Here is a 66,107-nt window from a genome sequence, read left to right on the forward strand (position 1 = left end):
AGGCGGAGATGGGCTCAGCTCCAGCACTGTCACAGCAGCACAGGTAGTACATCCGTATGAAGCTTGGATGATAGAAAGGGTGAGGTTTGTTTGTACTTAAAATGAGTGACAAGGTTTATTCTAAAGGCTGCAATGAAGAGCTCTGCTAATGTGAACTGTCACCGAATCAATCTCATATTTAACACTTGGGACAAGGCAACATCTGTATGTGTGTCATATCAGGCTATCTGAAAATGCTCGAGGCTCATACAAGCTGTTGACTTTTGTTCACCACAGTGACACTGTTGGTTTAGTTCAGGGCAAGAGCTCTATTTTAGTCTGCCCCCGCCAACAAGTCATATCAAGCAGAAAGAGCCACTCTGAGAGGAAGCTGGGAGAGAAATGTTACTGCAGCTGTTTGTTAGTCCTTCAGCTGGGATGATGACATCAGAAAGCCATCTGATCTGTACAAACCTGTGTGGACCTTTGTGGAAACTGTTAGTCAGTGAATGATGGAAATAGAATAAATTGCTGCAAACTAGACCTGCAGTCAAATTAATGCAGTGGACACGATCTTGGTAAAACAGTGATGACTTCCAGTATAGAAGCCAAGTGAAAAATGTCTTTTATTCTATGTGCTGTTGGCAGAACCTTACGTAATAAAAGTCAAACAGAACTCAGTTTGCAGCTTCCAGGGCCAAACCACCCTAAAGCCTTGTTTATTCATTCATTTACATCTTTAATCCCTACACAAGACAACTGTTGTTGTTTTTATCACCTTGTGTGAAATGACTAGGCCTATGTGTCACTATTATGCTGTTTGTACAGCTCTACAGCTGTTGTCAGTGTGCTGTTGTATTAGTCTGATGTTGAATTAAATGGTGTTGTAAGCACTTCTACATGCTGCTGATACCATATGGGTTGTTACTAATAACCACAACAGCACTCTGCAGAGCTGATCTCACAGTGCCAAGGCCAACCCTGGCAGAGGCAGCCAACAAACAGACTTAGGTGAAAACAGCGGTAATAATTAGTACAACTCCTGTGTGTAGTGCCGTTTCAGCATTGTACAAGGTCATAAAGGTCATCATCATGACTACTTTTGATATGTTACATAATGATTCATGCATCATTCCCAGAGTGTGTCAGGGTGTGTCAAATGTCCTATCTCACAATGTCAAGGGAAGTGATAAAGAATTTGTGAATCTGCCGAATGGCACCACAATATCATGGGATCCTCCTCGTCCCATTTAGTGTAGTGGAAAGTGCAAGTCAGTGCAGTATTTCTTGCAAATCCTGCCGATAAATAAATAATAAATGATCACTTCCTTTGCAGAGGTAAAAAAAAAAGAAAAAAGAAGAGAAAATCAGAGCAGATATTACACTTTTGTGATAAGTATTGAGTCAAAGTCTGGAGGTGATTAGAACAGTCGAGCCTTAGGACAGGAAGCAGGAGGAAGCCGGCAGCTGGACTGTCTCCTGTCAGAGGAAGACAAGGTACATAAATAGGAAGAGCAAGAGAAATAAGGGATTTTCTCTTTCTTTCTTGATAGCAAGAGATATCCAAACCTTCAGACACAAGGCCAGCGCTTTGAAAATTGACTTTTTATTTCATTGTATCCTTAAACAGGTCTAAGAATTGTATTAATCTTCTCATCTAACCTTTAGAAAGAAAGCAAATGTGCAATTACTTTAAATGTCAAACTGTTTCTTTAATTGGTTCATTTTCCAAAAACAAATGCTTCATTTGTTAACCCTTATATGAATCTATATCCTTTGCTTTAGGACCTGAAACCCCAGTAGGAAAAAAAAGGAAATTATTAAAAACAAATTTTTCCTCAATTCACGATCAGTAATCTTTTTTTTTTTTTTTTACTGTCATCAGCACAATAATCGAAGTGCAGGTTTCTCTCTTCTTACTCTTTGACTAAAATGAAAAGACTTTTATGTAACTAAGAGACCTTGCAGGCAGTGAGGGTGCCAGCACAGATTTCCAGCCTGCCAATGGAAAGTGTGTGCATGGAAAGTGAATGTGGAGCTGTCTCTCTCCTGTATTAATGTCAAGGTGCCTTTGAAGAAGCTGCAGCAGAAGAATAGCAGGAAATGTGGATGTACTGGCAACAACATCACAGTGAAGGTTGGAATAAGGTTGTTGTTGACAATGACGTAAATAATAAATCAAAGAAATGAACAATACAATCCCCTGTGTTGTATTTGATACAATTGGACACAAAAGCAACACAAAAGAGGCCAAAAATACAGAGGGGATTGTATATGGGCACCACCTGTGTGTTTGTGTATTTTTGTACAAATGTGAGCTCGAACACAGCTTTAAAGAGAGATGTGTGTGTGTGTGTGTGTGTGTGTGTGTGTGTGTGTGTGTGTGGCAGTGGGCACTGATATGATGTCATGTGACAGATCAAGGCCACTATGAAAGAGCGGCTCCAGATATTGATCCTGGGATTAACAGTGGAGCTGCACAGATGACACAAACACTGTAGCACAGGAGGTAGGAGTTGTCTACACTGTAAAACCTGACAGTACATCTTCATAAAAGAAATAAGGTAATATAAATTGATTTTTTTTTTTAGGTTACTTATTTTTGTAGATTAGCTGTAGAAACCAAAACCGCCTTTTTTGTGCATCCATGCTGTTAACATGTTTATTTCTGTGGCCATTTTAACATTAAAGTCTATTGTCTCGCTGCAGGAGCCAGCTTCAAATTGTCACTGGTGCAGCTGCCATGTGTGAGACCGCATGTCATGCAGGTTTTATGTCTGCTCTAACGGTTAACATGGTAACCAATGAGAACCATGACAATACGAAGCTGGCATGCACACACAATACATCCAGTGTATTTTGTCTGAAGCTGTTTGAGAGTGTGAAGAAACTTGCGTCCACAGAGGTGATGGGACTTCCACAGTATCTAACCTCATGTCAACCATAACATGGTGCGTTGCAGCGACATTTACCATGAACAAAGCAGAGGCCACACCCTAGAGAGTATTGTAAGAAGCTCATCAATTGGTAACTTCTCTGATTTAAATGAGCTGAGGAAAACAAATGCTCAGGCTAAGAGATGAGAGCAGTGGAAATGCCAAGGGGGAGTGAACCATATATCATCAGCTGTTGGACATGTCTTACATGAGCTTGGATTTGGCAGCATGCTTTGGAAAGTGGCTTAAGCAACACTGTGTCACCTTTAATGCTATGATGCTATGAACCCTCTTACAAATAAGGCACAGTCAAGTAACAGAAACAAGTATAAAGTATAGCAAAATTAACTTGAAAATCCAGTCAGCATATGACTTTGAAAATATCCAGTGAGACCACATGAATGTTTAATGTCGTCTCTGTAGAAAACAGGTTCAAGACTGATTAGGCGAAGCTTCATCTGAGAGTGCAGCCTCTGATCTTTCCCTCACAGTCAGTATCTTTTCTGTATAAAAATGCAGTGGAATAAGCCTGTTGTCTTGCCTGTGTGTTGAATCTTTGAACAGACCATTTACTATGTCACAGCACAGTTGCCACTCTGCATTATTCACATACGTAAATGCATCAGACATGATGAGATGCAGAAACCTCCTGATTCTGAATGAAGATATTTTTTTTCTTAAAGCAGAAGTAAGCGTAATATTTGTGTTAATATTAGTCTTAAATAGTTCTATCTTCCGACAGCAATCACTTCTATAGAGTGTTTGGTCTGAAACACGGGTCTGTCAGTCACTCTGCTCTGCTGTAAGCCGAGGAGAAAACTTTCTTTGTATCCTACAACCTTTATCCAATGAGGAGAGAGAACGGCATAAAGGGGCGGTCCTCTCTGTGTGTGCAGCCAAGGGATGCGCGTGAATGTGGTGATGTAGGGACGAGGGCGGGGACTGCTAACTCCATCGGCTGACAAGAAGTTAGCCAAAACCACCGGATCGCTTACTTCTGGTTTAATGCAGAATAGATGTGTGAGGGAAAAAAGACTTCCTCCTCTTGTGTTCCCATAGGAACAGTAATTAGAGACACAGTAATTCAGGTGTTTCCTAAGTGTAGCTCTGGTCATTTCATTCTTGTCCCAGCAGAAACCAGAAATAACTGGACACAAAGTGAGGGAAGATCTGAATGAATCCCCCTACTGAACCCTCAGAGGTCTATGTCTGTCATGCAGCCCCTCACCTTGGGTTCAAACCCACAGACGGACCACATCCTGACAGGACCTCAACTGTGGACTGCATATTCAATATTTTATCCAAAATGCAGTGTATTTTGTTGTGGTATTCCTTTGTAATTAATAATGTATTATATTTGAAATCCACTAACCCACTTAAGACTTGTTCCACTTTTGGTTTGGTGAGATACACTGAATGTAATAAAACATCTATCAGACAGCAAATAAAAGGTTTATGTATTGAAACTACTTTTTGCTCTTGGTATATTTACAGTTATTTTAACTGTGGGGGCTCTCACCCTGTCATGTATGCAAAACAGATTATGTTAACAGTTCAAACTTTTAGGGTAACTACACTCATTCTAGGTACTGTTTATGGTGGTGTCAACAGGGAGTGTGATGTAGTATCATGGGACCTGGGTGTGGTGATAAATCATCATGATCCACTCAGCAAAACCTGCACGTTTCAAACCACAGTTGATTAGTTTGTAATTTGGAAGCTGAAATTAGTTTCCCCAACTTTTCAAACTGGGGGTCCACTTGATGACGTGACAGAAGCCAAACGATATGGGAAGCAAAGAAAACATGTAGGAAGCTGTTCTTCTTTTTTGTTTGACTGAGGTTAGAGAACTTTAAAATCAGCAATCAGACATATAGCAAACAGAAAGCCTGTACAACAAAATATCAAAAAATATACACCTTTGCATAAGAAAAGCAATGAATGTTTTTTTTTCAAAACATTTTACCATAATTGTGCTGTTTTCTAAATGAGTTGCTTGACCATTGTGGCCCACTGGTGTATTGTCTTGTTAAGTTATGACAACTGATGTTCTAGCAAACCATTTCCTATGTACTTGAATGAAACCAAAAGTAGTAGCTAGATATGTAACAATGTTATAATTAATTACAATCACAGAATTGTGACAAATGGTCACAATTCTTTTTCATGACTTTTCCCCCCTTGTTGCTAGAATGGGGTTTATGCACAGCTACAGCTCCACTACTTCCTGAAATAAGCCAGCTCGTTTATTTCCTGTCTTACGTTATTGGACCAATTGATTAATCCAGGTGTGTCTGACCTCACAACAATGGTCAGGCACACCTGGATATCTGTGCCAAATTATTTGAATAATTTCAATATGTGAATAAATACAGTAATATAGTTTAATATATAATGCATACTGTCCAGGAGACCTTTAGAAGTGATCTCAATATACTTATGATATGTATAAAATGTTGTTACAGTAATGTGGGGTGTATACTACGTATTTAGCACAAACCTCCAGAAAATCGTGTTTTTCATCAATCATTGTGATCATTTTTATGAAGGAGACAGGATGGCAACTGACAACACTGCTCTGCACGAACACTTTCCCATGAAGGTGTTTTTTAAAAAATGCCCTAAAATATGAAAGAAAGAAGGAGGTGGAAATGCATCATTTAAGCGGACTGAGAACATTTTGCTATTTGCTGGTCACTGACATGTTCTCCATGCTGCATCTCTTCTGCCACAGTCTGATGTGCTGCTTTGTCCTTATGCAACTCTGCCAATGTCAGTTATAAATAGCGTGGTCGCCTAGAGTGCTCACAGCTCACACTCCACAACACACAAACACACACACACACACACACACACACACACCTACACACACACACACACACACACACACACACACACACACACACACACACACACAGAAATAGCTTGAGAATGAATTCTGCATAATAATGACAGCGCTGGGATCTGGTTTGACTGGTGTAACCTTCTTATGGCAAAACATGTTTAATATTTTATTTTTGAAGACAGTGCAGTTCCGCCGCTGGTGGCTTCAGGCCTGGGGTTTTGAATGATAGAGTAAAGGGATTCTTTGCCATACATTGACACAGTGAAGCTGCAGTATATTACACACTATAATGAAAGAAACTAAGAAATCAGGGCATCTCAGTTCAGTGCGCTCCACTGAACTTTACTTGGACAGCTTAACTTTGCATGAACTTTAATGTAGCCAGGCTTCTCTTTTAATCATCCCTCCTTTTTTCCTGTGGAAATCTTTCTGTTGCAGACTTAGCCATATTTTCTTCTCTGCCTGCCGTTATCTGTGCAGGCTGGCAATCCCCTGTGTGTCTGTCTCTTCCACTTGTCTCTCTGTTGGATACTGAGCACTTTTGAAGACTCTTACCCTCTCTCTGGAGAGAGAAACAGAGGGTTAGGCAAAGGGAGGGGAGCTGAATAAAACCTGAGGTGTGTTTTAGTTACTGTCAGGATTTAAAAAGAACACAGTGGGTTCAGTATTTCACTGTCATTTGAGTGGTTTCTAAAGGTCCAATTGAAACGGAAAATATTCATTCAGTTATGCTCTTTGTGGGTCCACCTGGCTCCTGACCAGAGACCTAGAGCCAGTTCTGGCTTTTATTCAGTCTAACTGGTTGGATGGAACCTGGGTGGATCACAGTGCACTCACCATCAGCTCATAATAATTGTATGAGAAAAATGTGACTCTTGAGACTAAGCAGACAGTGTGATTATACAGCACCAGAAAACAATACAGAGCCCTTTGCTTGGTTGCTATTGCTGTTGGGTAATTGGTGTTGCGTGATACTGATGCCTGTGTCTGTGTTTGGGTCTGTGCATGATCATATTTTGGATCAGGTCCAGTTAACATCATCATCATCAGGATCGGATTAGAACGGTGAAAATAAATTAGCAACAATAATGAGTATCTGATCCACAAACCTTTTGTTTTGTTGTTATATATATATATATGGTTTCTATAGATTTTTTTCTTTCCCATGTACGTATATACTTAAAATACTTCAAACTTTCCTGCCCCCTACTTTTCAATTTATATACTGTACCTAAATAAATTGTTTAGGACACAAAGCACAGATATTAAACAAAGACAATCTCTCCTCACTCACAGATATTTTCAAATGTGTCACAAACTCCTCCTGGTACATGATTTTCATAGCCTGTAACCTTCACTGCGGTTTCTATGCATAATGATTTTGGGGTGTGTTTGTGGCTGCCTCAGAAAGAGGCCCACATAATGTACAATGTTGAAATTCTACCAAACATATGAAAGGTCCCCCCTATATCCATTTTGTTTAATTTGTAGAGAAATGCATTGTTTCTATTTTTTATAGTATATAACTGATATTTTCCAAATCTTTATCTTATTAGTTTGGCTAGAGCCAGCTTCGTTGCTTCCCACAGCTTCCTATCATCATTCAAATTGAGTGGTATTTATCGCCACATCAACCTCTGAGCAACAAAGTGAATCAAGAATGAATGAAGCGAAAAATGTTGAACTAATTTAAATAAATGTATTTTAATATTCATGTTATCTTTTAAAGGGTATTTCACCACAGTCTAAAAAACCTTTGAATGTCAGTCGGTTCAATTAGCACAAAGGTAGAACAAAGCCAACCTACGTGATGAGACACATTTATCTGTGTGGGGATTTACTAACCTAAAGCCTGATGATGTGAATATGACAGTGATTGATCTTCATTTATCTGGAGCAGAGCTTCAGGTCATTTCTCCTTTGGTTTCTGTCTGCATTTTGATATTGTAGATTTTGCAGGGCAGCAAAGACAAAAAAAAATCTGTTTCCCATTCCAGACATTTGTCTGTCTGTTAGAATCATGCCAGGCCAGTTGGTTAGGTTGTATAACACACGCACGCATGCACGCATACACATACACACACAGAGTAAGAGAGAGGGCTGTGGGATTGTTAGCAGTGAACTGATGTTCCACTTCTATTTAAAGCTGCTGCCACAGTGAGAGACAGATAACTTCCTTCATTAGTGATAACCTGAAATATTCAACAGGAGGCAGACACAGTGACAGGAGCACACCGGTGGTGCAGCTTTGGTTAAATCGTTGAAGCATCATTAGCTGCTTCCATCCAACTGTCAGCTCTTGTTATGAAGCTCCCAATCACTGTTACAGACTCAAAGGTTCAGACCAAGTCCAAAAGGGCTTTAAGTAATTTATGGCCTTAACTTACCTCCAATGTAGGCATAGCAACAGTGGGAGTATTTCTTCTCACATGGATACCATGTGATCAAGCTGTTCCATCATAGTAAGTGAATGGTGTATCAATAGGCCGCTGACTTTAAGAACAGTGAGAAAGAACAGAGAAAGTTCATTACCATCCTGGCTGTTATTATTATGGTATCACATTATCATTGTATTTTATTATTATCATCATTACATTACACAATTACTATGGTGGTTAATATTCTATTATTCTAAAATAATAATAGTAATATAGAAAATCAAAGGCACTAAAATCTCTTTTTTAATATACATATACAGTATGTATTCATTCCCATATTATATTTCAAGGTCACAGTAGGCTAATCTATTTAAATTTCAGTTTGTCACTTTAAAAAAAAAATTGTTAAGATCAGTAACATCTATTAGACTTTATTTCATTATCTTTGCAGCAATCAGTTTTTTGTTGATATAAAGAAAATTGCACTCGTGCACTTCTTTGTAGAGTTCAACTGTTATTGAGTTCCTGTTATTAATTATCATTTTGCACTCATCTATCATTTAGTTCCTAGAAATCATGTTTCCATACAAGTAAACTGCCACAACATGAACTAATAAAGAAGTTGAATAATGCTGTTGTCTCTATGGTTACTCATTAACAACATACCCTTGCTACATAATGTTAATGGGAGTGAAATTATTCATTCACCATTACATTTTCTAAAAAGTATATTCTTTGTTGTTACAGTTCAGTTGTACAGAGACATTTGTAGCAGATGGGTGGCAGCCGCTCTGAGCAATTAACTTACATTTTTATTGAACATTAACAATGGATCAAATTGGTGTGAAAATAATGTGACATTGTAAAATGTGTTGCTTGTAATGATAAAATGTAATGACAAAGAATCATCACCTCAACCATAACTCATGATTATATTGTTTTCCTTAAAAAAAAGAAAAAAAAGATGCATATGCCAGTGAACAGAGAGCAGATACTGGGCGTACATTCTTGAGGTGTCCAGAAACACAAATTCAAACGAGTGATTATGTTGCATAAAAGAGGAGCTGTTTGCTCACAAGTCACCAAATGAGCTGAAAAGGTGACAATGTGTATGTGTCGTATTTTTAAGAAACACCTCAACTGAAGAGAACAGCTCTTATAGGCTACTGCAGGTCAACTGCCACTCTGACCGTTTCCTGAAAACCTGCACAATCATAGGTTTTTTTAAACGCCATCTCTAAATAATGATGCATTAAAGGCCTACAACACTAATGCGTAAGACAAAGACTTGGGATGTCTCTGATCCCACTGAGGGTGTCTGGTCTCGTTGTTGCTGCAGGCTGAGCAGTAGCAGACATTCCTGTCTCAGCTCAACACAGAATAATAAATGCAGCACAGAGAGTCATCCTCACAGACGCGGCCAGCCACTGCTGCCTCTGGAATCATTAATGGCTCCTCACATCCTGCTCAGCACCTGCTTGAACCGGTGCCCTCTAGTAGGTGCTATAGGTTTGTCAAAACACACACCTCCACACTCAGACATTCAGGCCATTAGCGCACAATAAGCACTGAGCGACTTTTATGTGCAATACACCCTTGCTGTACTAAAAACTAATATTATGCTATTCATTTAATACAGCTTTGTATACATGTGTGATACTCTGTTCATGGTGTTATTTATTGGCATTGCAAACCACTTTACAACCTGGTATTTACACTCATTCATTCTTCTACTCTGCTGTGCAATATTACAGCTAAATTGGCAATTACATTCTGTTTATTTGTTCTGTGTATTCACCTTATTAATTCACGTTACTTGTTGTGCAATATCTACATTCATCCCAGTCTGATTATATTCACACACGTACTCTCAGTTTTTTTTATTGTTTTGCATGTTTACATTATCTACAATATCTATATTGACATATTTTTGTTCTTTTTTGTTATTGCTTGTGTTGTTCCCTTTTATTCTTTTTTTTTTTTGCATAATAGAGGCACAGCTTTCTCTCTGCAGAGCTTTTCTTCACAGGTTTTCTTCCTCCAAAGTTTGTATTGCATGAGCACGTTTTAACTTTTTACAGAGCCAGAGAAAAGCAAACTCCAGTATTAGACACAGAGAGAAGAGAAAACGAATCACTTCCAACACAGTCAGCATCTGAACCACTGATGGTTCAATGGTTTTGTCCTTATGCACTGGTCTGGGATCAGGCTTCAGCAGAAGAACCACCCCCCACCCCTCACCCTCTTCACTCTGTCTCTCTGTGTCTGTGTCAGTGCAGAGGAAATACTCAGGGGAGCTGAGTGACCTCTTTCTCTTGCAAACAGAAGCACTCCATGAACACCACACTAAAAATCACAGACACACAAAATGCATGACACGGACACATGGACTTTTCAAGGCCAAGACGCTAATTCTGTTTTTCTATTGAAGCTTAATGTAGTGAAAATGAAAGATGATGGTTTTCATTCCAACATGTGTAAATGCGTATTTATGTTTTATAAATGATTTCTACACTTTGGATAACTGTTTTTCAGCTTTTTTAAGTGGTACAAACAATCCCCCTGCACAGCAAAATGTGTTACGACCTCTAATGGAGAAAGCACTGCCAGTCCAAATCCAGTGTTTTATTAACCCTATGAGTCAAAAAGTGGCTGAACCTTACACATCACACACAGAGAGTGTTTGTGTTTTTTATTTGGACACTGAGCAGTTATTGAAAATGGGTTGAGTTGGTAAATCTTGGCCATTGACCTCCATCAAAACACTGCAGCTGTGTGGAAAATGTTTTTGTTTTTTTAGTGATGTCATTATAACAGAAAAATTACATCAACATCTATGCTGTAGGTCATACGAAGAAATAATGAAACTTGCACACAATATTGATTAATGCTTGGATCAATCAGCCATTCTGAGCATCATACAGTAGAAACACCAAACTGAAAACAAGGATATGAACGTTGTTCTCCAACCAGTTTTTCCCCAGTAGGATGTCATGTAATATACTTTCTGATATTTCCCTCTGCATTGCAGTGCTGTCGTGCACTCAGGTGACGTCCTTGGTGAATTAGTGGGAGGTTATTTGCATCTCCAGATGGCTCGCTTATCAATAATTCATTGTGTTTTGAATACTTTCTCTCACTCTTCATTCTTTGCTGTGAAACATCTAAACATGCATTTTCACATTCAACACTTTGTTGTCTAAATCTGTCAAACACAAAGTTGCTTTGACATTTTCATTTCAGATCTGACTCATCTTGTTTGTTAAATAACAATAAAGCAAAGAGGGAATTTAGTTCAAATGAGCTCATGATGAGTATACAGTAGGCTATGTCTCTGATAGCATGATTTGACAGTCCAACAACAATGTTTTATACAGGAATGGCGTTGTTAAGTGTGTTGATGGCACTTAAGGTTTATACCACAATTATAATGTCCTGTGTTTATCCAAAATCTGTCAAGCTGTATCTCATTGTGGCTTAGACCATTCTGATGCGATAAACACTCACTTATCCAAAAACAGAATGGATCCACATCTTTAGATAGTCTCTAATAAATGCGCAATTGTCTGTCTGCGTAATCGTTGCTAAAAACTACAGAGCCCAGTTGTTCTTACTAAGTTAGCGAGTCTCTGCTAAAGATGTAACTTTAAGCCATCATCAACACTAAGGAGAGTGGTGAGAGATGCACTGATGTAACAAAATAATGGTCAAACTTTCTTCAACCCCACTCAACATTTTGTGCAATGTTTATTTGCACATCCTCAGGAAACAGGTGGTGTCTGGGGTTCGGTGATGTAATAACTACTTCTGTCCCACAACTGTGTACAGATTGTTTTCTCTTTGCAGATGATACGACACAGTTCATATAATAAGGTAAATAAATGCATTGATCCTCAGATTGACTGTTTTTTATCAAAATAATCTATTGATTTCAAAATGCAGTAGTAAGTGTAATATCTGATTCCCTGTAAACTCGACAAATGTATAAATCTAAACCAATGTATTTGGTGCTTGGGTATTCTTATCCCTGGAAAGGATGTGGTGTCTCACAGACGGTGGTGGCTCTACTACCACTTACTGAGGCGGGACTGCACTCATCTCTGTTGAGGATGAGGATGTTTTCTATTCATAGTGTATGAATGTGTTTGATGCTTTGGACTGCATTGTTTATGTTAAGCTATATTTTAATGGATACTGAGTTGTCACACAGAGACAGTTAACAATAGTAGCCTACTGACAAATTGTACAATAAAAAAACAGAATCAATAATGCTGCAGTGTATAAGTCATATGGAGAACACACACTGGCTCATATCCAATTTTCAGTTAACAGATCAATATTGCACCCACACAGCAGAAAAAAACAGATATCTGTGTAAACCTGCTTTCTTTTCCACCATTCAGTGTTTCATCTTTAATAACAGCCAAGCAGGAAAAACTATTCATTTGAGCTGGAGCACACAGCCACTGGTCTCCTAGGCAACAAGCCAGGTTTCCCGCGGTAACAAATCGCTGAAGCCGATTGGTGGGAGGCTGAGGAGCTCCCTGCAGCATTCCCATGGCAACCAGCTCTGTGGTTTCTGAGAAATGATGGCATGTTTTTTTTATAACCCTCTAACACCAGGCTCACCCCCAAACCGGCTCTCACAGACATTTTATACCCTTAAAATACTCCGTTCTCCTCCATCACGTAAACACAAAACAGCTCTGTCCTTGTTTCTGTTCACGGAGTTAGTCTCATGCTTTCTCTTTGTCAAACTGGCTCCACCAATGCATGCGGTTTAATTTAGATTACATTACCGGCCGTCCATTTCTTACCTGTGTGAGGAAAGGGACAAATAAAACCTTGTACTGCAAGATTTCTCTTTACTGTGAAGAAGCTATACACGCAGGAAAACCTGTGAGGGACTATTGTGTGTTGTAATGTATTGACAAAATGTATGGCAATGCAGTACGATGTGTACAGTATATGTCATCCTAAACACAAGCACCAAATGAAGCTTGTATGCAATTTTAGCTGAGCAGTACAGCCTTTCTGGATGATGTGTACTTTCAGAGGCAGAGCAGTGTGCTGAAGTACCACTGGGTTATTTTAAGCCATCCACAGAGATGGTGAACAGATGCTCACAAAGGTGTCGGCCAACATATTTTGCATGCACTGTGTCCCAGTGACAAAAACAGATGTACAGGAAGCAAAAGCTTTAGAGGAGGTTTTTTAGCATTTCACCGAGGGGGGGTGTTTTGTATGTCTAAAAGCTTCCATATTTGTGTTGCTCTTCAAATTGCTGCATACTGGCACAATAGCATTACTGTACCATTCACTGCTCCTAATCCACCCACAGGACATGGACCTCAGGATTGGGCACTGAGCTTCAGAAACACACAAAACCTTTCTGTGCTTCCCAATGTAAAAATATAAAATACAGGATCTCGGAATCATGTTTCAGTTTTTATCGGAAATATGAATCTGTCAGATAAGCCCCTTCCATTTACACCTTCCATCAATGTCAGAAATGAGCTAGCTTCATCAGAGGAATTTTGTAAATTTAAATAAGCATTGACCACTTCATTGCTGGCCAATAAGGTACGTGTATCTCGCCAAAAATGCAACATTAGAGACTGTCTTTACGTGTACAAAGACATGTCAGCCATATCATCCTTTAGGTGAGAACATCAGTAACAGCTGTAAACACAATTTGCTTCTAGATATAATCAGACAACACATCATTATGAAGTCATTGTCATAGCTGATACTGGGGGAAATATCCCAATACTGCTTTTGCTGTTTGTTGTTTTCTGTAAGTTGCTCACATGCCCATTGGTTATGTGCGTTTTGAGGTGCATTAGGTGCTATATACAATATCATGGTATATCCAGCAGTGTATTAACACATGCAGAAATGAATGCACACACACACATACACACACACACACACACACACACACACACACACACACACACAGAAGCACACACATACACACTGGATAATCAGGCCCTCTTTGATCATCCTGGTTTGACTCAGTGGTTGCTATGCCAACAGGCGAGAATACAGCTTTGAGCCGCAGTACTATGGCTTTCATGACTGATGCAACCATAACCCCTTGCCACCCTCTCTCTCTGTCTCTCTATCTCTCTCTCTCTCTCTCTCTCTCACACACACACACACACACACAGACATACACACACACACACACAGTTTCTTTTGGTTTTCTCTAACAGTTTGTTGGATTAGTATGTAGGTCACCTCTTCGTGGAAGGAGAAAGTAACGAGGGAAGTGGCATCCTAATGTAATGGTTGTGTTTATTGGTCAGAACACACACACACATACACAGACACGCACGCGCACGCGCACACGCACGCACGCACACACACACGAGTAGCCTACAATTGTGATGGACTGCTCTCTCCATCCTGCTGTTACTCGTTCTGTTTCCCTGTCCATCCTGTCTGTTTGCCAAAGGACACATGAGGGATTGTGGGAAGCTCAGTGTCTTGTTCTCCTCTGTTCCCCTGCCTTCTCTTCACTCCTTCCTCTCTCCTATCTTGTATGACCTACATTTCCTCCTGATGCCTTGGCCCCATGATGCCTCCCCGTCCTTTCTCCTTCCCCACCTCCCCACGCAGTAAAAGACACACACACATACTAACACAGAGAGAGTACAACAGGAGGTGCAGTGGAGTCACTAAGTGCATTGGAGCTGTTCAGGGTGGAGTTATAAAACAGAGTGCCAAGCTAAGAAGCCCTGAGTGAACCCTGATTCGAAATACTGCCTGTGTGTTTGTGTGAGTGCGTACATGTGTGTGGGGGGAGTGAGAGAATAAGGACGGGTAAAGATGTAGTGCCTCCTATGGACAAACAGCATCCCCTCCATGTTGGCATGTATGACTCCACACTGCCCCCTGTTGAGCCTTGTTCAAGAGTACAAATGTTTGCAATCACAGTCAGATCACTGTTCTGCTGCCCCCTGGTGGAATACCACTGTATTACTACTGGATAAAAACACCTTATCCTGGACATATTTTCCATTAAAGTAGGCCAACAGCTTTACAAAGACAATGTAACATGGAGGTTGTAACTCTGATGGTGCAATTATCAAAAAGTGCAAAAACTTGCAGTCTTCAGTATAAATCAGCTGTTCCCCTGAAAGTCACTTTGTTATTTATTTGTGTTGTTTATATCTCTTTTTAGGGTAAAAACTTGGAATTCATGAATTTCCATCCAATTCCATCCAATTTGTCAAATTCACACAAACAAGGAAAAAACTTTTAAACAAACAGAAATATTTGAAAAAATCATATTTACAAAAAAAAGGGTAATACATAAAGAAGTTGCCCCCCCCCCCCCCCCCCCTACTTTTTCTGTCACTGTTTGGAAATACGAGAGGAGTGATCCTGAAATGCTTCAATATAATTGTGTGTAAATACAAGAAAAGTCATGACTGGCAGTCAGATGATGAAGTATTTGTAAGCAGGTGTAAAACCATTAAATTACCATATTGGATCCTGCCTGAATATTACGTTTTGAAAAACGTCTACTGCTAAATAAAAATATTCAAACCAGCAGCATAAAAAATAATACTTTGTTTTCCAGACATGCAGAATCTGAGACCAGATCTGATTTAAGCCCTCCTTATGTGAAGAGAAACAGCTGCAGACGCAAAAGTCTGGACTCTTGACAGTAATTTGTGGGAGGCAGCAGTAAATTACAATCTGCTTTTAGAGTTTGAAATACTGGGGTTATTAGAGTCTGGGACAGTATAATGAAACATTGTTACTGCCTGCATCATGTGCAGGACATTGTTTTTGGACCTTGACTCATTCGTGATTGGAAGCCAGGATATCTCTGTTTTTATTTGCTTTGCTCTTGTTTCATGAGTTCCCATGAGTCAGTTATACTAAGTTCTCATGATGATGTGGTGCAACCAGAAAAGAAAGTGATGAAGATATGGACAGATGAAAGTCTGTTTTGACTGGATAAACTGAAAAAATGTAAAAAATAAAATAAAAAATGTTTTGTTTAAGAAATTCATATCAAGTGATAAAACTTACATTCCATAAATGCAATTTAGCCTTTAAGTTCTTCTGTTATCAATTTATTACATGTGCATGTATATATATACAAATGTTCACACACACACACACACACACACACACACACACACACACACACACACACACACACACACACACACGCTCTGATACCTTGTTAGTACAACTGAAGACAAACTGAAACCAAACCTGGTTCTTTTCTAAACAAACAAAATAGCTCTCTTGATAGGATTTATTGGTTTTCAATACAACACAAAAAGACATTTTGGTGTCTGTTCAGCTAGAGCTGAATCCTTATTCGACCGCTTTTTGTGCCTCCTTCAACATTCGAGTGTGAATCATAGGATTTGTGGTGGGTGAATACATTTGTCTTGTGTTTATTACATCTGTGATCGTGAGTGCTCCACAGTATTCTAACACCATAGGTCTAAAAGTCATTTATTATAACGTCAAGCTTGCTGCTTGACGTTATAATAAGTGACTTTCTAAAGTGTCTGGACTCAAGGTAAGTTCACAGCTTGAACTGGCTGAAAACATTTAATCACAGCCACCATCTTTTACCATCAGGAAAATAAGCACAGCTTCCACTTCCTCCAATTCTCTCTCTATGATTATTGGGCTGCACTGCACATCCTGTGGTCCAAGTGTGTGTGTGTGTGTGTTGGCAGCCCACTCCATCAGACAGTCACATATTAAGGCAGCAACAACATGTTGAACCAGAGGAGCTTCAGAAAGGCCAGCGCACATTGCACCTCAGGGTGAGCCCACTGATCTGTTTCTCCATTGAATAGAACAAATAGAGGGGAAGAAGAACTATAGCTATTCATAAAATGAGTCATTCATTCTGTTTTGTGCCTTTGGGTGTGGGGACCCTCGTAATTTTAAAATTGAAAAAGAAATATTACATATTCGTCTTGGTCTAAAGCATTGGTATGTGATTTTTACTAAAACATGAACTCCAAGGGAAAATAGAGCAGACTCAATCTTTTTTAAATATTTTCTGTTACATGGCTACTCTCATGTCTCAAAGACATTAACTCTTTGATACTTCACCAGAATGACTACAAGAATGAGAATTATTTGTAAGTCCATTAGCTACAGTTCAACCACAACTTACAGGACGATGACCCATTGAATTCTGTTGGGCTCTGAGTCGTCAGTGGTACTGAGCAGTGTATCCCAACAAGCTAACAGCTCATGTAGCCAACAGAAAACAATCGTTAGGCAACAAACACAACCATTTAGATCCTCTCAGTACAAAGTACAGTCTCAGTGTCCACACATGTGAAATCAGCATTGTCGCTAACACACTGGTTGAGGAGTTTGTTGTGCCAAATCTGTCACTAGCATGTTAGCAACTTTTAGTTGTTTGTTAGGTTGTAACTGGCAGTGGCTGAAACTGAAAGAGTTTCTGTTCAGGGTTCCTACGCAAGTATGAAAGTATGGAAAAGTATGGAATTTGATTTTATACTTTTCCACGTCTGGAAAAGGATGGAAAATGGAAGCTATTGTATGGAAATATATTTATCTTAATATTTATCTGGGTTTGGTCTCATCTGAAGTTACTTGGGTTAATTATTTTATATGCGCTATTATACCTAGCTACAATCTCGAGGAAATTATGGCATACCTCATTCAGAATAATGATAAATTGCATGCTTTTTTTATATTATGCATGTCTATTTACTCAAATATCACAAATAATTTGAAGTTTTTTACCGGGAAGTCTGGAAATTAGGGTCTGGAAGTATGGAATTTGGAAATTTCAAATGTGTAGGAACCCTGTCTGTTTGTTTTTTGTTTTAGTTTTGGGGATTTTTTTTTCTTTTCGTTTTGAGACTGTTATTAGTTCGATGCAGCTACTTAGCTATGATATTCACTGCCTATTTCACCAATGATAGAAAAAAAACACACAATCTAGATGACATATTAACAGATTATACACTTGTTATACACTTTGAGCTGTTATTTAGTAAGACTTAGCTGCTGAGGATTTGCTTAGAAAAAAAAACATATATGACCTTCAGAATAATTTCAAATAATTTTATTTACAGAGGCCAATATCTCTAAATACATTTGTTTTACTGTAGCAAACTTCACATTCTGCACAACATCCTCTCTCCTTGAAAAAAGAAAAATAATTAACCTTAACTTCAGTTATTAGTACAGAGCTTTATCATGTGGTTTGGAGTCATCCCATTTGTCGTTCTCTTTCCTCCCTCAGTCTTTCATCTCCTCCTGCTCACTTTCCTTTTTCCCATCCCTAACTAAACACCGTCTCTTTCTTCCAAATCCCACAGACAATCACCACCACACACTGATTATTACTGTGAGCACTGAGAGGCAGTGTGGATATTATGGCTGTCAGTCAGTCTGCACTATGGAAGGCATGCTGAGGGCTGCCGGAGCTGCTCTGTCCCTGATAGACAGAATACCACATGTTGGCTCAGCCTAGAGGACACCTCTTAACGTGCCATGGGATTAAAATACAAAAATGAACACCTGCAGCCAGGAAACTTTTTGACTTCAGCAGCATTTGAAGGTATGTTTAGGTAGTAGACTGGTTGACAAAAGGCTTAAAACCTTTTGAGGAGGACAGTCCCTGGTGGCATTTTGGCATTCGATTATGCTGCCCAAAAGTTTGTGGCGTATCGAATATAAGAGATCTTGAACCTGGTTCGGTAGCGTACTTCCCTCACTGTGTAAAGTTCTTCTTTTTCAGATTTGTAATGGCTGTCTATGTTTGTGGCTAAAATTAAAACAAAATCAATACAATCTGTCTATGTGAGCTGTAAGTTCTACTGTAGTTCCTGAGAGCTTTTGCTGTCATGATGGTGAATTAAAAGCTTGTTGATATTTTTGTGCAACCTAACTTGCAGCCATGTGGTTGTATAGAACAAAACACGGACTGTAAATGCGCCCTATAATAGTTTGATCACTGACGTGTATTGTGGTATTTGTCACATTATCTTGTAGCTAAATTTAGTCTCACATGTGTAGCAAAGTTGGCTGCTTTACCCCAGGAAATGATCCAAGGATTCAGTCAGAGCTGCTCAAATCATTATCTTTGTATTATTTATATTTGTTGTATTTTTCTATATGGGACCTTCAATTAATCAATAGACTTCTGTGGAGCATTTAAGTGTCTTCACTGTTTTGGTTTCACTGCCGGCATCTGTATGTTACTCGGTATCATTTTGGCCACACCTGCACCTAGAAATCTTTTCATTTTCAATTATTTCTAACACCTTTATAATATTTACATTTTCAGTGGGTCTGTTAGTGTTTTTCAGTTCAGGTTCTTCATCTTATCACTATTTCCACTGAAATGGTTTTTCAAAACCCACAAATGCATGTTCATGTAGGTGGCAGTGTGTGAGTATTGTAAAGCATCTATAGAATGTTTTGTTTTTGTTTTATTAAACCACAACACAACAGGCTGTTATATGAACAAATACACCCATCCACAGCTACATGATTGTGTGTTTCCAGTAGAAACACAAAGCTACAGAAGGATATTAATGTCACAATTATTGATTACTGTCTACAGTAACCAATAGTGTTGAATGTAGCCTATGTCAAGCACCTAACTCTTTTAAGAGAGAAAAAACATCAATTTTAATGTAAAAATAGTACTTAAATGAAAAATAATAATTTATAAAGAGATAAATGTACAGTTAACATGGAGATACAGGCTGAAAGAAATGCAATTTGCTCTTCACAAGGCCTTTAACCACCAAACACTGCTGTATGGGATTACAGTAGCCCACTATGACAGTGTTAGCATTACAATAGTTAACCTTGAAGAGATGTTGCAAACTCAACCTAAAGGTTAACTCTCCAGTTTCCAGTGGGAGGAAAAAGCACCATTGCCAATTCTGTCACAATTTTTCTTCTACTTAAAGGACAATTCCAGGCGAATTCAACTCGGGGGTGTATTTTCCTATCATTTTAGGTCTAAAAGAAGGAATCTGAAGATTTTCAGTGTAATTGCTCCTGTTTTGCGGTAGTTGTGTCTGTCCCCGCATCGCCACGGCAGAAATGAATGGAAGCGGATGGAAATTCCACTGCTTAGGCTGTTGACATCCCTCAAAGCCGCAATTTTTTTCCACAGTGGGAGTGGGAGCTCCTGTTTGTGTCATAAACACAGGAATATCAACTCTTGGCTATAATATCGACTTCAAGTGTACATTTTTTTCCACAGACAGCGTCAGATGGCCACTCAAACATGCAAGTTTTTATTACTTGAAGCAAGTAAAGAGTTGATATTCCTGTGTTTATGACACAAACGGTAGCTTTCCCACTGCATGTGAACACACCGCGCACGGCAACTGGGTCTCGCGCGAGACTCCGGGAGACTTTGAATTAGATCGACTTTTACAAACATGTCGGCTTGCTTGCAGTAAATAAACTTCTCGTTGCATGTTTGAGTAGCCATCTGACGCTGTCTGTAGAAAAAAATTGCGGCTTTGAGGGCTGTAAACAGCCTAAGCAGCGGAACTTCAATCTTCTTCCATTCATTGCTGCCGTGGCGATGCGGGGACAGACACAACTACCGCAAAACAGGAGCGATTAAACTGAAAATCTTCAGATTCCTTCTTTTAGACCTAAAATGTTAGGAAAATACACCCTGAGTTGAATTTGCCCGGAATTGTCCTTTAAGTTAGCATGCTAACCAGCTAACCAGCCTGTGTTGTCACTTTCCATTAGCGGCTCAGTATAGGCCTACTGTAGCCTGGTCAGAGCACATATTATAGCATCAATCACCAGCACCTGCTAACAATGAAGAAGCTTTTACTTCATTACATTGCAAAGTGTGGACATTTTTGCAAAATAGCAGATCATGGTCCTCTGACTTCTCTCTAGAATGATTCTATGTTGTTAAACAACTAGTTCACATGGATCAATGAGCAACGTTGGATTTATCACAGTTGGCTCTTCTTAAATATTGGAAGCCACTTGGGAAAGTGAATATGAGGTCTGTATTTCTTGCGTGAAATGCAGGGATTTATTGTCATGTTACCTTCATGACTTAGTAAAATGCTTATGAGCTACAAAAACAAAACAACAACAATCAGACTGTTTTAGCTTCAGTTGACCAACCACCAAGCTACTGTAAACTATTGTTAAGCCTTAATTTACATGATCTGAAATGACTGCAGCCGTCTGGATCATTCCATTAACAGAACCTCGCTGTGAGGTGCCACTAAGTCTGGTCTGAACCATTAGCACCAGCTGTCTCCACTCCTCTGCCATTAGCACTCTGTCTCACACCACAACAAAATATGTCTCAGACAGGACAACTTTAATGCTACTTGCAGTACATCACATTGTCTCCATCTATCTCACTATCTCCTTATCTCTGCTTGTGCTGCTCTCTTTCACTCTCATGTGGTTTCACATTTTCTCACACATGGTCAGGAAACACTTTTTTGCTAATGGGTCAGTGCGGCTGTTGCTTTACAGACAAAAATTATACTTTACCAACAACCACACTGAGCAGAAGTGGTAATGTGCACATTTATTTTTGTGTTGTTTCCTCATACCTCATTTCCCCTTTCCACGGCTCTCAACTTCTCAACAGTTTCTACTGAAAATGGATTTCCACATCCATAAATGCATGTGTACACCTCATGCAGCAATACTGACCAGCAGTGAAAGTGAGGAGTACTATCTTTATCTACAGTATGAATGAATGAATGAATGAATAAATAAATGAATGAATGAATTCATTAATTTTTTTATTTACTTTTTTTTCCAGTAGTAGTTTTTGTCTAATAAATGTCCCTTCCCAACTGAATCACAGACAACATCCATGCTAGGGTCCATGCTTTGTGCCTTGGACAGACTAGGCTACTGTAGATGGACAGACTAGATCATGGTTTTTACTGTAACTAGACAAACTGACAAACTTCTATTTTGTTTGACAGAATGGTGAAATAAAGATTCAATCACTAACATTATCTTCATGTAGGGTTGTGGTCAAGACCACCTAACCCGCAATTGAGTCAAGACCAAGACCAGAGCATTCCAAGACCAAGGCAAGACAAAGACTTTGAGGCGGTCGAGAATGTGTCAAGGCCAAGACCAAGACCAAACCAATAGTTGTTAGTTGTTTGTTGATGCAAGACCATTTGCAAGACCATCATGTGGCTTGATATTTACATTATGCATCAGCTAAAAATAAAAGATAATTTATATATATATAATATAAAATCTATACCATATCTACATAATTGAAACAAAGTTTGGATTGAGCAGAATAACACAGCACAGTACCTGCTGAAGTCTCCCACTTTTGACAACCAAGTTTTTCAGATGGTTACATTTTATAGAACTATTTTTGTTCCTATGTCATGTAGCCTTCAGGAAAGCCACTGGTTCCCAACCTGTGAGCTGAGACCCACTAGAGGTCTGCTAAGGCATTGTAAGTGACCAAACACACCATTTGCAAAACAGAACAATTTGGGAAAAAATGCATATTGATGATAAGGTTTTAAATCAAAATGATAGTTTACAGTAACATGTTTGCAACTTGCAAACTTGGCTTCTGTATCATTACAGGGAACTGGAACCTCATACATGTGTAATTTTGCTGCATGTCAAGTTCTGGTACTGCAAAACAGGTTCCCAGTGTCTACAAAACATACACAAAACACCTTAACACCACCTCAAAGTACAGTTTTATGGTTATTACTGTAACTAAGTAACTCAATTGAGAATAAGATTGAGCTCATGAATGTAATGTGTATGTAATCAGATAAATGATGAATCCAATCCTTGTGTACTCCAGTAAGGCTCTCTGTCACTGCAATATTGTTGTTATTATTTGAGCACAATGAATGTTGGGATAGGTTGTTTAAGGAAGTCTTCATTGCCCGTTAGAAGACGGCTGCATTCACAGAAACCTTTATATAGCCATTTGTACAGCTGGTGCTATTGTCAGCTACATTTTTTTTTTGAATACAACAAGTGTTGTGTGTTTTGTCTGAACTTCTTTTAGGCAGCTTGAAATACTGTAGCCTGGGGAGAGTGACAGCAGCTCTCCAGTTTTCGTCACCCCACATCTACCCTTCCCTTATTGATTTTAACAAGCACTTCATTTTACTGTGGCTTTATTTTATGAGCTGCAGTAGTTTGATTCTAAACCAGGCTGAACAGCTGTGAGAGACTCTCGCTGTCTGTTCTGTGCTCAGTCAGGTGGACAAAGACAACTGCAGGCTACACACCCTCAACAAATACCCTCCGGATAACCTTCCAGAAACAGAACCGTGACATCACTTCTGAGATGCTCCGTGTGCATGTGTGCGTAGCGAGACATGCCTGTGTGTGTGTCGCCGAGAATGGCAGCGCTCGTGCCGTCACAGCACCACCTGACAGTCCTGCCTTCCAGGAAAGCTGTGAGGTTTATGTGTCAAAGAGAAACAAGTGGCATATGAACCATCTGAGATGAATCTGGAGGCCCTGGGTGTGTGTGTGTACATGCACGTGTGTATGTGGCTGTGCTGTTGTCTGAGGATGCAGGGAGGACAGCTTGCAGTATGTGAACAGCATGTTCAAGCATGTGTATATGGTGCAGAATGTATGAGCACATAGGAGAACACTCCCCTTGTGGTTTAAGTGACACAAGACTCACTGCCCATGACCTTTTTAACAGTTGTAAGAAAGGCGAATAAATAACTTCACAGCACATAATATGAAAGCTGATAGGCTTTTTATAAAACACTTGAAGACTCTCTATGTTGATTAATAGTGGTTACAGCTGAAGTCCAAGTACAGACACTTTTACATTGCATGTAGACAAAGCTATTAGATCAGATATCTGTCATCTACGTAAAGGTCAGCAGCAGTGAGTTTCAGGCTGTTGCAACCACAGGATTGTGACATTAGATAATGACTGGCATTGCAATCCTGATTCTGTGCCATCTAGTGAAAAAGTAGCAGACAGAAGACTAAAATGATACTGACTGAAACTACTGTAGCTGCAGCTTGCTGTCATGCAGATCACCGACTGGATGTATTACACAAGAAAGTCCTGCTAAGTGGTTATGTAAGTCCAATATTCATATTATTTTAGATTTTTTTAATATATGTTTTATATTGGTCTCAGGGACACTTGTATGTTTATTGTTAGTGCAGTGAAGCAGAGAGTAAGGGTGTGGTCTGTATTGACTCTGTTTTGTTCATTGAGGACAATTTCTCTGTCTGTCCGCAGTTCGTCTCATCATCTAAAGTGAGAAACCACCAGGACCTCCTATCAGTGAGCGCTGTTTAAATATAAATACATATTATTTACAATCTGCCACACGTCAAATTCATTTCAACAGGCACTGTTTTCCTAAAAATGTTTTAATAGTGTCCAAGGAAGAGTTCATTTGCAAAAGCAGATAAGTGCCATTTTGAAAAAAATGAGCTGAGGCTTTGTAATTATTCTTTGCATAGTGTTGTTTTCAATAAAACTTTATTTATTTATTTTTTTTTAGATATGTCTGTTTTGTTACATCTCAAAGTCACTCAACTTTAGTTTGACTGATATCACCTTATGTAAATAAAAAAAAAAAATGAAGATTCTAGAATTTTTATTTTTATCTGCTTTTGCAAATGAACTCTTCATTTGATTCTGAATGGAGAGGATTTCCAGCTTGACTCAACTGGTGTTTTTAAGAGCATTAATATTGCCATAGTCATCCTCAGCCCACACCCACACCACATCCACCTCCCACACCCACACTGGCGGGTGCTGATGAGGCTGACGTAGACTCAGTTACTCTGCTGTTATTGAGACCTGACACCTCAGAAAGAGCCACAGCAGAGCATCAGGCTTGACACTGACACTTTGGATCATAATTGGAGGACTGCTCTCTAGATGATGGATCATTATCGACAGCTTCCTGTTTTTCCTCAGTGGAATTTATCATGAGCAACTTCCATTATTCATTGGCAGCATTTTTGAAATATGATGTGGCAATTTTTTTTATCACCTTTTCCTCTGAAACATTTATATAGCCTAGCTGCCTCAAAACTGGATGGTGAGTAAAATTGTGAATGGAATTAACGACCGAGGCGCTGGTTTGGATAAAAGTTAACATGAGCCCATGGATGAAAGTGCTGTGCAAGTTGCCATGTTAAAAGACAACAGCTCTGACAGTCTGACCATTGACCTCTGTCCAACACCACAGTCAGAAATCGGGTGAGCTCCACTACATCATCAACACTTGTGGTGTGGTGAGTGGGTTGAGCTGTGTTTTGTGCTTTGTTTTGACTGTGCTCACAGTGTTTCTCTATTGCTGATGTTAAATTTAACTGAAAATCTAAATGTTCACAATGTTAACATTTGTTGTTTAATTACATAATTAGGAATATAATTCTTTCTTGTCATTTGATTTGAGTGGTAATCTTAACATGATCAATGATATTCATATTTTTATGAAGACTGCGTGACCTCCGTGTTGCCAACCAGGGGTTTGGCATTTAGTTTCGATTCCTGTCTTGAATGTTGATTATTCACTTTCTTTTCCGATACCAATCATGTCATCACCAGTGTAAATTTCAGGGACCTCGAGTTGCCACTGAGCTGCAGCTACACTAAGACCTCTCTGAGGCCTGTGTGAAACCACCACGCAGACAGCATGCATATGTACTGGATGTACAAATATTGACTCAGGCACCCATCAGGTGGTCCATTATTCATGGCCCTATTACTTTCATTGACTGAGCATGTCTGTGTGTGAGTGTGTGTTATGTACTGAAGCATGCTTTTGTCAATATTTATTCTCGTTATGTCGACTGCTCCCGCTTTAGTAACTATAGCGACAACAGCTTCCTGATGTTGTGGTCTTCTGTTTGTCCTGGTTCATGTTGAACACCCCGCCCGCTCATTTCCACACTCTGTCGAAAACATGGATCTAAAATTGCCCGAAATGTGAAAACTGACTGAGCTACAAAGTTATTGGAAATTCTTTGGTGAAGAAATCAAAATAAACCACCACACACTGACATTACTTTACTGAAGTTTATTGAGTGAACAATGCATTTCACATCTGGCTTCTTCAGGTGCAATAGGGTGTGCTAAATACTTCTGGGTCTAATGACCAATCATCCCAGTCCTCACTCTCATGTCCATGCATATCAGCCTGACACAGAAATACATGATACAAAAACAAGGGACCAACAATGGAGAGTTTTAAGATTTTACATATTTTCACAATAGCAACTGTATCCAATTAGTAGAGAAAATCCTATAGCAGTCCCTCTATGGCTCCTCTTTGACTAAATAGTATATGTTATACAAGGTTCTATACTGTATACAGAGCTTGGATTTATGAACTGAACACTGTGGAACTCTATGGACTGAACGAAACACAAGTTTTGAACTGTATCCTGATAAGTAGCTCTGTACAAACAACAACTATACACACATACATATATACACTGAATAAATATTCTCCAAATTTAAGATAGTATTGATTTCAGTACCATGATGTGACATGGTTATTTAGGTTCGAAGGACATGTTACTCTCTAATTTTTGAACTAAAGGAAAATATGAGGAAGTATTACCAGTGCCCTTCATACTGTTACTACCACAATTTGCAAAGCATATTTAAATGTATTTCTTCTAGCTTAAATCAGTACATTGCATTAACAGTAAGTGAATGTTGTAATTGACATGCACTAACCAGCAGACCTTAAATGACTGTGTTCAACCCAGGAGTGTATTATCCAACAGTTACTGTACCATTGTTCTAACATTTTCAAGGTATTTGCATTGGAGGTTGCAAATAGAGGCAGCAAAAGATTTCTCTGTTTGAAGACACACAAGAAACACATTTTAAAGTGCTGGGGTTGGCATTACAGTATATTGTATTATACAAAAGTAGTTTTTCTCTCTAGATCCAGTGACACTGTTGTTTGACCTTCACAACAACAGCTTTTATGACAGATCATTTTTCATTCTCGCAGGAGCCTTTAAACTGTGAAGGAATGACAGTAATGCGTTGCCGACACTGTGTCCACATTCCACTTCATGAGTATGTGGCAGTGGAGTTATTTCCCACAAGTTCACAAAGATAACTCTCTTTAGACAAATATAACAGTCAAAGACCTGTGTGGGTATGCAAGTCAGTCAACACACTCCTCACACATAAATCAAACACATGTCTCTCCGAAAAGAAACGCGGCACACTGCGCGATGCCAGCCTCACACTAATTTTAGCTTCCACATTTTTCCACACTAACAGGCAGACATGCAGGCTGATTGATATGCTGCCACACTACAGGTGTCTGATTGTTACTCTGGACCGGTTTGATCAAACCTCAATCGGAATAAAACACAATGGTCTGAAACTGTTAACAGCCAAGACAGCAGAACAGCATCCAAGGAATTATATTCATCACAAATCTGCACTTCACAATTTACATTCACTGCCAACGCTCAGGGCCAAAGTGGGGAGTGGTGTGACCTTCACAGCAAACAAGGAAGAACGTGTACATGTGGAGGCCAGGCTGGTTAATGGGTGTGTACTATTAACATATCACATTTGGATGTGAGCGACAACAGTTTGTGTCCAGCGTGCGATTAACTAAACCTTAATCCTAATCTCTCACTGTTTTAGGTGTCAAACCATAACCTTACTTTCATCTTATTTCATTTGTCAAAGCTCAACCATACCATAGTTGCCCATGTAGGCTACCAATATTTTAAAGAGACTCAGAATTTTCAAAAATATTAGCCTTGTGTTCTCATTGCAGCGGTCTGTTTCCAGTGGAGGTGTTTTCCTCACTTCTCTGAATTACATTAAATCAGATCTCAGAGCTTGATTTTACATAGATTAGATTAGATACAGCTCTAACACGTGTACATGGAGTACTGAGTTGACACTCTGAGTGACTGCTGGGCTCTTATTGATGACTGATGAAAGAAACCTGTTAAGCCTGCGTTGTAAATAATTATGAGGCATGCTGGATCCGACCTGTGTTGACACATTAACGTACATCTTGACAAATGGCCGGGGTTGTTTTCACCTCTTTGATGTACTCCTGTGTAACTGATATGTTTACCATGACTGTGTTGGAAATGCAATTTAGACCAATATGGTCACTGATCATTTTAGACAGTATCGACAGTGGCTGTAATCAGTTCTTGTCCAGAAAATAGAGTCAAATGTGAACGTGTAAAGCAAGCTCGATTCTGTGATCTGCATCGCCTCTGGTCTCTTTCTACTAGACCACTGGGACAACAGAAGACAGGTTGATGTATTTGTCTTATATCTGTATGTTTCATAGGTGGGTCAGTGCCTCTGGCAGCAGCAGTGGACTACTGTTCCCACATGCCTCGAGGATGTTTCTATGGGCAGGAAGTAAAGCAACGGACGGAAGAAGTGACCGCAGGTATTGAATTCTCTCTCACCTGTGTTTGTTTTAATGCCAATGAAGAAATATGATTGAACTAGAAACATTAAGATTTCTTGGGAAGTGACCTGAAATTGCACATTTTAAATGTACTTACAACTCTTGATCATGTTTAAGAGACTTTAAGCACTGACTTTGAGCACTGTAAATAATTGAAGTGTCCGCGTATGTAAGTGGTGACAGCAGCTGAAATGTCACTGTCAAATGAGTGGAAAGGTCAGGTGATGTGTAGAAGGTGAAACCGTCAGCTGAAGGGTAAGAGAGGACCAGAGATCCAGTAAATTATCAGTTCAAGTGTTGTGATGAAAGCTGATGGAGATGAAGTGCCAGAGATACAGTAGCGGAAGTGTCTGCATCATAAATAGTGAAAGTGTCAGCAATTTCAAGTGCATCACGTCATGCATAATAATAGCAAGAAACATGAGAGCCGTAATAGTAAGGAAGCTCCAATTAAAATTCAGAACATTAGATAAGAAGTACATTGCATTAATTTCAGAATATTAGATGATAATTTTTGTAAGGAAAAAACAGCGTGTTTTTTTCTTTTAGAAAAAAAGACAAAGGTTTACCTACTTGATCACATGATGGTTATTCTGAGGCTGAGGATTACAGGAAATAGTGAAACTTCAATAAAGATCTGAAGAGGAGAGCAGACCGGTATTGTGGCCACAGATTTTGTCACATGTTTGTGATGTTTCAACCAAAAATGTTATGTAATTAAAAAAATATAGGCAAGGTTGGTATCTTATTATTTATTATTACTTATTAAATAAATAATAAGAATAAACTGTCCTGGTCCATCTTCAATGATCTTTTCCAGATCTATCTACCAGAGGATTCGTGAGTATGAGGTCCTGGACAAGAGAAAGACAGTGACAGCGCTGAGAGCAGGGGAGGACAGAGCCATACTGCTTGGCCTCAGCATGGTCTTCATATCTGTCATGATGTACTTTGTCCTGGGAATCACCATACTGCGCTCCTACTCTGACAGGTCACACCGTCTGTGTACAACTGCACATTCACACACAAAATAACGAGTTGCCAAACCCTTAAAGTGATAGTTCACCCTCATGTCGACTAAGAGCTGTGAGAATTTTCAGAGTCCTCCGTTCCTTCTCTGAGTTACGGGGGGGTCCGTGCAGCAGTATTTGTCCATAATGGTTGTGAATGGATACCAACTTTGTTCGTCCAAAAAGACAAACCAAAAAACATCCAAATACCTCCATACTGCTCGTCTGTAATGTCCCTCTTGTATTGAAGCCCCAGAAATTGTTCCGAAAAAAATGTAATAAGTCTATATTTTAAGCTTGTTTGTAGTGGAAGCTCCCAGTGTCTCAGTTCACTGCTCTTCCTGTGTCTGTGCACTGACCGGCGGAACAATTCCTCGTGTCTGGGCTTCAATACAAGAGAGACATTACAGACGAGCAGTATGGAGGTATTTGGATGTTTTTTGGTGTGTCTTTTTGGATGAAGAAAGTTGGTATCCATTGACAACCATTATATGGACAAATACTGCTGTGCGGACCCCCCCGTAACTCAGAGAAGGCACGGAGGACTCTGAAAATTCTCACAGCTCTTAGTCGACATGAGGGTGAGTAGATAATGAGAGAAATTTGAATTTTGGGTGAACTATCCCTTTAAAAACATTATACTACAAAGGCTGAGTGTGAAAACCACTGTCTTCTTCTACAGTGTGTGGACAGATGAGACCAGCTGCACTATTGTGAACTCCACCATCATGTGGGATGTGAACTGTTCGTACAGCTGTGGAGCAGAGTGCTGGAGGAGTTCACGCTACCCCTGTCTCCAGGTCTACGTCAGCCTCAACTCCTCAGGAAAGGTGGTGCGACTGCTGCACAACGAGGAGACTCAGGACAGCAACCCTGAGGTACACAACAGCAACAGCAACAGTAATAACGCTGCTGTTCTCTCAGACATACAGTACACTGGTACATTTAAAGCAGAAGTAAGCGGAATGTTTGTGTTAATATAAGTCTTAAATAATCTTCCGACAGCAATCACTTCTATAGAGTGTTTGGTCTGAAACACGGGTCTGTCAGTCACTCTGCTCTGCTGTAAGCCGAGGAGAAAACTTTCCTTGTATCCTACAACCTTTATCCAATGAGGAGAGAGAACGGCATAAAGGGGCGGTCCTCTCTGTGTGTGCAGCCAAGGGATGCGCGTGAATGTGGTGACGTAGGGACGAGGGCGGGGACTGCTAACTCCATCTGCTGACAAGAAGTTAGCCAAAACCACTGGATCGCTTACTTCTGCTATAAATCATGTTTGTTTTAGACTAAAAGGGATAGTTCAACAATTTGGCAAATTCGCCTATTGCCATAATCCCTATAGTCGTAGGAGTAGGTTCATTACCTTTAATTGTCGGTGCAAGCTGGCAGAGACAGAGGAGAATGGTAGTTTCGCGTTTCCCTCATCAAACTAAATACACAATCCAACAACTCCAAAACACTCACGTGGACAAGTTGTGACCTGCACATTCGCCACGCTATGAAATAATAACGTATAATTATGTAAAATTATGAAGATGATTAAGCAAACACTTGTGTCTGGAATGTAGTTACGGCTTGAATTTGCTTCAAAAACAACTCTGTCTTGTAATGTTACATTATTATCTCATAGCGTGGTGAATGTGCAGGCCCCAACTTGTCCACTAGAGCGTTATGGAGTTGTTGGATTGTGTATTTGATGAGTTTGATGAGGGAAAGGCAAAAGTAGTATCACATGCCCTGCACTTCGCGTCTCTGCCCTGCCGATCTAAAAATAGCTTGCACCGGCAATTAAAGGTAATGAACCTACTCCTATGATAAATATGGCAATGGGTGAATATGCCAAAATTTAGAACTATCCCTTTAAGTTTCACTGATGTGTTGTTACTTGTTTGTGGATTACCATTGCAAGTATTACTAATATCTATGACTGTAATTTTCTAAAGTTTCTGCAGATATTCAAAGGTTGATTTGGGAGTTTTTGTACTCAAGTTGATGTCTACTCACACTCTGCCTGATTAGATTCTGCTCAAGACTATGTGTGTGTGTGTGTGTGTGTGTGTGTGTGTGTGTGTGTGTGTGTTACCTGACAGATCTCATTCACTTGTCATAGTGGGAAAAGCATGAGGGTTATAATGACATTAACAGTGGCTTTGTTCGATATGTTCTTAGGTAATGGGTCGGTCATGTCATAGTATAAAAAGGCCCAGTGTTGTCATGTTTGTTACTCTGCAGCACCAACACACTTCTTTACTGACATTACTAGTAAATATTTTTTAACAGTTTGATGTAATCCACCGCTACACAAAATACCCAGGAATCCAGTGATGTGGTTTCCCAGATATTTCAAACTGTAACCTCATATATGATGAAATCTGGGCTGGACATGCTCCAGTCATATACTGAAAGATGTCAAAATGTTGAAACATCTCTTGTAAGAACCATTGTTCTGTTTTCCCCCTCAGTGCTTCTACATCCCGAAGTGCCGTAAGGACTATGCAGCCACATATTCCATAGTTCAGAACATTTCTGAGCGCCTCAAGTCTCAGCTCACAGTTCAGTGCTTCATTGACCCTACCGACAGGATGGACATTGCCATTTTGACTCAGATCTACGGTCGGGTCGCCGTCTTCCACTCCCTGTTCTGGCCAACCTGCACCTTGATTGGAGGAACTCTTATCATCGCCATGGTGAAGCTGACCCAGTACCTGTCCATCATGTGTGAACGACTGAGCCGCATCAAGAGGTGATGGGCACAAAGGCTTTCAGTACAAAGGTTGTGAGTTCACGAGTTCAAGCAGCTGCATGAGGCCAGATGTTGATGTCTGTGACAGCTGGAATCCTGGCATTTCAAGAAAGTAGCAATGACAATGTAACAGCAGCTAGAAGGAGGAACACAAGTGCTGCTCAGACAGGACTGAGGATGAACTGATGTTGATTTGCACCTTGACACTAATGGAGGTAAATGGTGGTTGAAGGACAGTAATAATCGTTGAAATGATAATCCACACTGTGGTCACTGGCCACAAATATTTGCAAATGTTGGGCTCTGATTTCGTGGCGCAGCGCAGTGGTAATTCCGTCTGGTGCAACACTGTGCGCAGTGAATTTGGCAATTTGGCAGACCGAGGTGCGCTGAGATGGGTGTGACGGCGCAGCAGGGGGAGGTGTCGACAGATTCAGTTTGGTACAGTGACAATTTCGTACCAAAAGGCTGCGCCGAAGGTGTGCTGAAAGCTCGCCAGCTCCAACCTACTCTCGGGTTAGGGGTTAGGGTTAGGGTTAGGGTTACCGCCGGCGCAGTGGTAATTTGGCTGACTGGCGCAGAGAGTGCACACGTCACCAAAACCTCACAGGCAGGTTTCCAAAATGTCAGGCACATTTCAGTGCAATAAATAACAACCACTATTTAATGTAACAATCTGACTGAATTAACACAGCTGAAACTGTGATGCAAACTAACGTAAAACTAAACACAGACAAATGATCATCTCTCTCAGCCAACCGGAAACAGCCTCGGCATCCGGCATCTCTCATCTCAGAAAATTCAAAAGAAAAAAGAAAAATAGAGACGCTCTGCAATGCAATGCGTCCTTTATGCATCTGATTTCATCCTCATTACACATGATATTTGTTTATGTTGTGATCTGTGCACACGGTCTTCATTACACAGGGTTTATAACTTACTAAATGTGAGTGTCTTAGAGAAAATGGGCCGGCTTGTGTTTTTTACATTGGGCAACAGTTCTTGGTATATCAGGGTCAAACCTGATTAACGATATTAGTCACCTCCTCCCAGACTATACTTTTGCTTCATCAGTCTGTGGAGGTCTGTTTGCGTTATCATATCATATCAGCCTGGCGTCACTGTCTCCTTCATCCATGTCAAAATATAAATTGCAGTGCGCCTCGCCTGCTGAATATAAAAGTGAGGAGAGGAGCTCATTTTTAAACTCACTCAACGCCTTCTCTCCTCCCTCTTTGCCACTTGCACTGGTAGGAGGGACGAGGGCAGGACATTGCACCTGGACATACCCTGTTGGCGCGGCGCATACTGTATGTGCTGCGCCTCGCCTATGAAATTAGAGCCCATTGTATTTGAGATAATCATCCTGCATCTGTCTACTGTATAAACATTTTTGAGAAGTTTGCTTATTGCTTTTCTCCAAAATTCAAATTTCACTCATTATCTACTCACCCTCATGTCGACTAAGGGCTGTGAGAATTTTCAGAGTCCTCCGTTCCTTCTCTGAGTTACGGGGGGGTCTGCGCAGCAGTATTTGTCCATATAATGGTTGTCAATGGATACCAACGTTCTTCGTCCAAAAAGACACACCAAAAAACATCCAAATACCTCCATACTGCTCGTCTTTAATGTCCGTCTTGTATTGAAGCCCCGACATGAGAAATTGTTCTGAAAAAAATTCAATGGCTTCAATTATTATTATAACCTTTATTTATTCTCGAGAGACATTGAGGTTGCCCTCATTTTCAATGTCGTCGAGTTTCAAGAGGGACATTACATACGAGCAGTATGGAGGTATTTGGATGTTTTTTGGTGTGTCTTTTTGGACGAAGAAAGTTGGTAACCATTGACAACCATTATATGGACAAATACTGCTGCGCGGACCCCCCCGTAACTCAGAGAAGGGACAGAGGACTCTGAAAATTCTCACAGCTCTTAGTCCACATGAGGGTGAGTAGATAATGAGTGAAATTTGAATTTTGGGTGAACTATCCCCTTAAGTATGAAGCCACAGCCATTTAGCTTAGTTTAGCACTGGAAACCTACTGTAACACATTATTGTAGCTTTTAGGTTTTTTACCGCTAACAATGGAACTCATTGCAGTCACAGTTATTTGTCATTTCCTGAATTGGTTTTATATTGTTGTTGTACACATTACACAGAATCACACTGACAATGGATCTGACTTTCAGAATGGATAAAAACAAAATCCAGTTTATTTGCATAATAAGGGAGGAAGTGAGATCTGACCACAAGTGCTCACTCCAGATGCAAGGGAAGATGCATTTTTAAGCCACCACTGCTGTAAGAGAACTTAGTCAATCCTTTCTAAAGAAACGATGGCTGATGACATGTGTATTTTGCTAAATGTGACATGGTTCCTTTAAAGACAGATCATCTTAAATTGTAGCTTGAACCAAGCTTCAATTTAATACTTAAAGGACAATTCCAGGCGAATTCAACTTGGGGGTGTATTTTCATATCATTTTAGGTCTAAAAGAATGAATCTGAAGATTTTCAGTTTAATCGCTCCTGTTTTGCGGTAGTTGTGTCTGTCCCCACATCGCCACGGCAGCAATGAATGGGAGTGGATGTAAGTTCCGCTGTTTAGGCTGTTTCCAGCCCTCAAAGCCGCAATTTTTTTCCACAGACAGCATCAGATGGCTACTCAAACATGCACCGAGAAGTTTATTTACTTCAAGCAAGCCGACATGTTTGTAAAACTAGATCTAATTCAAAGTCTCCCGGAGTCTCGCGCAAGCCCGAAGTTGCAGTGCTGGTGTACTCGCAGTAGGAGCTACCGCTTGTGTCATAAACACAGGAATATCAACTCTTGACTTGCTTGAAGTGTACATTTTTTTCCACAGACAGCGTCAGGTGGCTACTCAAACATGCCCCGAGAAGTTTTTTTTACTTGAAGCAAGTAAAGAGTTGATATTCCTGTGTTTATGACACAAACGGTAGCTTTTCCCACTGCACCTGAACACACCGCGCACGGCAACTGGGTCTTGCGCGAGACTCCGGGAGACTTTGAATTAGATCTAGTTTTATAAACATGTCGGCTTGCTTGAAGTAAATAAACTTCTCGGTGCATGTTTGAGTAGCCATCTGACGCTGTCTGTGGAAAAAAATTGCGGCTTTGAGGGCTGGAAACAGCCTAAACAGCGGAACTTACATCCACTTCCATTCATTGCTGCCGTGGCGATGTGGGGACAGACGCAACTACCGCAAAACAGGAGACATTAAACTGAAAATCTTCAGATTCCTTCTTTTAGACCTAAAATGATATGAAAATACACCCCCGAGTTGAATTCGCATGGAATTGTCCTTTAACTTTTGTAAAAAAGCTCTGTCAGCCCCTGCTTTGATGTTTGAAAGTCTGTACAAACAAGAAACAGGCTCACTAAACACAGTATCACATAGGCTACCCTTTTTATTTGTAAAGTGAAAGTGAGATCTAATCACACACACACGTGGACCACATTTAAAAGCCAAGTGTATGCTGACAGACTTAGAGATCTCAGATAAGGTCACTTGTGATGAGACCACTGAACTGAGGCACGTTGCTGCCAGGTCTGAACAGGGTCATTGTCTTTCTTCTGAGATTAGACTTTCTGAGGCCTTTATATCCAAACTTTACACTCGTCTTAATGCCTACAGTTACTCATTATTTGATGGCATATGGCTGAAGGATAGTCTGATAACCTCTGTGTCTCCTCGTTTGTTAATTGCCTCAAAGCACATGAACGTGGATGTGTGTTCACTTCTGAAGTTTTCCTCCCTGTGCTCTCTCTTCACATCAGCTAGACAAAGTGGTTAACACAAAAATATGCCATTGGTTGCATTAGAAATGTAGGATTTAGTGATGTGATCCAGAGATTGACCAGGAAAAAAGTTGAACAGTCATATTTCAGTATGTATTTCAGCCTCTGCAGCTTGTTGTTGGTGGTTAGGGTTACCATTCCTATTTAAACTGAATGGTAGGCACAGTAATTACACTGTAAAGATAATGTTTATTAACACACAATAATTTACGCATTCTGAGGATTTTTTAATGAGTTGGTGTCATCAAAGATGTTTTTGATATGGTGTCTGTCAATGTGTTTGGCAAACCAAAGCGGGACTGTTAAGAAGGATGAAAGGTATCATAGTGGAAAAGAAAACATACTAGACAAACAGCTGAATCATTTGAAGTAGATGAAGAGAGAGGATTTCCAGTAACTGAACATTAAAGTGCCTCTCTCCAATGTGTTCTTCTCACTTACCACAGTCATTTTATCTGTTTTCATCCCATCATGCTGAAGCTGCAGGATGGAGGATGGGTTGTATGGGATGAGCCTGTCAGACACTACTCTGCACATAATTATGCAGCTGCTTTTCAACAAAGGAAATGACCTCCCTAGAGGGAAACCAATACCAACCAATTTCCAAATACTGGGTTTGATTTAAACTGAATGAAGCTCTCTCAGTTTCATGTATTAGACCACTGCTGCCTATGATTGATTTGTCATTTTCTCTCCAATGTGTTTTGTCATGTGAATGATTTTACTATCAAATAAACACAATGTGCCTGTTACCACTTCAGGACATTTTTATGAATATATAAAACAATTCATTCATTGTGAATGGTTTCATGATGACTGACAGTATGACAGACCCTGCTACTTTGGATGGCCTGCACCATTAAATAATGCTGTAACCAAGTCACAAAGCCTTCCTATGATAGGAATTTGAAAGAAAGCATATTACTTTTTTTTTACACTGTGAATGAATATCAAAGATGAGCTGTTTATGTTCCAAAAGCAGATGGTGTCTACATTAGTTATTTAGCAAAAGAGAACTGTGTTTATAATACATTTTCATGACTGATGGGACGTATGCTGAAACATTTATCAGTGTCCAATATGTCCTCGCTCCTTTATCTATTCATTGTCCAATGTCAAGACACTTAAGAGCAAATAGAAGTTTAAGGTGTTGAGAAGTCCACTTGAAGCCTTTGGGCAATGGTATGTTTTCCTGGTACAGTAGGGGAGAGCGGGGTAAGTAGTGCCAATTTTCACTTAAATTGCCTTTAAAGCAAGGGGATTATACTAATGTCCCCAACTAAAATATATATAGTTTAGGATGTTGTGCATCCCTGGGAACAATCACTTTGAATCTTTTAATAAACCGTTTCAGAAATATAGCAAGTGGTTTTGTGGCACAACTTGCCCCCTTGTGCAGGGGAAGTGCCATTAGACAGAATACACTGGGGTAAATTGTGCCACTGATAATTGAAGTAAAACAGATAATTTTAATCTCACAAATGATAATGCTATGTAAAAGCAAGACATTCAATACAAAATTAAAGCCAGAAGCGGCGATGATCGGGCCCTCGCTTGTCCCCATGCAGTCGCGGAGGCCTGAGGCACACTGGGCTGTGGCGCAAAGAAACGCCATGTTTTGTTCATCCACCAGGCTACGAGCACAACCAGACTGGGCAGGTGTGTTCAGGGGCGGTCCCTCATCACACATGTTAAGTTTCAAGCAAATCAGTGCCCACTGCCATGTTTCTCCTACACACAGACAGCACTGCCACTGGCACAACTTAACCCAGGCCCTTTGGCACAAATTACCCCAAGCCCAGCATTTTGAGAAAAAAGGATTCCCCAGCTGTTTTGGCGAGAGGGGTCTGGCTGCAGACCTCCACTGTCAGGGCGCTTCCTTGCAGACCTCCACTGTGAGGCCACCTCCACTGTGGGGACGGAAGTTGATTCGAAGCTTTTCAAAATAAAAGCGAATAAACCGGAAGCATGTATTTGTGAAGTTTTTTAACATGAAGAAGAGGAAAAAGTGGTCAATAATGGCAGGGTTTCCTCTACATGTAATTGATCGTGGCCCACCGCCACGGCAAAATAAAAGCCGCCACACCTTCAGAATGATGATTTTTTTAAAGTATTTTTTTTATGTTAAAACAATGTAAAGCAGGGTTTCCACAACCAGTTACCATTTCCTACTTTGCACCCATTTTCACTACACAGTTACAACTTTCGACTTATTTCCTCCTCATTAAAAACGAAACTTATCAACAAGCGCGTTATACCATTAATTAACGACTCTGTGGCGGCCAGGGGACGAGCGCTTCGCCCCTCAACTGTGTGTGTGTTCATCTCTTACGCTCGGTTTCGATTAATAAACACAAATAGGCTACAAACGTACACACATTGGCCTCACGTGTTTGTCATTCCCGGTGTTTTATTTTGAAAATTGACCGGATTCTCTCGTGTGTCTTTCGCGGAGGAAACACTGAATGGACAAACGCTGGGCTTAATATATGAATAAAATTAAAACTAAATTGGCTATACCGTGTGTGTGTGTGTGTGTGTGTGTGTAACGGAGGTCCGCTGGTGGTTAGCGGTACTCGAGTTAAACTCACTCACCCTTAAAAGACGTGGTAACAGAGACGTTCTAATATGAGGGATAATATATGCCTATATATATAATATGCCTAGAAGGACTTTGGTGGTAACCAATGTGCAGAGTGCCCATTGAGCTTTTGGTGAAATGGTTAGCATCGTCGTAGCCTCACATCACCAGGGTCTTCAGACACGCGAAGAGCCTGGTGTCAGTTACCTCCCAATTAGTCTGCATTCTGGTTTCTGGTGTAGGTATTCACCAACATAAAACTTATAAAATAAACATTAACTTGTAATACAATAAAAGCAAAATGTTAACTTAATGGCTCGGGGACTTTCTTGTAAATTATATTCCTTAAATTAAAGAGTTTTACAGCATTTTATTAGCTTGGTGCTTTTATTTTGAAGGAAAGGTCTGTTTCTCTCGCCCTGGATCCGTTTCCTACCAAAACAGCGAGTCAACGGCCCCAGACTAGCATCGTCGCGGTTCGAAACCCGTTCAGGGCAGGGCACAGAACAATTGATATACTTTATTTTTTGGGGCTTTATTTTATATAATGTAGGTAAATATAATTTAAAAGCGAGTATACCAGGAGGAATATATATTTTCTAGTTTCCCATATGACCATACTTTATTTCTTGGGGCTTAATAATGTAAATATGATTTATGTGTTCAATCAACTTCCGTCCCCACAGTGGAGGTGGCCTCACACAGTGGAGGTCTGCAAGGAAGCGCCCTGACAGTGGAGGTCTGCAGCCAGACCCTCTTGTTTTGAGCTGGCATCATGCTAACTGTATACTCATTGTGTAGCTTAATAAAGCACTAAAACATGTGTGAACTGTTTTCAAAGTTGTCTATAATTGTTCAAACACAGCAATCAAAAAACCTTGATCATAGAAATTTTACTTTGGAGGGCAAGAAAAATGTTTTTTGAACATAAATGTGCTTTCCTCTCAAGCCATGTGTCTCCTTTCTTTATTAGATGAGTGAAATGGATGCCCCTTCAAAAATATGTGGTCACATGACCAACTTCTTCTATGGTTTTCTAGATAACAGGGGTGGAACTACTTTCCCCATGGCACAAATTACCCCACTCTCCCCTATGAGGAAATTTACCTGTAATGAAACTAAAACTGTTAGACCACATGGATATTACACACACAGCAGTGTTCCTCCTATATCCTTATATAAAAAGCCACCGTTTCCCCACAAACACACAGTGAATGAGGTCAAACCCACACTCCTCTGCTACTGCATGTGTGTGTGTGTGTGACTGAAGCCATGTCACTCAGGTTTCTGATCCTGCTGTTTTGCCTGGGTTTGGTACGTAACTATAACATAGCATTCTGTGTTGCATTGTACGGAATATAGCCATTGTTTCGCTGTTGTGTTGACAGTCAGGACGCCACTTAATTCAATGTAAAAATTAAAACATTTCTTCATTTTATTCTTTAAAATGTTGTGCTTTTGGCTTTTTTTTCTTCCTTTCTGTTTTTTTTTTTTACAGGCAACAGCCAAACTAACAGGAGAAACAGGTGAGTCAGACCATGTGATGAGGTTTTGTTTCAGTTAACTGTAAGAGGATGTTAATCAGATTGAGGTACAATTACACTCAAGTCAAAGTCAGTGTATTTAGAGCTTATTGTTTAGTCATTAGCATTACTTTATGCTGCTCGCTTCTGTTCTCAATTAGCTCGGGAATACTTACATAGTGTGGGTGAGGGTGGTGTACACCCTGCCCCTGAACAGGTCACCCGTCTATCACAGGGTCGACATAGAGACATTCACACATTTACACCCATGAGCAGTTCTAAGAGTGACCAATTGACTTCATGTACATGTCTTTGAACTATGAGAGGAAGCCGGAGAACCTAGAGAGAACCCACATGAGTAATGAGTAATAATGTTCTATCTCAGATTCTGATACAGTGTTTTGGTTTTTTACAATAAAGTGAAATACAGCGAAATATAATCTCATAATTATCAATTTTTCATTTGCAGAAATTGATGTTAATGAGGGCCATGACTGGGACATCTTTGAAATCAACCAAGGTTTGAAGGCTCTTTATTTCTGTTTTGTTTTGTCTGTTCTGTCTTCTGTTGTGTCTTTGATTCTGAAGAGTTTCATTGTCCTTTGCAGCGGCTGGGCTGGATCTGCTGGAGGGAGACATCAAACAGGAAGACGTAAGTTAGTGTAGACACATATTGGTGAAAAAACAGCCAATCATAAATTACATGTCTAAATAATGATCATTTATTAGCATAAAAAAAGCTGTGCTCATAGACCTGAAGTCTTGTCATATCTTGTTTTCTTCATTATTGTCAGGCATTTAGCAGAAACATCAGATTAGGTGATAAGTACCGCTGGCCAACAACCATTCCCTACTACCTGGAGAAAAGTCTGGGTAAGACACCGTGTTACAGAAACACACATTCATGTATCAAATCAGTTCATTCCTTCATGTTGTCTTGTCCTACATGTAGACATGAATGCAAAGGGAGTGATCCTGAAGGCGTTTGACGAGTATAGACTGAAGACCTGTTTTGACTTCACACCATGGAAAGGAGAAAAGAACTACATCTCAGTGTTCAAAGACAAGGGGTGAGTTAAATTCATTAACTGCTGTGATCTGTCTCAGACAGGGAAATCATATCTTTACTCTAAGTATACTTTTATAGTCACTACTGTATGCTACAGTAAAAAAAAAAAACAATCAACACATATGCAATGATATTATACCATCATACATGTACTTCATTGGAAGAAATGCAACCAAAGTGTTCTTTTAGGATCCATTTCTCATATGTCGCAATCGTTCCGTCATTCAAACCTTCACCAAAAGCACAGGCCAGAGATGAAAATGCAACATTTCATCAGTTATGCCATATACTGTATCTGAAATGATACACAGGTCAGTATCAGCTCCACAGGAGAAATGCAGGTTGTCACACACTTCGAAGCCTCGACGTCTCAATAACATCAATACAGCTCTCATCCATGTTAATAATGCTACAATCAACAAACATTCAAACATGTGCAATGTGAAAGGCGTCACTGTCTTCATTCTGTGCAGATGCTACTCCTCTGTAGGCAACCAGCACGTGGGAAAGCAGCAGCTGTCCATTGGTGAAGGCTGTGATCGCCTTGGAACTGTTGAGCACGAGTTCCTGCATGCTCTTGGCTTCTGGCATGAGCAGTCCAGAGTTGACCGTGATGATTACGTCAACATCATGTGGAATCGCATTGAACCTGGTAACACCTTGTCAAGCATCTGAATAGATCAGATTTTTCTTACTGACAACTGTTGCTTCATCTTTATTTGTCAAAACAAAGAGTGAGTTCTTGGCATTATTTTTATGTTTGCAGAGAAAGAGCACAACTTCGACAAACACAATGACTCCAGTGCTCTGGGCGTTCCCTATGACTACAACTCTGTGATGCACTACCCTAAGACGGCCTTCAGCAAAGGCTCTGAGCCCACCATCGTAACCAAGATCCCCCAGTTCAGTGACGTGATTGGTCAGAGGATGGGGTTCAGTGCTGGTGACCTCACCAAACTCAATCGTCTTTACAACTGCAGTAAGTCATCTCACCTTGTCATTTTGTACAGAACACATCAGAACACATTCACTGGACAAACCATCAAGTTTCAGATGAGAAAACATCTGGTTAACTGTGATCCATATGATTAGAATACACTGTTTAATGTGTTGCAGGGCACTTAAAGCCTGTGGATCATGGTAGGTGGTTCAGTTCTCAGTTGTACCCATGTTGTACTGCCTTTGGCCAACAAACTGAACCCCACTTGCTTCAAATGTATCACAAGTGTTTATGTGTGTATGAGAGAGAAGAAGCACTCTGTATTTTTACAGCCTGGCTTGGAGATTGCAGCAAAGGAGAGAGACCACACAGCTGGCCAGGGAAAAATAAGTACTTTGTTACTAAACTAAAACTAATCAAAAGGAAAGAACATGCTGCATGTCAGGGATGTAGAGTGTGTGTGTGTGTGTGTGTGTGTGTGTGTGTGTGTGTGTGTGTGTGTGTGTGTGTGTGTGTGTGTGTGTGTGTGTGTGTGTTGTTGTTGTTGTGGAAAATTGAGGTTTCACTTTAAGTACTTTATTTTATCTTGCAAGAGGTGGACTGTCATACACACAAAAGTCTGTACGAGAGTGCACACTGAGAATTGGTAACGTCAGGTTACATAGGCACAAGAGCAGGAAGGAGCCATGTGCTCCTCCTTGGAGGCGGCATCATACATTGTCCAATAACATTATTGCATTCTTGCAGAATAAGTTTGCATAGTACAAGTTTGCACTTAGCGCTCATGACATACCATTGGGCTATTATAAGGTTAACTCGTAAAGGCAGGAAGCCAGTGTTTGTCTGTAACTTAAGGTTTGTTGTGGTTTTTTCACACTTCGGCATGTTGACATTTTGTTGACATCTCACTGTGGTTTTGGATATGGAGACAACTGCTTGCTTAAGGGTAATTATCATAAAATAACAGGAACCAAGTCGGACACCTGCATACTGCTCTATGCACAGCAGACAAGTGCAACTTGCGCTATCTTCAAAGTTCAATCAAGGGTCATAACATAAAAATTTCCATTACAGTGTGTGTGTGTGTGTGTGTGTGTGTGTGTGTGTGTGTGTGTGTGTGTGTGTGTGTGTGTGTGTGTGTATAAACGAACAGAGAGAGAGAGAGCAGACCGACTATGACTGCCCTCTATAAAATTAGGCCCCGCCCTATTTTTTAATTTGTGTGATGTGGCTTGACCTCAGGCTCCTAGGGGTGGAGCCTGGAAAGTATTGCAGGGGATGACCCAAACCCACTGCAACCCAACCCTGGATGGATGGATGGATGGATGGATGGATGGATGGATGGATGGATGGATGGATGGATGGATGGATGGATGGATAAACAAAGAATATGCATTTGAAAAGCTTTCCAAGATTAAGAAAAAAAAAAGTAATTAAATTTTTTTATTGTGATGAAGTCCCTCAATGAATTTGTTCCCTCTGAACTGTTCCCTCTCCACAGCTAGGTCATCTACCTTTGTGGACAGCTGTAACTTTGAGGAGGAGAACATCTGTGGCATGATTCCAGGTCCTGGGAAGGCAAAGTGGGAAAGACGCTCGTGTGTGAAAGGAGGGCCTCAGACTGACTTCACCAACATGGGGCAATGCAAAGGTGAATACAAGTATATTCAGATCATATCAGATCATGCACAAAATTATTTGTTTCCTATAAAATTAAAATAAAAAACCTGTTGAGAATAAATGTCACTGTTTTTTTGGCTGTTGTGCACAGGCAAAGGCTACTTCATGCACTTCAACACCGCTATTATCAAATGTGGTACGTGGGCATCTCTGGAAAGTCGTTGGCTTGACCCCAAACCTGGACCCCAGTGTCTGCAGTTCTTCCTCTATAACACCGGGGCAGCTGATGATGTTCTACATATCTGGGTGAAAGAGTATGACAAGGCTGACCCCAACGGTAAATGGACGTTCTTCAAGACCATTTCAGGTAACATATAAAATAATGTGATTAGTGACATATTGGATTAACTGAACACTCTATGAGTAGCGTCATTACAGTAGCAGATGATTTTATGAGGCAGAGACTGCTCGAGTTTTCACTATTCAACAAACTGAAAAGCCCACACAGGCTATAGGGCAACACTTTCTCCTATAATAAGCTTTTGATCAATAGGCTAGTGATTATTATCTATGATGTTTTCTGCCTGATACAGGAGGCCCCATGGGATCCTGGGAACTGCATAATGTTGATCTGAATGTGAAAAAAAGGGCCCGAGTGGTTTTTCATGGTGTGAGGGGAAAGCGTTGGTCAAGAGGGGGCTTCTCTCTGGATGACATTAACCTTTCATCCACAAAGTGCCCTCAGCACATCTGGCACGTCCGCAACATCACTGGGTTGATGGCCACCAAACCAAAAGGAAGTAACCTGTACAGCCCTCGCTTTGTATCACCAACTGGTTACTCATTCCAGGTAAATAACCTCTTAAACATCCTTATTGTGTTTTTAACAAGTACAGGACAGAAAGTGTATATATATATATATATATTTTTTTTTTTTTTTTTCCCAGTTAGACAATGTTACAATGGCCACTATAATTAGGAAATCCACAATGTCCGTCAAAAGGTAACAACCAAAATCAAGTCCAAAAATCAGAACAATGGATGGACAAACTAAAGAGAATTATAGCTGCTGCGCAGCGATGGGTCGGGTCCGGGCTACTTTTGGGCAAATTTGAGCAACAAACAGGAGAATAGGAAGACAAGACAGTTGTTCTTATAATGTCCAATTTGCATAGTTGAGGACTGAACCCACAACCTCGGGAACCAAAGACCATTTTCTATCGCACTGAGCTAATTGACAAGTGGCAGTTCAACAGTGGCTTCACAAATTGAGTAAGCCATTCACTGTTGTGTAGGCAGATTTGAAACCACAGTAAATAGAAAAATCAGTTTTTGAGGTAAAATAATGAGTATTTGTTAAACATCTACTGTGACTCTAAGCTGTTAGGAGCCTTCGCACATGGTCCAGTCCAAGCTATTTGGATTTTTAAATTTAGAAGCTTGCTGTGATGCCACCATTAGGACAATTGTCTTGTGTTTCGTGTTGAGGACATCTGACATTTTGATCTGTCATCATCATCATCACCCTTGCTGGGTCTCGAACCCACAGCCTCTGACACCAAGAAACAGCTCCTAACTCGCTGAGCTAATTATCTGGAAGTGAGACCTGCTGTGTGTCTTCTCAAATAGACTCATGGAGTCAGTGTCCTGGCAGCTGTTGTGAACGCAGATTTCAAAAAGTCAGAAATTCTGTTATCTAAACAAAAATCTGTTAATACATAAATTGCATCTAGACAGCAAGACAGCTTGAGGACATCTGACTGTTTACAGTCAAACGTTTTCATGCACTGTAGGCTCAATTTTTGCTTAATCAAAAATCCGAGAAACAAGTTTTGTGGAGGATGGTCTGGAGATGCTCTGTAGCAAGTTTGGTGTCAATTGAGCAAAAATTGTGGGAGGAGATACATTTTAAAAGTTTTACAGTTATTGAAAAAAACAGAGTGATGGACTTCATAATTTGTAAAGAGTTTAAGTGGACAAAAGTTTCAGCAGTATTGAGGCTACATTGTGGTGAAGTTTCAAAACTGTAGCATCTACCGTTGGTTTGGTAGGAATTTTTAAAGTTTTTTAATTTAAACGCTTATTGTGCCCCCCCCTAGGAGGGGGGGCACATGTCCTTGGAGTTGAGTGAATCTGGCATGGGGTCGGATGTTTCTGTGAAGTTTGGTGAGTTTTCGCCCATGGGAAGTATGACTTCCTTGGAAGAAGAAAGAAAGAAAGAAAGAAGAAGAAGAATTCCTCGGAATACAATAGTGTCCTGGCAGCTTAGCTGCCCGGACCCTAACAAGGAGAACAAGAAACAGGGTTTAAATACTGAGATATCATTGGACAGTGGATGAACACATATACCCAATAAGAAAATGGTGTGCAAACAGAAAACAAACAAAAACCCTCAATGGCGGCATCTAGTGGCCAGAAAATGTCCTAATGGTGACAAGGACTGGGCCATCTATTGATGTGGAAATGGATGAGAAAAGAAATTTCCCTATTAAACTGTTATAGATAGGAAAATTATATAATATCTCTCTCACATAAATTACATTGACAGTTTCATGTTTTTCTCATTAATATAATAATAGTTTTGAACCACTAATTTGCTGGAACAAGAATGAATGAAGTCTGTCATGCCTTAATGCAAAACCTAAACAAACCTTTAACTCTTGTCATTTTACGCTTCTGTGCCATCTGTAGGTAAACATGTACCCAAATGGAGAAGCTAAATATCCAGGAAACATGGCCCTCTTCTTCCACCTGACCTCAGGGCCCAATGACCACCGCCTCAAGTGGCCTTGTCCATGGCAACAGGCCACCATGGCCCTCATGGATCAACAGTCTGACATCAGACAGCAAATGAATATGCACCATATGGTCACCACTGATCCCAACCAACTTGATGGTAACAAATGAGGGTAGAAGTTGTGGTGAAGCATGCTTGACTATCCTTCGATCAGCTGATCATCCTATAATGTCTGTGAGTTGTTTATGTTTTTTCAAACAAAGAATTACATTATCCTGTTTATCTCAGGTACAGAGTACTACTGGGACAATCCAAAGAAAGTTGGCTCTAAAGTGACTGAGCCAGATGGCAGCTGTTATTATCGAGGACCAGGCTTTGGATATGCTACGTTCATCACCCACAGCAGATTGAGGAGCAGAAAATTCATCAAAGGGTGTGATGCTTTCTTCCTCTTAAGTCTGGAAGGTATGGACACAAGTCTGTTAGAGAGGACCAGGATACCCCAAACTATACTTTATATCCAAGTTTCATCCTGCCTCTGAGCCATCATGATTGTTGTCTGTTTGTCCTCAGATATCTCCAGTCTGCTGGCGCCTCAGCCTCTGCCTCACTCTGCAGCCCATGATGCTGCCAGTCTAATGAGAGCTGGAGACCAAGACGCTCCACAAGGAGAAGCTAATAACCCCACGGTGATCACAGCTGTGGCAGCATCTGTGGGTGCAGTCATGCTGGTGGTTGCTATGCTGATTGCAGTCAACACCTGGATGATGAGGAGGAGACAGCAGGAGAGCGACAAAGTGGCGATCATACAGGACATGCCTGGATTCAAGGAGGTGAGCAAGAGTCACACTATTAAGAGTCTACACAAATCACATCACTGCAATTTAGGTTGGCAATAATTTGTTGTGCTTCATTAGCATCAGTGCACCTCAACTGTCCTTTGCATTACAGGATCAACGTCCTCTCACCAAGCAGAAACATCCTCACTGCCCAGAGGACAAGGTGCATTATTAAATGGCTACAACAACTGTTTCACCAGGTTATTGTCTTTTGCTTTTTACATGTTAAAAAGACAATGAAAGATAAATATCCTTCTTCAAATTAATTGTCCCTGTCATTTAACATGACTGATTTATTGTGGTCACATGTCATGAAAAAAACATTATCCAAGTCCTGAGAGCTCTGTACCACAGAAATGCAACACATTTGGGGTGACATTTTTGGTAACTTAAAATATATTCACTATAGATTGCATTTACTTTTTTTTACTTGGAGTGAAATGTATTTTACATAAACTGTAACTTGTGGTAAGGTCAAAGCAATGCTAAATGTCTTGAAGTCTCTGCTGTCATTAATCTAGGAAACAATACTGATGAGTGTACAAACAGCAGCCACAGAGACGCAGCATACTAAAATGTTCAGAGTGCCTCATAGTTATGGAGCACTCACAATGTATTGTCCTATTACTGTAAATTTCAACAACATGCTACATTTGTGCAAAGTTGTTTTGTCTTGAACATTGTCATCAATATTTTAATCTCCATGGACTATTTAAAATAAATCATTTGCATATTCCTTATAGATTGGACAATGTTGAATTTAGTAATCTAATCGGCTTATTGCCATCATATGTCTCTGGTATCCTGTTTATCCAGTCTTATTGTTAAATTCTTTGTGTCTTGTCTTCCTGTGCTCTCCCTCTTGCCATTATTCTGTGTCAGTGGTGATGGAGAAACCAAAGTTTTTTTCTAAACCACTGAATCAATATAAGGCAGAAATGGGTCTGTTTCAAAGTAGCCTATTTGACACAATTAAATATGGCGACATCTGCTGGCCAACCTTCAATATAACATTTTCATGGAACAAAAAAGGTCAAGGTGTCATGAAACAGTGAGGCACTGTTTTAAAAAATAAAGGTTTTATGTGCATCTTGAAAATTTTGACAGTTGTTTCTTGAAGACATTAATAATATATTACAATTGTGCCATCATAAAATACTGTAAGATTGATAGAAACACAAAATTATATTTACAAAAAACACAAATTGGGAAAAAGTTGTGAAATGCTTGTGCAACCAGGGACTGTTATGACAATAGTTGTACAAAATGCTGGTGAAGCTGGGAAGGGGATTTTTTTTTTTTTTTTGGAGGGGGCAGGAGTAAGACACTGACTTCACAGTAAAACAGGAAATAGGAACATAACATAATCTCTCTCATTTCCTAGCTGGTGTGAATCCTTATCTTCATGTTTATGCACTATAGCCAATTGGATGTTAACACATCTTCCCTTTGCTGTCTCAGTCCACCTTTCTAGTATAAGAATCTGAGCTTTGCTGTTTGACCCTTAGAATTGAGGTGGCCTCACGCACTTATGTTATGTTGACGACTCTTCTGTTCTCCTCGATCGAGCCTAAATACATTCCTTCAGCATAAGACATCCAGGACTCTGGTACTTCTTCTTCTTCACTGGCATCACCACAAATTCCTCCCTAACAGGGTTCAGCCAAATAATGCTGAAATCCACTGTTGCTTCAGCTGAACTTTTAATTCTTTGAGTTGCACCTGCAGGAAATCAGAACAGGAGAAGGTGAAACCCATTGTATGTGTTTTTGTCTCAAAGAATGTGTTTATGCCGACTGATGCAACCAACTAACTAAGCTTTCCATAGGTTACCAAAGGTTGTCAGAGTTAGACTCTTGTGTTGAATGGCCATGTGCTTTCTCTGTTGTGGACTGTAAAAAAAAAATATATATATATATATATATATATATAGTTCTTTGATAAAGCCTATATATAAATAAATGTAATGATAAAATTGGGGCAGAACGGAGCTATTACTTGTGATGTTGAGGGTGTGACACGTTCTGATCTCATATGTCCTGCACATCCTGCTGTGAATCTGGCGACTGCCTCCTGTCCTGCCCTGTGATAACACGCACACAAAGCAATAAATAACCTAAAATTATATGAATACGAAGTAAAAGTGTATAGCCTAACACATGGCATTGTGCATCTTGATGGCAGCAGGGGTCATCCAAAATGGCCTTCAGCTTACACCCCATCCTCCACTTAACCACAGCCTCCACCAGCTCCGCTCCCTCTCCCAAGCTACATTTCTTGATGAGCTTGTCTGGTCTGTTCCTGTCCCTGACCCTAGAGTTGTTACCTCAGCAGACAATGGCAAAGAATGTAACACTTGCAATGATGGACTGATAGAATGATGATGTGCAGCATTACATTACAGATGTCAAAGGACCTGAGTCTTCTCAAAAAGAAGAGCCTGCTTTAGGTCTGTTTGTGCACAGCACTTGTGTGTATAGACCAATCCAACATGTCATCAGGGTGTACTCCAAGGTACTTGTATGACTGAACCCACTCAATGTCCACCCCATCCACAGTCACAGGCCGCAAGGATCTCTTGGACCTGCTAAAGGCAATAATCATTTCTTTGGTCTTTGATGTATTAAGCAACAAGTTGTTCTTGTTGCACCAGTCTGTGAACAACTCCACCAGGTCCTTGTATTAATTTTCCTGTCCCTTCTTCACACATGCCACGATGGCCGTATTGTCAGAGTACTTCTGAACATAGCAAGATTTGGATTTAGATGTAAAATCTGCAGTGAAAGCACAGTAGGTTCTCCCACACTGCTCACCATTTGACATGAAGTTCCCCAGCCTCACATACTGTGGCCACTCTGTAAGATAGTTATAGACCCACAAGATGATGGTTGGATCTACACCCATCTTCTCCAGCTTGCCTCTTGGAATTCTGGGTTATATTGTGTCGAAGACACTGGAGAAGTCAAGAAACAGCAGTCTCACATATCGCCCAGGCTCATCCAGGAAGGAGTAAATCCGATGCAACATGTAGATGATTGCATCGTCCACCCCAATGTTCTCCTGGTACGCAAACTGCAGGGGGTCCACAGAATGCTGGGCTTGTGGTCTCAGGTGGCGGAGTAGTAGTCTCTCCAGAGTCTTCATAATAAGAGAAGTCAGGGCTACTGGTCTGTAGTCCCTGATTCCTGCTGGCCTTGCCACTTTGGGAACCGGCACCAGGCACGAGGTAGAGAACAGGTACTCTAGCTGTCTGAAGGCTCAGGTTGAAGATAGTATGGAGAGGACAGCCAGTTGTAGCTATTGACAGCGGTCCCAGAACCTCAAGGAACTCAGCCACAGCTGTGGTGTTATTGTATGTGTTTATAAAAGGTATACCGTGTGGGGACACATGGGGGCGCTGTGGGCCACACAAGGGTTGTTATGATTAAGAGAGCAGAAGAAGAGAAAAATAAAGTTTTCCTGATTCATTCAGTACATGGTCTCGCGCTTACATTAATACAGTAAACACGACATGGTGTCAGAAGTGGCGCGATACTGAATCAGAACGGTAAAGGTCCACCTGCAAGAGAAGAAAAAAAAAGATTGGTGAGCAAGCAAAATGACTGACGGTAATGGCGAACAGAGTGGAGTTAGCGCAGCGGCTAACAAACCTAGCGCCACATTCAGCATTCAGCCACCGGAACCCTTTGATTTTTCCAAGCCGTATGAGTGGATAAAATGGATTCGGCGATTTGAGAGATTCCGCCAAGCAAGCAACTTATCTGCCAGCTCCGAGGACAATCAGGTGAATACGCTGATCTATTGTATGGGAGACGAAGCTGATGATGTTTTGAGAGGCCTGAAACTTAATGATGTTGACCAGCGCCAATATGATAAGGATGCCTTCCACTCGTTCTTTGTGGTGAAAAAGAACATTGTTTATGAACGCGCACGATTTAACATGCGTAAACAGGAAGTAAACGAGACTGTGGATGCATTCGTTACTGCTTTGTTTGCATTAGCAGAGCATTGTAACTATGGGACTTTACATGATGAACTGATCCGGGACAGGATAGTGGTTGGCCTGGCTGACACACGGCTCTCAGAACGCATGCAAATGGAGAAGGATTTAGACCTTGACAAAGCCATAAATATGGCAAGACAATCGGAAGAGATAAAAAAGCAACAAACCATGCTGAGAAGTGATGCAAGTGGAGTACTGCATGTGGGTGGTAACTCTGTGGACAGAGTGTTCAAAGGCAGACATCAAAAGGAAAAGCCTAAATTCACCAAACCTAAAAGTTATGGAGAAAAACAACACAACAAGAGCAAGAACAATAAAAGCTTCCAGTGCAACAAATGTGGTGGAACACCTCACCCTAGGCATGAATGTCCAGCTAATGAAGCCAAGTGCCATTCCTGTGGAAAAAAAGGTCACTACCAGCGTGTGTGCCGTGCAGGAAAAGCTGTACAGAGCATAGAGGAAGAGGAGGAAAGTTTCTTTCTCGGTACTGTGACATCTGATGATGATAAATGGACTGCTGTGATTGATGTAATGGACAAAAATATCACATTTAAACTCGACACAAGCGGATGTTACTGCTGTGTCACAGACTGAGTTTAATAACATGTTTTCAAACTCCAAGCAGCCCGTCCTCCAAGACGCAGAGAGACCCTTATTTGGGCCAGGCCGCATTCCTCTGGATGTGTCAGGGTTTGCCAGATTGCAGTTAAGGTGTGGAGCCAAGCAGACCATGGAGAAAGTTTATGTGGTCAAGAACCTGAGCACACCTTTGCTTGGGTTGCCAGCCATCAAAGCCCTTGGGTTGCTCATTCGCGTCGACAGCATAGACATGGGGACCCTCAAGTCAAGCTATCCCAAGCTGTGCAGCGGGCTGGGTATGTTACAACAACCATACACCATTAAGCTTAAACCTGATGCTGTGCCATTTTCAGTTAAAACCCCCAGAAGGATTCCACTGCCGCTTGTGGGCCCAGTCAAGGAAGAGCTCCAGCACATGGAAGCACTGGGCGTCATCACCAGAATGGAGGAGCCAACCGACTGGTGCGCCGGGATAATAATAATAATAATAATAAATTTTATTTAGAAAGCGCCTTTCACGCCACTCAAGGACACTTTACAGCAGTTAAAATCATCAAAAACACAGAATAAATCATCAATAAATAATACCAAAACAAAACACACAGCACGGAATAGACAACATTAAAAAGCACAAAATAAACAACAATAAACACATCAGTAAGAATGAATAATGAAGAGAGCAAATAAATAAAACTGTGCAGAATAAAAGGGAAGTGTTAGGGTGAGGGGTGGTGGGGTGGATAGGCAATTTGAAACAGGTGGGTTTTGATTTTTGTTTTGAAAAGAGGGAGAGAGTCAATGTTACGGATGTGAGATGGTAAAGAATTCCAGAGTCGGGGAGCAGAGCGACTGAAAGCTCGGCTCCCCATGGTGCTGAGGAGAGCAGGGGGGACAGTGAGGTGGAGAGAGGAGGAAGATCTGAGGGAGCGTGCTGGAGTGGCAATGTGGAGAAGATCAGACAAGTATGGAGGGGCGAGGTTGTGGATAGCTTTGAAAGTATACAGAAGGATTTTGAATTGGATTCGTAATGTGACCGGGAGCCAGTGAAGTTGCTGTAGGATGGGAGTGATATGGTGGGAAGAAGGGGTTTTGGTGATGACACGTGCAGCAGAGTTTTGAACCAGTTGAAGCTTATGGAGAGACTTGTGAGGGAGACCAAAGAGGAGCGAGTTGCAATAATCAAGACGGGAGGTGACGAGGCTGTGGACAAGGATGGAGGCGGTGTTGGGAGTGAGGGAGGGACGGAGTCGATTGATATTACGTAAATGAAAGTAGGCAGCCCGAGTGGTGTTATTGATGTGAGATTTGAATGATAGAGTGCTGTCAAGGATGACACCCAGACTCTTAACCTGAGGGGAGGGGGAAACTGAGGAACTGTCGATAAGAAGGGGGAAACAGTCAATTTTGGATAGTGTAGATTTGGTGCCAACTAGAAGGATTTCTGTTTTATCACTGTTTAATTTGAGGAAGTTGGAAGTGAACCAGGATTTGATTTCGGTTAAGCAGGTGATGAGGGAAGAGGGTGGGAGTGCGGAGTTTGGTTTACTGGAAAGGTAGAGCTGGGTGTCATCCGCGTAGCAGTGGTAATGGATGTTATATTTACGGAAGATGGTGCCAAGGGGGAGGAGATAAGTGATGAAGAGAAGGGGCCCCAGGACAGAGCCCTGGGGCACACCTGTAGTGACTGGGGAGGGGTCAGACTTAAATGATTTGAGCTGGATGAACTGAGTGCGGCCTGAGAGATAGGAGTGGAACCAGTGAAGGGGGGTGTGGGTGATGCCGATGGAGGAGAGTCTATGAAGGAGGATGGGGTGGGAAATGGTGTCAAAAGCTGCACTTAGGTCGAGGAGGATGAGGATGGAAAGTGAACCGAAATCAGCTGCAGTGAGAAGATCGTTGGTGATTTTTATGAGTGCAGTTTCGGTGCTGTGGCGGGGGCGGAAACCAGATTGAAAAGGGTCATAGAGGGAGTTTTGAGTTAAGTGGGTGTGTAATTGGGTGGCGACTATTTTTTCAAGGATTTTGGATATGAAAGGTAGGTTGGAGATGGGGCGGAGATTATTGTAGTTGTTGGGGTCTAAGCCAGGTTTTTTCAGAATAGGGGTGATAGCTGCAGTTTTGAGGGGTGAGGGAACAGTTCCAGTGGTGAGTGAAGAGTGAATGATGGCAGATATGAGGGGAAGCACAGAGGGGAGACAAGATTTGACAAGGGTGGTGGGAAGGGGGTCAAGCTGACAGGTAGAGGGTTTGGATTTACGGATGAGGTCATAGATTTGGAGGTCAGTGGGAGGTTGGAAACTAGAGAAGTGCTGACAGTGTGGCAGAGGTGCTGGTGGGAGGAGAGGAAGTGCAGGTGGGAGAGAGGGAAGTGAGTCTGAATCTAAGTGTTGGTGAATGATGGAGATTTTGTCATTGAAAAACTGCATTAGGGAGTTACAGGTGTCAGTTGAATAGAGGTGGGGAGGTAAGGAGTCAGGTGGCTGGAGAGTTCTATTGAGCAGTGTGAACAGTGATCTGGTGTTTCCTTCATTGGAGATAATCTGAGCGGAGTAGTGGTTTGTTTTGGCTTGGATGATTGAGTCCTTGTAATGGCGTATGTGGGTTATGTACATTTCTTTGTGAATGGTGAGTCCAGTTTTCTTATAGAGTCGTTCCAGTTGGCGGCCTTTAGTTTTCATGGAGCGGAGATGAGGGGTATACCAGGGGGCAGTTGTGGAGAAGGAGACAGAGCGTGTTTTGAGGGGAGCGAGGGAGTTGAGGATGTTGCTTAGACTTGTGTTGTAGAGGGTTATCATTTCGTCAGAGGTGGTAGAACAGTCCGGGATCAGAATAGTGTCAATGTTGGAGCAGAGAGTGTCAATGTTGATGTTCTTTAAGTTCCGGAATGAAATGAAGCGTGGTGACTTGATTCTTGAGAGGCAGAGTGCAGTGCTAAAAGAGATGAGGAAATGGTCACTCACATGGAGATCGTCAGCTGTGCAGTTGGAGGGGGTGAGGCCAGAGCAGCAGATTAGGTCCAGAGTGTGTCCTTTTGTGTGTGTTGGGAAGTTGATGAATTGATGGAGTCCAAAACTGTCCAGGCATGATGAAAAGTCTCTGGTGAGGGGTGAATTAATGTTGTCCATGTGTATATTGAAGTCCCCTAGTAATATGATGTTTGGTGATAGAGTGGATAGATGGGTGAGTAAGATGGCAAAGTCATTTAAGAAGTCACTGTGGGGCTTGGGAGGGCGGTAGAAAGTGGCAATGATGGTGGGAGTGGGTCCAGGGAGTGTAAGTGCAAGATGTTCAAATGAGGAGAAGACAGGCAGTGACTGTGGCAGGACTTTCCATTTCTTATGGTGAATGACTGCAATACCTCCCCCACGGCCGTGGCTACGGGGGTGGGAGAGGTAAGTAAAGTCCGGTGGGGTGGAGTCGTTCAGTGAGGAGAAGTCATTTGGTTGTTGCCAGGTTTCAGTCAAACAGAGGAAGTCGAGCTTGCGGTCAGTGAGGAGGTCATGGATGAGGTGTCCTTTGTTTGTAAGTGAGCGGATGTTGAGAAGTCCAAAGCTGACAGATGAGTTATCATATTTGGTGTGAGTGGAAGCCAGCATAGATGGGCTGGCTAGTACAGAGTGATTAACAGTCCGGGTGGTGTTTCTGCCAGAGTGGTGTCTGTTTGTAATATGGACAGGAATAGGGAGTGGTTGGGTGTTGCTGTGGTTATTGGATAGAGTAATGATGGAGAGGCCAGCAGCTGAGGGAGACGATGACAGGTGTGGCCAGCAGGGGGAGCTCTGGGGAGAAGCTGTCGACAGTGAGTGCACCACAGAGGGAGAGGGGGGCGTGAGTGGGGGGGAAGTAAACAGTCAGTCATGTGGGAAGGAATGTACAGTGTGCTGCAGATTAGCCGCTAGCATGCGGCTACCTACGTAGCTAGGGTGTATTCCATCCGACTTAAAAAAAGGATGAGCGGTTCCAGAAAAGATTAAAATTGTCCACAAAGGCAATGCTGTGAGCTTGGCACGCAGACTGGAGCCAGGTGTGCAGACTGAGGACTCGGCTGAAACGCCCACATCCACGGCCAGAAGTGGGGATGGGGCCGCTGATGAATGCAGAGAGTTCAGAGTTTTTCAGGAAATTTAAAAGTCGGATGAAGTGATTCTTCGTCAGCTCAGTCTGGCGGAGGGATGTGTCATTTGTACCGACATGGATTATAACTCTCTGGATGGAGGTTGGCAGAGTTTTCAACAGAGTGGGGAGATGTGTTAAAATGTCAAGGACCTTCGCACCGGGGAAACACCGTGTGACTGCGTTGAAAAAGCGGATGTTTTTTACGATGGAGTCACCTACAATTAAAGTCGTCGGAGGGAAAAGAGGACGTGGAGACTGCGTGACCGGAGAGGGACAGGATGATGGAGGGGAGCTCAGCCTCTCCGGGGAGGACAGTGGGGACAGGGCAGGAGGGACACGGGCCCGCTGCGGTGCAGGTGTGAAGCACGGTATTGACAGCCGGCGGGACCCGGTGAGGGAGCGCTCCGGCGCGGCAGGTGGACAGGACGGGGGCGGAGGAGCAGGCTGGGATCCCGGGGGCAAGGGGGGGAAATCGTGCAGGTCGAGGATGCTGTACTTGTTCTCCAGGTGAAGGTGGAAGACTGGAGCCTGTGGTGGAAACTTTGTTTTCCCGGTGCGGGCACTGATCTGGGACCAGTGCTCCTGGTGAGATGGAGTGGAGCTAACCGGAGCCTTAGGTTTAGCTCCAAGCCTTGTCCAGGAGACGTCGTGGATGAAGGGTGGAGGAGCAGCCGTGGGATCACGGTGAATGGAGACAGACTCAGGGGGTGAAGCAGGTTTCCCAGCAGCGGGCTCCGGGGGAGAGGTGGTTGCAGCGGCGGCGGTGGCAGAGGCGGCGGCGGCGGCAGAGGCGGCAGCGGCGGCCGCAGCAGCCGCAGCAGCGGGGTCCGGAGGAGAGGCGGCAGGAGCGGCAGGAGCGGCAGGAGCGGCGGCGGCGGCGGCGGCGGCGGCGGCGGCGGCGGCGGCGGCGGCGGCGGGATCAGGCTCCGGTGTGCCAGTCAGGTCGGGGTGCGGAAGAGCGAAGATGATGGTGTCCAGCAGCTTCTCGTCTTCCTGGATCTGGTAGAGCCTGGAGATTCTCTTCTCCAGCTCCTGGATCTTTTCAGCCAGACAGGTGCAGTTGACACAGCCGGATGGGAGTGGAGTCATGGCTGAAACAGAGAGGACAGAGGCCAGCAGGCAGCCAACAACACCAGACGGGAGCGAACAGAGGGCAGTCTGAAATGATGACTGGACTGTGCCGTGTAGGACACTTACACACCAGGGCTCCGTAGGAGCCCGCAGCGGTGGATTAGCAGAACAATAACAGATCAGATCAACAGCACGGAGAGGAGACCTACCGGCGAGGGCCTGGGAAGAGGCCCGCTATTGGTGGAAAACTCAGGTAGGTCTTGGTTGCAAAGTTCCAGTCCGTAGCCGATGTAATCCCAGATGTTTGTTTAATCCATGGGGGCATTGATTGATGAATGTAGCCGGATACACACCGAATAAGAGACAGTTCTTGATAAAATCAGTGCCAGCGCAGTCGGGGCCTGTTTGCTAGTTGTGCAAACACTAGCCAGGTTTAAAACGCCGAAGGAGTGAAATCCACACGTCCGATTGCTAGTATATTTCACCCAGGTCAAATATATACTTAAAGCCAACCAGTTACTGAAAGTGGGTTGTCAAGAAGTTGAGATAAAAACGCTAAAACTGGGTAAAAAGGACGGTTTGCGGGAGCGACTCTGGCCGGCGGCGACTGACAGGAAGGCGGAAGTCTAATGAAACTGTCTCTGGCACGTGAATGAGGGATGGTGGTCGTAGAAGGACCAGAAAAAGGTGCGACTGTGTGTGGACCTGACCGGCCTGAATGTGTATGTGTGCCGTTAAAAGTACATTCTGCCATCAGTGGAACAGAGCCTGGGAACACTCGCCGGAGCAAAGCTGTTCAGTAAGCTGGATGCCATCATGGGCTTTTGGCAGATCCCACTAACAAAGGAATCAGCCAAGTACACTACATTTATTACACCGTTTGGGCGGTTTCACTTTAACCGTCTACCATTTGGCATCGCCTCGGCGCCTGAACATTTCCAGTGCAGGATGGCAGAGGTTACTGAGGGGCTTGAAGGTGTGATATGCCATATTGATGACCTGTTGGTGTGGGGGAAGGACCAGTCAGAGCACGACACTCGACTTCATGCGGTGCTTCAAAGACTGGAAAGAGCAGGCATAACTCTAAATGTCGACAAGTGTGAGCTCTCAAAAACAGAGGTTGCCTTCCTGGGCCACATCATCACAACTGCAGGCATCTGCCCCGACCCCCGAAAGACTGAGGCTGTTTCAAAGATGAAGGAGCCAACAAATGTGAGTGAGTTGAGAAGTTTTCTTGGGATGGTCAATCAGCTGGGAAGGTTCATTCCCCAGCTGGCAGAAAAAGACAAGCCACTTCGTGATCTTCTCTCAAAGAAAAACTCCTGGGTCTGGGACATGGACCAGGCTGCAGCATTCGAGACACTGAAGGAAGCACTGTCTTCTCCTCCTGTGCTGGCCATGTATGACCCAAACAAAGACACCAAAGTGTCAGCGGATGCATCATCCTATGGTTTGGGAGGCGTTCTTCTCCAGAGATATGAGGATGAATGGAAGCCTGTGGCTAACTCCCGATCTTTCCAGGTTAAGGAACTCCCTGATACCTCAAAATGATATAATGATATCTCAAGATGAAGTCATGGTTCTATTTAAGAAAACCAAAAAGAGTAAAGCTCCAGGTCCTGACAATATTTGCGGTCGCACACTGCACCACTGCGCAGAGCAACTTAGTGGTGTTTTTAGTCATCTTTTTCAGAAGTGTGTTGACACATGCACTCTCCCTTCAATTTGGAAATGTTCCACAATTATTCCCATTCCCAAAGTTAAAAACCCCCGGGAATTACAAGCATTCAGACCTGTGGCCCTTACTTCCACCACTCCCCATTACTTTTTATTTTATATACTGATAGCTGTAGGTGCCTTAAAGCAGACAGCTTCCTTGTTAAATTTTCAGATGATACGGCTCTGTTGTCACTTCTTCAAGGCACAGAGTCAGATCACGGTAGTGCTCTTCCTGATTTTGTTAAGTGGTGTGACGACAGCTTCCTTGACCTTAATGTTTCAAAAACTAAGGAATTGGTTATTGATTTCAGGAAACACAAGGCAAACACCACTGTAAGCACGATCCATGGGGAGGACGTAGAAATTGTTGATTCATACAAATATCTGGGTACTCTGTTTGACTCCCAGCTTAAATTTGACATCAACACCAATTCAGTGGTCAAAAGGGCTCAACAGAGGATTCATTTATTGAGGAGAATCAGTTCCTTCGGGGTCTCGAATTCTATTTTATGTACTGTGTACTCTTCATACATTGAGAGCCTCCTTACTTTCTCTTTCATCTGCTGGTTTAACAGTCTGGCAGTGAAGGACAGGAACTGTTTAAATAACATTGTGAAAGTCTGCTCGAAAATTACTGGCACCCAACTTACTGACTTGAACTCCCTTTGGGAAAGACGGGTCTCACAAATGGCAGCATGCATCATTAATAGAATCATGTTCTGGCCTGTGAGTTTATCTCAATGCCGTCAGGGCGACGCTATGCAGCCTCTTAGGAAGACCAATCGTTATTCTAGGTCTTTTGTGCCCTCTGCCATTAGTTTGTTGAATGCTCAGCTGGCTTGAAGCTGTAGTTTTTAGTACTGTTGTTGACTATGTGTTTTTACATATATTGCCCTCTCATGTATTTATTACATTTTTGTACTTTATCTTACTTGATCTCAAACTTGCAAATTTGCACTGTCCTTGCACTTCCTCCTCAATTGTATGTATGCTTGTGTATGTGATTATGGTGTGGCGGTCAGTTGTAGAAACAGAATTGCCCTATGGGATAAATAAAGTAATCTCAACTCAACTCAACTCAACTTATGCCTCTAGGTCACTCACCCCCACAGAACAACGGTACACACAGGTAGAAAAGGAGGCCCTGGGCCTCACGTGGGCCTGTGAAAGATTTCCTCATAGGAAAACATTTCTGCCTGGAGACAGATCATAAACCCCTTCTCAGCCTGCTAGGAGCCCAAGCACTGGATCTTTTGCCGCCAAGGATCCAGCGCTTCAGGATGAGGCTGATGCTCTACTCATACTTCATCGTGCATGCACCAGGAAAGACTCTTTGGACAGCAGACACACTTTCACGCTCACCTGTCAAAGCGAGCATGCCCGCAGAAGAAAAAGAGCTGATGGAGAGCACCAACATTTATGTGGACTGTGTTATTGAAAGCCTGCCCGTCAGCCCTTCATACATAGGGACCCTGAAGGAGCAGCTTAAAGCCGACAGCGTATGTTCACGTGTCATGGTATTGTGCACAGAAGGATGGCCGGCACATGCAAAGCAGGAACCAGTGCTGAAAAACTACTGGCCAGAGCGAGCCACACTCACGGTGAAGGATGGGTTACTGCTGAAAGACGCACGGCTTGTAATACCATCATCAATGAGGAACGATGTGCTAGCCAGACTACACGAAGGTCACCTAGGTGTGGTGAAGTGTAAGGCTCGTGCTCGTCAGAGTGTGTGGTGGCCAGGACTCAGCCAGCAGATGAATGACATGGTACTCAACTGCAGGACATGTGTACAGGAGCGACATAATCACAAAGAGCCGCTTATACCATCAGTGTGCCCCAAAAGACCGTGGCAAAAGCTGGGGGCAGATCTGTTCGTCCTGGGGAACAAAACCTACCTGCTTGTTGTGGATTACTTCTCCAGGTATGTTGAGATGGCACAATTATCTCACACCAGGTCCACTGATGTAATTGTGCACTTAAAGTCCATTTTTGCCCGTCATGGCATCCCGGAGGTCTTGATGTCAGATAATGGGCCACAGTTTTCTGGACAAGCTTTCACCAACTTTGCAGCTTCCTATGGATTCAGGCACATCACCAGCAGCCCAAGATTTCCGCAGAGTAATGGTGAGGCTGAACGGGCGGTCCAGACTGTGAAAAACCTCCTGAAAAAGGCTGAGGACCCCTATCTGTCTCTACTCGCTTACAGAGCCACACCTCTCCAGAGTGGTTACAGCCCAGCGCAGCTCCTCATGGGCCAGCGTCTTCGCACCACGGTGCCAACTTTTTCTTCCCAGCTTGAGCCTGCATTGCCTGACACCGCCGCCTTTGCTCGGAAGGAAAGGGAGAAGGGACTGTCAGATGCTGAAAACTACAACAGGCGACACCGGGCCCAAGCTCTCAGTTGCCTGCCACCAGGAGAGCGGGTATGGGTGACGGATGCAAGAGCGTCAGGAAGAGTGCTTCAGAAACACTCTGCTCCGAGGTCTTACTTAGTGGAGCTACCTCAGGGTGTTGTGAGACGCAACCGTCAGAACCTGATACCTCTACATACACCTGCACAAGACAATGGTTCTTCATTCCAGCAACAACCACCAGAGCCATTGCCTGCAGAGGCACCCATGCCACCTCCCCAAGTTTTGCCTACAGAGACTTACGTTATTACAACTAGATCTGGGAGAGCCATCAACAAACCTAATAGGCTTAAAGGACAATTCCAGTCGAATTCAACACGGGGGTGTATTTTCATATCATTTTAGGTCTAAAAGAATGAATCTGAAGATTTTCAGTTTAATCGCTCCTGTTTTGCGGTAGCTGCGTCTGTCCCTGCATCGCCACGGCAGCAATGAATGGGAGTGGATGTAAGTTCCGCTGTTTAGGCTGTTTCCAGCCCTCAAAGCCGCAATTTTTTTCCACAGACAGCGTCAGATGGCTACTCAAACATGCACCGAGAAGTTTATTTACTTCAAGCAAGTCGACATGTTTGTAAAACTAGATCTAATTCAAAGTCTCCCGGAGTCTCACGCGAGCCCGAAGTTGCAGTGCTGGTGTATTCAGGCGCAGTCGGAGCTACCGCTTGTGTCATAAACACAGGAATATCAACTCTTTACTTGCTTTAAGTGTAAATTTTTTTCCACAGACAGCGTCAGATGGCTACTCAAACATGCGCCGAGAAGTTTTTTTTACTTGAAGCAAGTAAAGAGTTGATATTCCTGTGTTTATGACACAAACGGTAGCTTTTCCCACTGCATGTGAACACACCGAGCACGGCAACTGGGTCTCGCGCGAGACTCCGGGAGACTTTGAATTAGATCTAGTTTTACAAACATGTCGGCTTGCTTGAAGTAAATAAACTTCTCGGTGCATGTTTGAGTGGCCATCTGACGCTGTCTGTGGAAAAAAATTGCGGCTTTGAGGGCTGGAAACAGCCTAAACAGCGGAACTTACATCCACTCCCATTCATTGCTGCCGCGGCGATGCAGGGACAGACGCAGCTACCGCAAAACAGGAGCGATTAAACTGAAAATCTTCAGATTCATTCTTTTAGACCTAAAATGATAGGAAAATACACCCCCGAGTTGAATTCGCCTGGAATTGTCCTTTAATCTGTAAATTAGAAAATGAGACTCTGAGAACTGATGCTTTAATTGAAAAGAATCAAAGCAAAGAAAACAAAACAAATTGAGTTATGTTATGTTATATTATGTTACAAATGTTATAGTAACATGTTATTTTAGCACTTTAAGTAACACTGTGTGGTTTAAGATACAGTAATTACCTGATTACATTAGGGCGAGTTTTCACTGAAATGCTTATGGTCACACTGTTCTGTTAAGAGTTAAATAGGAACAGACCTTTCAACAAAAGAGGCAGAATAATCCTCTAAGGTCTGATGAGACAAAGGCAAAGTCTACCCTTTGTTCTCTAGAAAGGGGAGATGTGGTGTTATTGTATGTGTTTATAAAAGGTATACCGTGTGGGGACACATGGGGGCGCTGTGGGCCACACAAGGGTTGTTATGATTAAGAGAGCAGAAGAAGAGAAAAATAAAGTTTTCCTGATTCATTCAGTACGTGGTCTCGCGCTTACATTAATACAGTAAACACGACAACAGCCTCATTGTCCACACAGCTTTGTGACATCACAACTGTTGTAAGAGATGCTAGTACTGCTCCCGCTGGCTCACGCTGCTCATGTAGATGTTACAACATCACCAAAAGTGAATTTCGATACATGCAAGTTCTGGTGTTGCTTCCAGTGCATTTATTTATTTTTTTTACCACCAGATTTAAAATATGGGCAAAACAAGGTACGTTGCGTATAGGCTGAGAAGCTAAGGGCAAGCCACCATATTTGCAGCATTGTCAGTGATGAAACAATGGATGAGACAATGGATCTTGTTTGTAAAGCCCCATTCATCAAATAGAAGTCATTCTTGAGGTTTTCGTCAGTGTGGGACTGAGGGAATTTAGTAACACCTAACAGGACAGATGACCATTTAATTTATGTGATAATATGTCATGGTGATCCCAAGGAATTTCGTCCATATTCACAGATGTCACATGTCTGTTGTCAAGCTGACTGCCTTTGGCTTCTTTATATTTCGTCTCCCCTATGACTTTCAGTGCTTGTCTTGTAGGAAGGACATATGAAATGTGGGAACATGACTGGAACAGCTTCAACAATGAAGGTTTGAGGAGTCTTTTTTTTTTTTTTTTTGCTCTGTTGTGTGTCCTGTATTTGTTTTTTAAGAGTTTTCATTTTCCTTTGCAGCGGCGGCTGGACCTGCTGAAGGGAGCATCGAACAGGGGGAACTACTGTAAGTCAGCATGAACATCAAGGACTCTGATGCAGATTCTGCCTGTTTGTATCTGGCATTCTGGATGCATGATTATTAGTGCGTGGAAAACAATCCATATCCACTGTCCTTTAAGTATGAAGCCAGCTAGCTTAGCATTGGAAACAGATTAATGTAGTTCTTAGGTTTTTTGCAACAATGGAACTCATTGCATTCACAGTTATTTGATATTTCCTGAATTGCTTTTATATTGTTGTTTATCCATCAGTTGTTTATCTCAACTTTTTTTGTTACTTATTTGTAAATCATTGCTGTAAGAGAACTTAGTCAATCCTTTCTGAAGAAACAGAGACTGATGACATACTGTATGTATTTCACAAACTTCTAAATAGTTCCTTTAAAGACAGGTCATCTTAAGTTGTAGTTTGGTAACAAAAAGCCAATTTAAGGTCATTTGTGTCCACATGAATTGAGGCTTAAAGCAGAAGTAAGTGATATATTTGTGTTAATATAAGTCTTAAATAGTTATATCTTCCAACAGCAATCACTTACATAGAGTGTTTGGTCTGAAACACGGGTCTCTCAGTCCCTCTGCTCTGCTCTGAGCCGAGGAGAAAACATTTATCGTATCCTACAGTTTTTATCCAATGAGGAGAGAGAACGGCATGCAGGGCTGTGTGTGCAGCCAAGGAACGCCGTGAATGTGGCGACGTAGGGATGAGGACTGTTATGGTGCGTTCAAGGAAACTCGTATTTTTCCGACCGTGAAGTGGTACCAGTTCGATCTGGTACGAGTTCACCGGTCGGAAGTTACGAGTGGCCGTTATAGTGACTTTCACAGGTAAAACAGGTCGGAAAAACACGAGTGGGTTGCCTGGAACGCTACAAAGTCGTAAGTTGTGACTTGAAGCTGTAATTTACGATTTCAAAAGCCTGCCTGGAATGCAGCATTAGCGAAAACGACCGGACCACTTACTTCTGCTTTAATTTTAAAGCTTTACTGCATCTGTGCCATAGGATAGAGATAGAAGATTTTAGTTTGAGACCTTTGTAACTTAAGCAGGCTCTTAAGTCTGAGTCATTTAACTGACAATATCTATAGAATCACTGGCCCTGTATTAATATTCATCTGAGGTGATCTATAGCATGTCATTAGCTCTAAATACAGATGTGAATGCACCTAAATCCACTGCAGACACAAATGTGATCTGATCACTCAGACACATTCAAAGCTCTTCTGGTCTGAGCCACATTCTTCTAGGAGGATTAACACAAATCATAGTCACACTGAAGGACCAACTACTGACATACACTGACAGTCTCATTAGTGCCAACACAGTCACTATGAACTGAAAATACTGTATGTTACTCTTTCAAAAGGATAAAACTTTATAAGAGCTGTGCTCAGTGCAATACAGTACAATCAGTCTCTCTCTCTTCCTCACACTGACACACATTATACAGAAGCACACTGACAATGGATCTGACTTTCAGAATGGATAAAAACAATACTCTGTGCCAGTTTATTTGCATAGTGAGGAAGTGAGATCTGACCACAAGTGCCCCAGATGCATGGGAAGATGCATTTTTTTAAGCCACCACGTCTGTAAGAGAATTTAGTCAATCCTTTCTAAAGAGCAGAAGACATGCATCCATTTTCTATACCAACACAGTCTCACCCCTTTGCGTCAAACGGTTGACGCTTGGTCAAGGCCCCTTACGTCAATATAGTGACGTGGAGGGGGTACCCTCGAGGTCGTTTCTCGACGAATAGGGCCACCACTCATAGACTTGAATGCAAATCCCTCATCGTCGGATTTAGACGAAGGGGGGCGGGACCGTTTCTCCCTCACTCCCAGTGCGTCAACAGCCTGATGAACGGTCACTGTCCCTCATCGTCACATACCTGACTCATTAGGTGCCCGTTTTTCGTCAGGTTTTGACGCGCTCGGCTTTCAGTTGATTCCAATGCAGTCCCCTTCGCGGCGATATGTGACGCTCAGAGCAAGTGATCCAGCCGACCTGGCTGCGGCACTGACGGACGCTGTGAGCAGAGAATAACTTTTTTTTTTTTTTTTTTTTTTTTTTAACTTTTCCTTAAATCTTTATTGAACCTGATGCTGCTGTGTCTGACGTAGCTTTCGGCAAGGACGTCCTTTCGGTTATTTATTTATTTATTTATTTAGTGATCATGGTGTTTGGTGCAGAATAATCAATCAATCAATAAATAAATAAATTACGTCCTTGTCGGAAGCTGCGTCAGACCAGGAGGGGGGGGGGGGGTTGTGGATTCTACAGGTGAAGACCACTTCCGCGTTCAAAAAGCTGCTCTGTTTA

At 41.8% G+C, this 66,107-nt stretch overlaps 3 protein-coding genes across 4 annotated transcripts; 2 read left to right on the plus strand and 1 right to left on the minus strand.

The window, feature by feature from the left end:
- The first annotated feature begins 25,253 nt into the window (after positions 1-25,253).
- On the plus strand, positions 25,254-33,744 carry s100p (S100 calcium binding protein P). Of its 2 annotated transcripts, none has more exons than XM_085775395.1 (6): positions 25,254-25,377; positions 28,472-28,576; positions 29,418-29,588; positions 30,290-30,485; positions 32,070-32,645; positions 33,691-33,744. In XM_085775395.1, exons 1-5 carry the CDS (start codon positions 25,283-25,285, stop codon positions 32,352-32,354), a joined length of 852 nt encoding a protein of 283 aa, XP_085631521.1. In that variant the 5' UTR covers positions 25,254-25,282; the 3' UTR covers positions 32,355-32,645; positions 33,691-33,744. The 2 variants fall into 2 exon arrangements, with proteins under 2 accessions (XP_085631521.1, XP_085631520.1); XM_085775394.1 differs by lacking the exon at positions 25,254-25,377 and adding an exon at positions 25,394-25,412.
- Positions 33,745-39,960: 6,216 nt separating this feature from the next.
- On the plus strand, positions 39,961-47,726 carry LOC146988459 (meprin A subunit beta-like). The gene is made up of 15 exons (XM_085773825.1): positions 39,961-40,070; positions 40,255-40,282; positions 40,749-40,799; positions 40,888-40,931; positions 41,074-41,152; positions 41,232-41,349; positions 41,822-42,000; positions 42,115-42,327; positions 43,790-43,939; positions 44,060-44,275; positions 44,502-44,758; positions 46,600-46,804; positions 46,934-47,110; positions 47,219-47,478; positions 47,597-47,726. Exons 1-15 carry the CDS (start codon positions 40,029-40,031, stop codon positions 47,657-47,659), a joined length of 2,082 nt encoding a protein of 693 aa, XP_085629951.1. The 5' UTR covers positions 39,961-40,028; the 3' UTR covers positions 47,660-47,726.
- Positions 47,727-52,782: 5,056 nt separating this feature from the next.
- On the minus strand, positions 52,783-57,271 carry LOC146988460 (uncharacterized). Its single transcript, XM_085775322.1, has 3 exons — positions 57,118-57,271; positions 56,402-56,764; positions 52,783-55,856 (listed from the first exon to the last, which is right to left on the minus strand). The coding sequence occupies exons 1-3, from the start codon at positions 57,269-57,271 to the stop codon at positions 52,783-52,785; spliced, it is 3,591 nt and encodes a 1,196-aa protein (XP_085631448.1).
- Positions 57,272-66,107: the final 8,836 nt, after the last annotated feature.

This window comes from Trachurus japonicus, chromosome 4 (genome assembly GCF_045865225.1).
Source record: "Trachurus japonicus isolate A0001 chromosome 4, Traja_1.0".
Taxonomy (NCBI): domain Eukaryota; kingdom Metazoa; phylum Chordata; class Actinopteri; order Carangiformes; family Carangidae; genus Trachurus; species Trachurus japonicus.

Coding starts and splice junctions, on each gene's coding strand:
- LOC146988460 (XM_085775322.1), bottom strand. CDS start 57,271: ATGACTCCACTCCCATCCGGCTGTGTCAACTGCACCTGTCTGGCTGAA. Junction 56,765..57,117: donor TCCGCACCCCGACCTGACTG/GCACACCGGAGC, acceptor CCATCTCACCAG/GAGCACTGGTCCCAGATCAG. Junction 55,857..56,401: donor TCCCTCCGACGACTTTAATT/GTAGGTGACTCC, acceptor CACTGTCGACAG/CTTCTCCCCAGAGCTCCCCC.
- LOC146988459 (XM_085773825.1), top strand. CDS start 40,029: ATGTCACTCAGGTTTCTGATCCTGCTGTTTTGCCTGGGTTTG. Junction 40,071..40,254: donor TGCTGTTTTGCCTGGGTTTG/GTACGTAACTAT, acceptor TTTTTTTTACAG/GCAACAGCCAAACTAACAGG. Junction 40,932..41,073: donor GAGACATCAAACAGGAAGAC/GTAAGTTAGTGT, acceptor CATTATTGTCAG/GCATTTAGCAGAAACATCAG.
- s100p (XM_085775395.1), top strand. CDS start 25,283: ATGGATGAAAGTGCTGTGCAAGTTGCCATGTTAAAAGACAACAGCTCT. Junction 25,378..28,471: donor ACACCACAGTCAGAAATCGG/GTGAGCTCCACT, acceptor TATGTTTCATAG/GTGGGTCAGTGCCTCTGGCA. Junction 29,589..30,289: donor CTGCGCTCCTACTCTGACAG/GTCACACCGTCT, acceptor CTTCTTCTACAG/TGTGTGGACAGATGAGACCA.